Source organism: Gavia stellata, chromosome 32 (genome assembly GCF_030936135.1).
Source record: "Gavia stellata isolate bGavSte3 chromosome 32, bGavSte3.hap2, whole genome shotgun sequence".
Classification (NCBI taxonomy): domain Eukaryota; kingdom Metazoa; phylum Chordata; class Aves; order Gaviiformes; family Gaviidae; genus Gavia; species Gavia stellata.
In genome coordinates, this window is record NC_082625.1 from 1,827,601 (window position 1) to 1,884,908 (window position 57,308).

The 57,308-nt window shown below is 49.0% G+C and overlaps 5 protein-coding genes across 6 annotated transcripts; 3 read left to right on the forward strand and 2 right to left on the reverse strand.

Moving 5' to 3' along the window:
* Positions 1–661: 661 nt before the first annotated feature.
* On the reverse strand, positions 662–5,791 carry DDX49 (DEAD-box helicase 49). Its single transcript, XM_059831974.1, has 13 exons — positions 5,677–5,791; positions 5,428–5,551; positions 5,244–5,329; positions 4,862–4,983; positions 4,571–4,758; positions 4,284–4,424; positions 3,876–3,951; positions 3,676–3,752; positions 3,102–3,199; positions 2,669–2,743; positions 1,961–2,049; positions 1,481–1,552; positions 662–1,180 (listed from the first exon to the last, which is right to left on the reverse strand). The coding sequence occupies exons 1-13, from the start codon at positions 5,789–5,791 to the stop codon at positions 1,004–1,006; spliced, it is 1,440 nt and encodes a 479-aa protein (XP_059687957.1). The 3' UTR covers positions 662–1,003.
* A 245-nt stretch (positions 5,792–6,036) lies between these two features.
* Positions 6,037–11,569, forward strand: COPE (COPI coat complex subunit epsilon). The gene is made up of 10 exons (XM_059831996.1): positions 6,037–6,162; positions 6,511–6,573; positions 6,991–7,091; positions 7,299–7,451; positions 7,923–7,976; positions 8,463–8,544; positions 9,608–9,763; positions 10,037–10,105; positions 10,601–10,675; positions 11,217–11,569. Exons 1-10 carry the CDS (start codon positions 6,037–6,039, stop codon positions 11,262–11,264), a joined length of 927 nt encoding a protein of 308 aa, XP_059687979.1. The 3' UTR covers positions 11,265–11,569.
* Positions 11,570–13,933: 2,364 nt separating this feature from the next.
* Positions 13,934–26,393, forward strand: CERS1 (ceramide synthase 1). The gene is made up of 7 exons (XM_059831993.1): positions 13,934–14,155; positions 22,629–22,788; positions 23,318–23,498; positions 23,849–24,010; positions 24,943–25,090; positions 25,709–25,857; positions 26,351–26,393. The coding sequence occupies exons 1-7, from the start codon at positions 13,934–13,936 to the stop codon at positions 26,391–26,393; spliced, it is 1,065 nt and encodes a 354-aa protein (XP_059687976.1).
* Positions 26,394–28,581: 2,188 nt separating this feature from the next.
* GDF1 (growth differentiation factor 1) lies at positions 28,582–30,777 on the forward strand. The gene is made up of 2 exons (XM_059831628.1): positions 28,582–28,858; positions 29,948–30,777. The coding sequence occupies exons 1-2, from the start codon at positions 28,582–28,584 to the stop codon at positions 30,775–30,777; spliced, it is 1,107 nt and encodes a 368-aa protein (XP_059687611.1).
* A 2,683-nt stretch (positions 30,778–33,460) lies between these two features.
* Positions 33,461–57,020, reverse strand: UPF1 (UPF1 RNA helicase and ATPase). Of its 2 annotated transcripts, none has more exons than XM_059831955.1 (24): positions 56,796–57,020; positions 50,177–50,319; positions 49,679–49,768; positions 48,951–49,118; positions 47,888–48,068; positions 47,136–47,297; positions 46,382–46,466; positions 46,107–46,205; positions 45,806–45,914; positions 44,783–44,942; positions 44,540–44,658; positions 44,111–44,275; positions 43,795–43,909; positions 43,455–43,598; positions 42,756–42,969; positions 42,413–42,530; positions 40,659–40,815; positions 39,504–39,646; positions 38,619–38,793; positions 37,794–37,875; positions 37,107–37,268; positions 36,576–36,793; positions 35,979–36,101; positions 33,461–35,868 (listed from the first exon to the last, which is right to left on the reverse strand). In XM_059831955.1, the coding sequence occupies exons 1-23, from the start codon at positions 57,018–57,020 to the stop codon at positions 35,982–35,984; spliced, it is 3,354 nt and encodes a 1,117-aa protein (XP_059687938.1). In that variant the 3' UTR covers positions 33,461–35,868; positions 35,979–35,981. The 2 variants fall into 2 exon arrangements, with proteins under 2 accessions (XP_059687938.1, XP_059687937.1); XM_059831954.1 differs by having other exon boundaries at positions 45,806–45,923.
* Between the last annotated feature and the right edge of the window lie 288 nt (positions 57,021–57,308).

Genomic DNA, 57,308 nt, shown 5'->3' on the forward strand with positions numbered 1-57,308 from the left:
AGCTCTGACTGTTAGAGAAGGCACTGAGGATCAAACCTGACATCAGAACAGAGCTGGCCAAACTCTGGCCTGAGCTCCTCTGGGATTTTAAGCTCTGTAAGGAAACACAACTGTTTCTTGGGAGAGCTCAGCCCCCTCCAGCCTAACCGACCTCCCGTTCCAAATGCAAATCTACACAGGGAGGTGCAGAAACCAACCCAGCAGACCCAAATATAAACCACTCTGGTTACTCTGGGATGGTACAAGAAACAAGGCAATCCTATTCTTGGGGTGGTTCTTCTGTGCCAGAAACAGTCTTTGAACTGACTGATCATCTGGGAAAACAGTCCCCAGCAGCGCCGGTCTCCAAACCGTGACTCGGCTATCCCTACGGATAGCAGCCCAGGGCTGGAGTCTGAGCCAAGGCAGGCAATAGTATCGCTTAAATGTATAAAGCAGAATTACCCCAAGAAGGTGCCAGGACCAGTTGCACAATACAACCTCTCCACGTGTTCCAGGAATTTTCCTCTCAGAAAACTCTGGGCTATGGCATAGATAGGGGCTGAGCTCATTTTGTCACAGTATTTTTAGACTAGCTCAGGGGAGAATCTGTTGGTAGAAACAAGTGTGAGTGGCAAGCACCAGCCCATGAAAGGGAAGGAGCAATGACTGAATGAAGGGGGAAGAGAGAGAGAGGATCTTTATTTCCCTTCACGTCACCAAGAATTCAGGTCTGGCCTCTCCTTTGCTGGAGGAAGGAAACATGCTCTTGAAAGACATTCATTCTTCCAGGAGACTGATCCAGCCTGCCAGGAATGGCCCAAGCCAGCAGCATTGTGCAGGAAGGAAAAATAACGGAGACGGTTTATCGAAGTGTCCCTTCTCCCCTCACCCACCTTCCCCGTACTCTCCAACACCGATTTCAGGTCAGAAGTGTCCACATTAAAACACGTTAGATCCCAGTATGCCCAAAGCAGCAGCAACATCAGGGCAATCCGAGCCGAACAAGTCAGGCCAAAGGATGTTATTTCTCTTCCTTAGCATGCAGTTTGTTCCGCCGCTCCATCTTCTTCTGCAGTTTCCTCTTCAGCTGCAGCTGCTTTCTCTTCTGCAGCGTCTGCTGGACCTTCTCACGGCATTCCTTGTTTTTCTTCTTGATCTTGGCCAGCTCTGCCTTCCTTTTTGCCTCCAGATCTGGATCCTGCAATGGCAAACGCCAGGACACTAGTGACATGCCTAGGGACAGTGCCAGCCCCTTTGCCCTTCCTCGATGCCCACGCTGCTTTCTAGCCCGTGACCAAGTAGGCTGCAAACATTGGACACTACTCCAATGCCCTTTTTAATATCAGTCACCCTTTTATCTTAAAGATAAACTTAATCAGCTGAAGGGGAGTGAGGCGGACACATCACAGCAGTGAGGGAGGAACTGTCATTCCTTTTCCACATCAATGGCATTATACTAGCTACTGACCAAAGTAGTTTATACAGCAGCAGCACTCACCTTCCCTTCAAGGATCATTTGTTTCCGCTTATTTATTTCTTTCTTCTCATCAAAATCCATTCCCTCCAGTTCCTGTCAAAGCAAAAATACAGCAGGGCCATCAGTAACCAAGCACCAAGCCTGACAGGGAGAAAAGCAGTGCAGCTCTAAAGGGTCAGCAGAACCTCACCAGTGTGCACACATTTGGTAGCCTGCAGCCCTTCCTCCCAAAATACCAGCCTCAATACTCAGCAGCACAAAAATGCTGCAAAAATGTGCAGTAATAGAGCAAAGCTAGGGAGGATCACTAAAACGACCCTCCCCACACACAGGTCTATGTGCTTCCACTAGAAAAAGGAACAAAAATTCTTCTTTATGTGCTCAAGAGCAAAGCTGCGTATCCAGAGCTGCACGTTAGACTGCAACAAATCTCCCAGTTACACCCAGCTGCCCAAGATCTCCAGCCCTCTGAACAAAGGGGCTTCGTGTTTGCGCACTTACTATTTCACATTCCCTCCTGGTGACGTTCACTTGTGTGAGGATGTCAAGCACAAACTGCTCCTCCACAGAGAACTCCTGGAGCTTCAGTTCTAAATAAGGGCAAGACATTTACAGACCACGGTTGGTTACAAAACCCAGGGGCAGATTCTCAGCTAGTAAAAAACCCACTATCATTCCACTGACTATCAGTGGAATTGTTGTCATATGTTACGGTCACTGACTTCCTCAGGCCTACAACAAAAGATTAAATCCTCCCCTCTGCCTACAGTTCCCCATAGCACAAGATGCTGCATTTATTAGGTCTACTTCCTAAAAAAAAAAAAAAAAGATGAATTCTGAACCTACACAAAGCAATCTGTTCTTTTTGTCCACCTCAGCATACACAGCAGCAAGGAAGTGAGGAAGCAGCTGGCTGCTTTAATAAAAAGGTAACAGAGAAAGTTCAACATGCTGGTTCTCTTCTGCTAGAAACAGTAGGAAGACAAACACATTCACACCTGGCACACTCAAGAGCAGAATCAAAACTGATGGAGATTCAAGGGCTCCCACTCTTTTCCAAGCCTTAGCCAGACAGGGAAAAGAAACCATTTCACGCTGATGTTCTGGATCATACATTCTGCACTGATGAAATCAGTGCTGCAAGAACCACAAGCACAAAGGAACATACATGGTCCCACATTTTAGCAGCATTACTGGTGCTCTACTCACTGATTTCCTCCTCAATAGCATGTACGAGATGGATGTCGTACTGCGTCACCAGCGTAATAGCTATTCCTTTCCGACCTGGATGATGAAAACACAGTGATAGATGGATCTTGACAAGCAGAGGGAGATGAAGCCTAACCCTTGCCAAATTCCATCCATCCCCATGAGTCAGCCTAGCACATTATGGTGATGGGGTGCTCAGAATTTGCTCTGAAAAATTCAGTTAACTGCTGGTGCAGATCAGACACAAATCAGGGTGAGCCATCGTTGCAATCTTAAAGCAGGATGCAGAGCCAGTGATCTGAGTAGATCTGGCACTGACTGAAAAGACTGCACAGCAGCCGCTCTGCGGCCTCCTCGCACCCATTCAGGGCTCAGCCCCAGCACTGGGATCCCAGTTTTAGCCAGCAAATGGCACGTGGTTTTCCCCGCTCACCCGCACGGGCTGTCCGGCCCACCCGGTGAATGTAGATTTTCGGCAGGCCGGGAGTGTTGTGATTGATGACAACTTGTACTGTAGGAATGTCCAAACCCCTGGAACGCAGGGAAGGAGAAGAGAAGTTGAGAAACACTGTTTTAATATATGCAGCTTAAGTTCCTGTCCTCTGCTTTCTCCAAAAGCCCCACATTCTCATGAATATAGTCTTTATTGGCTCAGGCTGATTCTAGGACAAACTCTCTCCTCACGCAACTCTCCAATAGTCACAAAACGCAATGTCGCCTGGCAGCCTGCTGTTCCCTCCGAGACCCAGAGAACACCCTAAGCCTCACCAAAATCATTCTCCTGCTAGAACACACACACCCCTGCTGCAGCAAAACAAGCCAGGATCAGAGCTTCATCACACACAAGTGGGCTCCAAAACACAGCTCAGAGATGTTCTACGACAGAAGTGAACAACCCTGTGCTACCCGAGTGGGGAGAATTTAAAGCTCACCTCTTGTTAAACCCAGCCTAACCTCACGAAGCAGGCTTAAGACCTTTGGCAACAGAGACCGCGTTTTTCCCTCACCTGGCAGCAACATCAGTGGCAATGAGAATCTTAAAGATGCTGGACTTGAACTTCGCTAAAGCTGCAAAGCGTTGCCGCTGTAAAGAGAAAAGTCTGTCTGAGGGATGTTGTGATGCACAGGAGCTGTAGGACTTGGACAGACGTCTGGCTTGGGGATGCAGCTGGAAGGATCCATCTCCCAGACTGGTCAGGGCACTCACCTGCTTCATCATGGAATGCAGAGCTACAGAAGGAAAGTTGTATCTCTTAAGCATCATGTTCAATACCTGGCAGTCCCTTAAGGAAAAAAGAAATAAAAATCAAAATGTAAAGCTGACGGCTCAGGACCGAGCTGGGGTTTCTTGAGAAGCCCTCACACTACAATTACCACAACACACTCAGTTACTGAAGCGCTCTGACAGAGGTAGGAAATGGGATACCCAGCCCACGCCCGCTCACCCCCGAGACCGCTCAAAGGAAAAGGTGTTTCTCTACCAAATTTCAGAACAGACTAAGGAAGCAAATACCATCCCATCCTAACACCCAGTAAAGCGGGAATTTGGAATCTCAACTAGAAATGTAAAATCACACATACATTAAGAACCATCAGGAGGAACAATGCCACTCACTTGCAGGTTTTGGTAAAGATAATAATAGACCAGTCTTCGTGCTCGTCCTGGAAGGTCTGGATTAAATGGACGAGGTACGCGTCCTTGACTGCTTCGGGCACAAGCAAGTAGCGCTGGTCCAATTCATCCACTGTCCGCACCCTGTCAGGAGGGGAAGGCAAAGCACCCAGGAGCTCCGATTTGGCAAGTGAAGATGGAACACAAGGGAGATGAAAGACAGCAAGGAGACAAGATAACAGAGAGGAAACGGGATTCTTCATCCTCTTGTAGGGTGGACGAAGACTTACTCAGACACAGCCTCCCAGAAGAATGGTCTGTTCGCAGCCAGGCTCTTCAGCTCCTTCAGCGTATCGGTTAGCGTGGCGCTGAACAGCAATGTTTGCCTGCGTGCCGGAACAGCCTCCAGAATCACCTCTAAGTCTGCGGTGAAGTCAGCACAGCCCTGCTCCAACAACCGGTCAGCTTCATCCAAAACCTAGGCATAGCCGAAAATAAATGAGCTCATCTGCATGCATACCTACAAAGCTAAAAATCTTAAAAGCATTAAAAAACCCCAAACCCTTGGAAAACTGCCTTACCAAGAACTTTAGCTTTTTAAGGTTGAAAGTGTTGGAACTGCGGAGGTGATCTGCCAGCCTGCCGGGCGTAGCGATGACAATGTGGGGTTTACGGGAGAGCTCCAGTGCCTGCACCACCATGTCTGCAACGAGAACCACAGAGCCGAGTTACGGGCAACTGAACACGGACCCTACAATCCTTTGGTCCGTACGGCTGGAAAATATCTCTCCTTATTTCCACCAGCCTCCGCTGCCTTGGGCACTGCATAACAGCTCCTCAGCACGAAGAGAACACACCGTGTGGGAAGAGCCCCTCCCCGGGCGCTCTGCTCTTTCCCAACCTGACCGTACCGCGGCCGGAGGGGAAGGGACGAGGCTCCAACCCCCCCGCAGCAGCACTCACCCAGGCCGCCCACCACCACGCAGTCCTTCAGGCCGAGAGGCTTCCCCAGGACACGGAACTGCTCGGCGATCTGGTACGCCAGCTCCCTGCCGGGAGAAAGAGAGCTGAAGCGGGGCCGGCCGCGGCGGCGGGGCCTTGCGGGACCGGCTCGCCCGGTCCGGGCCCTCCCGGGGCCGCTCCGTACCTGGTGGGCGTCAGCACCAGGCAGAAGATGCCGTAGGGGTCCTCGGAGAGCACCTGCAGCACGGGCAGCACGAAGGCCGCCGTCTTCCCGCTGCCAGTCTTGGCGCAGCCCAGGCAGTCGCGACCTGCGAGGGAGGCAGAAGGACGGGGAGCGTCAGCGGCCGTCAATCGCGGGACCGGGACCGGGACCGGGCCCGGGCCCAGGACCGGGACCGGGACCGGGACCGGGACCGGGACCGGGCGCACTCACCCTGCAGCACGGGCGGGATGCAGGCGGCCTGCACGGGCGTGGGCCGGCTCAGCCCCACCTGCCGCGCCTGCTCCGCCAGCCACGGCGCCAGCCCCAGCGCCCGGAACTCCGCCATGGCCGTGCCCGCCTGCACCCGGCGCTTCCGGCCGCGCGTCACCGGGGCGCGCCCGCCCCCCTCATTGGCTGCCTCCTGCTGACCCCCTCCCAGCCTGCCTTGGTCGGCGGCCGCTTCCGGCGCTCTGGTGACGTTTACGCCTCTTTGCGTGCCTATTGGCTGGCAGGAGAGGTCTCCATGGAGACTGCGGCTCCCAGCAGCCGCCGGGGCTGAGCTGCTTCCGGAGACGTGTCTGAGGCGGGGAAATGGCGTCCGGGGCGGGTGCGGGCTCCGCTGGTCAGGGCGGCGACGCTGACGAGCTCTTCGACGTGAAGAACAGCTTCTACATCGGGGCTTACCAGACCGCCATCAACGAGGCACAGCGCGTCAAGGTAGCTGCGGTCCGGAGGGGGGCCAGGGTGTCCCTCGGCCCACGGGTCGGCGCCTCTCTCCGGGACCTGCCTCCCCTCGGCCGCCCCGGCGTCTAACGGGGCGAGCCTGGGGCTCCCCGAGTGCCATTCGTCCCTGCCCGCCTCGTCCCAGGCTGTTTTCGGTGCTCCCCACCTCTTTGCTCTAGCAGGGGGACACTGGGGAGGAAGAGGGGCTCCCGTGGGCCTCTGGAATGTGTGTGGGGGGATCGTTTCTCTGGGGGAGTCTCGTGTGTGGAGTTGTGTTGTTGCGGGGTTGTGTCATGGCTGTACGGGTCCCTGAGAGGTTTTTGTTTCCTGTCATCCCTTCAGCCGTCTAATCCAGAGAAGGAAGTGGAGAGGGATGTTTTCTTATTCCGAGCCTACATCGCCCAGGTGAGGTTGCAAGTGCTGAATTTGCAGTCCGACTGCAGGGCTGAAGTCGGGGCGTTGTGACTCTGAGTCTTGCGAATACAGCGTTATACAGTGCAGTAATAATTCCTCCTTCGACACTGGAACATAGTGTGTTCCCTGACAGTAGCGCAATCGTGAATGCAATGTGGTGTTTGTAGGGTCAGGGTGACCTGATGAGACCTCTTTGAGAGGTACGTTTTTATCTTTAAAATGGCGTATGGGGAAACAGTGCTCAGTGATGAAGTTTGGCTGCATTGTGGAGTATGGTGGGAGACACAAAGTAGAAATTTGCCATTACTGGTGGTGGTTGTTGTAAAAGAGGTTTTAGAAAGTAAACAATTATTTCCTGTATCCTTAAAAATGAGTAAATTATAGGTTCTTCTTCTTTACCTTCAATAGAGAAAATATGGTGTTGTCCTGGATGAAATTAAAGCCAATGCTAGTCCTGAGCTCCAAGCAGTGAGGATGTTTGCAGAATATCTTTCAAATGAGAGTCAAAGGTAAGTCTGATGATAAGTTGGAACTGAAGCCCTGTCCTGCAGGGAATGTGTTTCCGTATGGAAAGTTTCTTGTAGAAGTGTGGTCTTTATTGTGATTTTCTGTGGTTTTGCAGTGAATCTCAAAAAGGCAGAATTGTTTGGGGGCAGGATCTTTTTGTCTTGCTTAGTAACGAAATGCTCCCAAATTCTCCCCCTTGCTCTTCACAGGGATGCAATCGTTGCCGATTTGGACAAGAAAATGGCAAAAAGTGTTGATATAGCCAATACTACTTTCTTGCTGATGGCTGCTTCTATCTATTTCCACGACAAAAATCCTGATGCAGCTCTGCGTACTCTGCATCAAGGGGAGAGCTTGGAATGGTAAGTCTGACCCTGGCATTGCGGAGGTGTGTGCTAGCAACGCCTCTCTCTTGTCTGGGGAGAGGTGCCGTAGAAACGGTCTGGCTTATCTCTAAAAAGCTTTGAAACCATTGAGAAACTGCTTTGAGGTTTGCCTTCTAAGTAGTAAGTGATTTGGTGCTCGTCCTACGATATCAAGTCTGTTGCTCCCTTGTGAAACTTAAGAACCTGATTTATTGATTCGTGTGTGTTCAGAATTGCTGAGATGAGCATTATGTCAATACAGCGAGGGAGCACTTGGGAGCTAGGAGCAAGCTTCCCTGCTCCGGGTCCGGCTCTGAGAACCGCCTGCTCTGTTGGCTCCCTGCGGCGGGGAGGCTTGTCCCCAGGCGCTGGCAGTACATCTCTCTGCAAAGCAGCAGGCTCCAGGTGAAGCGTAGGGAGCAGTAAAACCTGCGGTTGTGAAAATCGCTTTGCTCTTGTTCGTTGCAGCATGGCCATGATGATACAGATTCTTCTGAAGCTTGACAGGCTTGATCTGGCTCGGTAAGTGAGGTTGTGTCCCTTTGCTTCTTAATGGTGCTCTTGTGGGGTGGGCCTTGATAGGAGAATTTTCATCACCCAGCCTCTCCCAAGGTGCAGCATTTTAATGCCTGCAGCAGTCAGAACTTGTGTGCGCTACAAAGGGTTTTTATTCTTCAAGTTGCAAAAGCTGTGGAGGTACTAGAGCTGGATACAGCTAAAGGAAGAGGCGGACCTCTAGATTTCATCTTACCTTCAGCAGAATGTGGTTTGAATCTCTAGTCCTGGGTTTCTAACTTCCCATAGGGAAGTAAAACAGGGAGGTCTTTCGCAGGTTGTTTCAGTAAAATATTACGAGGTGTTTGTGCCACATTACCAACTTGTTGTGGCTGTTGTGCTGTAGCGATGGAAGAGCTGAGAGAGGAAACAACAACTTTTTGTTTGCATCTTAAAGAAGTGCAGAAGGTGCTTTGTCTTTCTGTTGTGTGACTCCCACGCTTGCTTCTCCAGCAAGGAACTTAAGAAGATGCAGGAGCAAGATGAGGATGCGACTCTTACTCAGCTGGCAACTGCCTGGGTCAACCTGGCCATAGTGAGTATCTAAAATGGGGATCCCTAGCCTACAACATCTGAGAAACACCACTCCATATGTGGTTCCTGATTGTTCTTTTCACATCATGCTTTCAGAAAAGCATGCAGGTTTTTTGTTGGTTTTAGGTTTTTTTCCCCTCGCTTCAAGTACACAGAAAATATTGGTAGCTGGCTTCACAAACTCACTGGCGGTTTTGATTATCGGCCTTTCATCTGTGCTCTTTAGCCTTCAAGCTCACACAGGAAAGAGCTAAACCATGCTTAAATAATTCACAAAACAGAATACGAAATGGAAAGCTCCAGTGTTACTAACATCCAGACCTTGCAGTTAAACTCCAAGAAAAAAATTGTAATTCTCTGCTTAGAGCAGACTGTCTTTAAGCATGTTTGTGAATCCGACAAAAACGTACACTGTTTGGCAGTCCAGATAATCAGTATTATGTATAAGTAGTCTCCTAAAATTCAGTGAAGTCCAAGGTTATGCACGCAATAACTTGTTATGCTATTAAGACTTCTTTTTTTAGTGTTCACTTGGTTTTGTTATGAAATCTCTCCTAGATAGCCCTTGCCTTACAGTAGTGTGCGGCTAAATTTTCCTGAAGATCTGAATTTCCACAAGGGATCCCACCTCTAATTGGTGGAAGCTGCTGCATGTAGAACCTTTCTGAAGCTGGAACTTTTTGAAAAGCCAGGTGTCCATATGTGCATTTAATTATAAAAATCTCGTTTTGTAATCCTTTATTACGGCAAACATCTGAAGTGGTTCTTTTGAAGTATGTTGTTTTTTTTTTTTCTTTTTGAATGGAAACCTAGATCTTTTGATCATTTAAGTGGTTCTTAATATTTTTGCATTTCTTTCATCTACGGTCTGACAGTGATCTGTTGTGGTGCAGGAGATCACATGAATGCCAACAGCTGTTAGCATTGGTTCTTACACATTTTATACCTGTGCTTTATAACCCTGGAAACGAACTTTGTGCCTAGTCCTTCAACCATGGCAAGAATGTACAGGCTTCTTAGCAACGTGTAATGAGACTGTGGGTGTTTGTCTCCTCCCTTTGCAGGGTGGTGAGAAGTTACAAGATGCCTATTACATCTTCCAAGAGATGGCGGACAAATGCTCCTCCACCCTCCTCCTACTTAACGGACAGGCAGCCTGCTATATGGCTCAGGGCAAGTGGGACGATGCAGAGGGAGTACTTCAAGAGGCGTTGGACAAGGTACTTCCTTGTTTCGCCAGGCAGATTTGCTGTCATGGGATACAGAGTAAAACAGCAAGGACTTTCACTGTTAAACTGCATGAAAATACCAGTGTATTGATATATACCTCTAAGCGTGGTCGCTGTTAATACCTACCTTTTCTTCTACTTTGCCTTTTCCAGTAAAGCGAGCTATGGGTTTGGCAGAATTTGTTCTTGCAGAACTGTGCTGCTTCTTACGTTAGTCACGATAGAGGTAAGTCAGACAGCTCAGGTGATTGTCCTTGTTTTCAGGACAGTGGCCATCCTGAGACCCTGATCAACTTCGTTGTCCTGTCACAGCACTTGGGCAAACCACCAGAGGTGAGGCTTGTTTTATTGTACTCGGCAAGCAGATGTGATCAACCTGTTCCTGCTGCTGAGGGCAAGTTGTGTGTTCCTAGTACACGTGGTAACTTTGCTTGGGTTTTACAATTTTATATGTTCTCATCAGGATTGGCATTAACAAAACAGAATAGTTCTGGGGTGCGGGGGGCTTGCATCATCAATATTGAATGATGTGTTTGCAGAAATACGGATGTTGCAGACAATGGTAGACTTGAGAAGAAGGCCTGGGCGGAAAAAGGAATCTCTTGAGTTTGGAGTTCAGTTCTCACCGATTGTTTTCTTGAACCCACTATTTAAGGTCTAATTTTTAAGTGCAGAGTACGCACCGGTGGTTTTAATTGGGGCTGCTAACATTCAGGACACTGAGAAAATCAGGTCTTTGCTCACTGCAAACAAATACATTGAAGTGTGATGTTTTAAACTCTTGGCTTCTCCTCTTGTTATCTCAATTCTTATCTATCATCCCATCAGGTTACGAATCGCTATTTGTCGCAGTTGAAAGATGCGCATAAAAACCATCCGTTCATAAAGGAGTATCAGACAAAGGTACCAATTACTTTCTAATATAAAACTGAATTTATCATGCCTCCTGCCAGTGTCTGGTGGGGCGAGCGGATTCTTTACCGGTGAGCAGGACTGCAGTTCTGAGGGGGCAGGTCCATGCTCTTTCTCTGTCACGTCACTTGCCAGCAAGTCTTCTAGCCCTCGTGAGAGATGTTGGGAAACACGAGCCAGGTGTTAAACGAAGGAGTGACGTACCCAAAGCTGGTAATATCTTGAAAGAATAGCTCTGAGATACAGGTTCTTAATCCAAGACAGAAGTTTGTTACCATCAGACATTATGCTTAAATAGAGGAAACACCCTTCTGGAAGAGAGAATTTGGGGAGGGGGAGAGAAGGGTAAAGGTAATAGCAAAGGGAAAATGGAACAAAATGGAAAAAATGGAGAACTGATACAGGTGATCTTGCTGCTTAGAATTTCTTTTGCCTGATTGAGCTGTGATAGTAGTGTTCTCTTCAGCTAATGCGGGTTTTATTAAATTATCAGTAAAGTTCAAGATTTGTTCATTTTGTTTCTGATTTGAAGGAGAATGACTTCGACCGGCTAGCCATGCAGTATGCCCCCAGCGCCTGAGCAGAGGGGAACGAGGCTGCAGACCTGCTCTGTGGTACCTTGGGAACTGGGGTTGATACGCAAAGTCTCTCTTGTAACACGGAAAAATGCCTTCTGCAAGTCAGTCTGGCTTAAGTCACTGTGGCAGGGGCTTGCAATCCAGCAAGCCGGTGCTAAACCTGTATATAACACGTAGCTACTCGAATTTGGTAGCGGAAAAGCCTGTCTTCTGGCTTACCTGGGTCCTGAACTCTGTTTAAAATACAGTGCGAATCAAGAGTATGCAACACTGTACCTTAAACATTCCTAATAAAGCCTTTTCTGGATCTGTGTGCCCCTTAATTTCCGGAATTCAGGTAATGCCACTTTGGGACTGAGCCCTGTCATCTGTACCGAGGGTATACTTGTGGGAAGAGTATGAAGGTTAATTTTAAGCGTCTGCATTCAGTACGTGGATGAATCCTGAGTTACGGATCTTCTTTCAGTCTGGCTGATGTCTCCTCCATTAACTTCAGCTTCCTCGGGAAGAAGCACACACAGCTGTAGGGATTACTGCTGGTGAGAGGGAAAGCTTCCCCAAAATAAAAGTAATCTGATTGTAATAGGCTCAGCCTTAATCTTAAGTTGGTAAAATGCAGTAGCTTGTGTCCTGGAGCCAGGGAAGTACATCCTGCAGTACGTGTGGAAGTGCACTTGTCACCAGTCACTTCTGAAGTTGTGGTGGTTGTTGAACCTGACGTGTCGTGGAACATAACGTGATCTGACACTACGTGATTGTGCGTTTCTGTAGCCTCGGACTCCTGTCTAGCCTTTCCGACTACCGCGTGTGTGGAGCGATTGTGTTGTATCAGAGATGCAAAGAGCAGATGTCCGAGTGGAACCTCGCAGCAGCTGGGACCTCCTGAACTCTAATACTCGAATTCTCTTTTGAATTATCTTTTGGGTTGCGTTTTGGGGAGAGGGAGAAGAGGGGCTTATGCTACACCATGAATGTGTCTAACCGGCGTTTCCCTTGTGCCCACCTCGGCCGTGATTGCTCTGAAAGGGCTCATTGTCTCTTTCCTTGGCTTGTTTAGCGAGCAGCTATTTTCAATGAGGGGTTATTCATGGTCCAGTCTTGAATGAATGTTTCCTTTGTGGAGCTGTCTGAAGGAGATGTGAAAGGGGCTTGTGTGTTCTGGGCAGCCATTACCCACTTGATGGGCCATGATAAATTGACTTAAAAATGTAAACAATAAAAGCAAGTGGCATAGTGGAGGCCAGTGCTGTCAATGTGAGAATAGGGGAACATGTTGTTCGAACCTCCGAGAGGAATGAGTTTGTGTTTTCTCATTGCTGCCCCAGACCAATTAGAGAGGTTCCAGAGAACTTGAAGGCAGAATGGCTGCGGTCAGAGGAATGACTTTAAATGATATAAAACTCATTTATAGTTTGTCTTTTTCTTTCCCTGTCAAGCTGGTTCAAGTTACAGTTCCATGCGTGCCTGTGATGATGATTATTCTCTCTCTCTCTCTCTCTCTCTAGCAGTAAGGATCCCACAGCTGCAGTTTAGTCAGTAGTTTTGGTGCATTAGGACACAGCTGAACTCCATTTACTCCTCCGTGGCCGAAACCAAATACCGCTGCGCTGCACCAGTGCCTGTGCTCTGAGGTTCCCGTTGTGCCTTACCACGAGACAATTTAAGTGTTGGCATTTTAGGAGAGTCTTCATCTTAAAACTCAGCTTCTCCTAGCGAGCCAAAAGTCTGACTGTACGTGCCTGTGGATGTATCGCTGTTAATTTTAAACATATACATAATGAGATTTCTGTTCTGTGAACCAGCTGCCTTCTGCAGGAGGCATCCATCAAGCCGTTCATCAGGGGTGACCTTTGGGGAGTGTGTGATTTCGCATTTTTCAGGTGCATCTCATTATTCCAGAGCCTTCTTAACTGCAACAGGTGCCGAGGCTCAGCTGTGGAGGTAGGGTGGAAACATTCCATTGCTTTCCGCTGAAATGCTTTGTGAGGAAGGGATGAATCTTCTGCTGCTTGGAGGCTTTTGCTGAGGGGCATGGAAAGAAGAAAGATCTGGAGAAGTGTTTCTCTTTGCATATCAAATGAAGAAAAAGGTTAAAGGGTGAGTGTTCCGTCTGGGATTTTGAACAGGGAGAGCCGTAGGAGCTCAGTGTTGTTGGACAGCGTTGCCAAGGCCCTGTGGGTAACTTCCAGCCCCCACAGCCACCCAACGGGTGCACCTTGGCAGGCACAGCACTTTTCCGCTGTTCTATCACCGAGTGTCATCTCTCGATACTGAAATATTAGCGTTTGTCTCCGGTTCTTGCTACGGGCGTGACTCCAGCCCCCCGTCACGGCTCATCGTCCAAGAGAGCAGTCGCATTGTTGGGTTATATTGTGTAAGAAACTGTGATATAACTCTCCGTGCTGATTAACGCGCACCTAATGAGCCGCCGCTCTGCTCCCTGCTGATTAACGGGCGCCTAATGAGCCGCCGCTCTGCTCCCTGCTGATTAACGGGCACCCCCTGAGCCGCCGGGCCCCCCCGAAGGGGCCGGGCCGTGCGCGGGGGCGGCTCTTAGGGCCCGGTAACGGCGGGGAGGGGAGTCCCGTCCCCGTCCCGCCCCGCGCGGAGCCTGCGCGGAGCCGGCGGGCCATGGGCGGGCAGCGGTGAGCGCGGCGGCGGCGGCAGCGCCATGCCTCCGCCCGAGCCCATGCCCGGCTACGGGCAGCTGCTGCGGCGCGGCTACGGCAGCTTGGCGGCGGCCGTGCGGGGCTGCGGGGACTGCGGCTGGGAGCTGTCGCGGCGGACCTGGGCCGAGAACGCGCACCTGGGCTGGGGCGAGGTGCTGCTCTGCGGGCTCTGCGCCCTGGGCTGGACCGCGCTGCGCCGCGCCGCCGCCCGCAGACTCTTTCGGGTCAGTCCGGGCCGCCGGGGAGGGGCGGGGGGGGCACCGGAGACCGCGGGGGCTGCGGGCGCCCGGTGCACGGGAGGGCTCCTCTGCGCCGTCCGGGGCCGCGGGTGGCTCGTTGTACGGGAGAGCGCGTTCTCCTTCCCCGGGGGGTGCTGCCCGAGAGCCCCCCCGCCTTCACCCGGGGCTGCATCCCGGAGGACCGAGCATCCCGCTGCACCGGGAGAGCTCTCCCCCGCGCCTTCCCTTAGCTGCATCCCGCCAGGGCTCGGGGGTTGTTCCTTCCATGGGGCCGGGGCTCGGGGGGTTGTTCCTTCCATGGGGCCGGGGCTCGGGGGCTGTTCCTTCCATGGGGCCGGGGCTCGGGGGTTGTTCCTTCCATGGGGCCGGGGCTCGGGGGCTGTTCCTTCCATGGGGCCGGGGCTCGGGGGGCTGTTCCTTCCATGGGGCCGGGGCTCGGGGGGCTGTTCCTTCCATGGGGCCGGGGCTCGGGGGGCTGTTCCTTCCATGGGGCCGGGGCTCGGGGGGCTGTTCCTTCCATGGGGCCGGGGCTCGGGGGCTGTTCCTTCCATGGGGCCGGGGCTCGGGGGCTGTTCCTTCCATGGGGCCGGGGCTCGGGGGCTGTTCCTTCCATGGGGCCAGGTTATTTCTTGCGTGGGGGAAGGAGAGGACCACGTTCCTGCGTGTCATCCGTGGTTTGTCCTGAAAACCGTCCTTCCCCGCTTTCCCTCCCCGGCGCGGCGATGGCGCGGGGCTGGATGGCTGCTGTACCGCAGTGCTGGGCTGACCTTCTTCGGAGCGTGGGGGATGCGAGCGGCCGACCCTCGCAGCTCCCGAGCGCGTTTGCTGGCCGTTGTCCCCTCCTCGTTAGTACAGTACTTCGTAAGGGACGAGATGAGCAGGACGTCCCCGAGAGCGAAGAACGTCTCTGTTTAATTTCTCGCTGTGAAAAGCGTATGTCATGGAATGAGACCTCCCCTCTCTTTCCGATGGCTCAGTCCCAGCAGAAGCGATTTCTTGATTTCTTCTACGCTGCTTTCCTAGAGAGATGCTGTGCCCTCTGCTCTGCAATCACCCTGGCCTTGACCGGCAGAAGCGGCGGAGGCGCGCTGTTTGGGGTCAGGGGACAGTCCTCAGCTCCCAGGGACGCAGAGTCGACCCTTTTCTCGCCCACCCGTGAGCGTGGTGGCACGAGGCCCTGCGTAGCTACGAGAGCGTGTGTGCTTCTTTGCGGCTCCATGGGACGGGCCGTGTTCCCTGGGTGAACTGCTTCCTTCAGAGGCTGCTTCACAGATTGAAGGCAGCTACCTCGCATCCCGTAATTAGGCTATCGGGAGTTACTGCTGTCCTCTCTCTGCCCCATCCGCTGCCGAGCCTGCCTTTAAGTGGCTCTTCCTTTGCTGTTCAGAGCTGTCTTTGCTTATCCGGTAATGCCAGCTGGATCTTGACCTCGTGCAAGGTTCCAGTCTAAGTCCTCTGGAGTCATTTGAAGCTGCTGTCATTTGAAGTGGCGATGTAGGCAAGGTAACGTGCTGGCTTTTTCTGTAGGACTGAATTTCTCCTTGGTACCTGCACCCTGTCAGCCTGTGGCTACCGATGAGCAGCGTCAGTGCCTGGGAACGCTGGGACTGGCTTGAACGAGGTTGGAGGTAACCTTAGGTCTGTCCTAACGAATTGGAGGCAATTCCCTTTGCGCTCCAGTTTCTCCTTGTGTAAGGCTCACCTTTACAGAGCGGGCGGCGGTCAGAGCGTGGAAAAACCTCTTCGTGCTGCGGAGTCCGCTCGGTGCCCTCGGAGGGTGCTTGGCAGCTTGTGCGAGTGCCGAGGTGTCGTTCCCTCGGAGAAATGGGTCATGCTTGTAATTGCAGAAGAGCGAGGGGGGTTGATCGGAGCCGGTTCTTGTGGCTACATCTGCATGTGCTATAGTGATGAGATGCTAAGCGAAACTGTGATAGCATCAGTTTTATCGCAGCGGATAGGTGGAGGGTAGCGGTAGGGAGAGACAACTCTCTCTATATAATACTTTTAAAGGATCTGAGGCTTTTCTTTGTTTGTTCTGCTGGACTTGCTATTGGGAAAGCTGGAGGTTGTGGCTTCCCTCTAAAGCCTCTGGCAGTATTTAGGAAATGAGTTTGTATTGTATGGCCCCCGTACGGGCAGCGGTGGAGTGGGGTTGTTCAGGATGGAAGCCAGGGAGAAAAAAGGCCCCGTGTTTTAACCCTGGGAGGAAACTTCTCCCATGCTCAGGGCTTCGCTTCCCAGAGCAGACTCGGAGAGCATCCTTCCTCGTTTTGAATCTCTTCATGTACCCTGCAAGAACGGAAACACTCACGGTTATAAAAATGAATCCACTCGGTGTCTGGAGAACGCTACCTTCCTGCATGTCATTTATAAATACTGAATCTTGCCGCTTGGATTGTGATTCTCCGCGTCTGAAGAGGAAGTGACTCTTACCACAAGGCCTTGAAGCGTAAAGTGCACCTTAGCTCTGCCCGTGACCGCTCCTCTGAGAAACGAGTGTGTTAAAGCCGTATACCTCTTCCTGTGCTGTCTGCACGGCCCCATTTTTATCAGTGGGATCAAGAGAAGAGGAGGTAGGCTTCTCGCTCCCTTGTAGGACCACAGCAGCGTTTATCCTGCAACACCTTTGTCAAAAAAGGTCTTGCAGTTGGGTTGAAGAAGTGGTGGAGGTTGTGCCTGTGATGGGAGGGGTTTGGTTGGGATTTGGAAGCGTGGACTTTCACCTGTTACGCAGCCGGGTTGGTGCCTGTGCGTTGGATGTGATTTTCCCATCATCCTTGGAGGAAAGATGATTTTTGGCCCGTTGCCTCTTCTACACAGAATCCTCGCTTGGTGCAAAGAGGGAAAAGAGTTGTTTTGGTGTAGGAGAGATCTCAGTCAGCTGAGCAAATGGGGATTATTAGGTAGGGAAGGACCGCAAAGTCGGCTGTACAGAGGGCACGGGCACCCCTACAAAGGCGTGAGGGACGTACCCTTCCTCTCTGGGGTCCGGCCTGAGAGTCTCTGCTCCTCGTCCCCTTGCCTTGGGAGTGCACAAACTTGAACGATACTGGGGGCACGTCTGATTGTACGAGCTCACTGGGGCTACAGACCACCTTCAGAAATGAAGACCAAGCTGGTTCTAGGCCAGTGTTCCCATCCCTGGAAGCCTCCTCGGTTTGTGTGCCGCCATCCTCGTGCCGTGGGTAGTGTCTGAGCTCCGTCGGTCTCTGAAAGCCACCGTCCTTGGTGTGTCCCCTGTGTGGAGAGCGGCTGCAGCCAGGCTCGGAGGAGTTTGATTAAAAAGCAGCAACCTGAGCATCTCTGCATTAAACACCCTGGAGGGCAGCTGAGCCCAGCAGTGCTGAGGCCAAGCGCCGTTGGAATAGGACCAGGCAACTCCGCTTGGGAAAGGCTTGGTGAAGTGCCTGGAGCTCAGCAAGCCCGTGCTGGCAGTCTCCTTTCCCAAGCAGGTCCTGAGCAGTGCGGTGAACTTGAACAGATAAAACTGAGAGCACGCCTGGATTCACGCACAAAGATGATGCAGAATAGCGGTGGCATGCCTAGGCAGACACTTGCAGCCCTAAACTACCCTGAGCCATCTTTGCTGCTGGGAGTTAAAGTCCCCCAAGTCAGCTAAGCGCAAGTCCATAAGCGAGCAAAATCCATTCTGTACAAAAGCTGCCTCTGAATCTGGTGATGTTCGTCAGGTATCACCTCCGTCCTTAACGGCTGTCTGCCTTTTCTCTGCGGTGGGTAAATGTTTTCCATTTTTGGCCCAGACACCGCTCAGCTTGCTGTCTTAGTGGTGTCGAAGTTTGTAGGACATTGCGGCGTCCTCTGGAAGGAAAAAAGTGTTGTGTAAATTGAAAAATGTGCTCTGGAAAGCAGGGTTTCTAGGTGAGCAATACAGTATAGCCCCAGGGAGGATGTGGGAGCTGGAAAACGAGGGTCCCTGTTACCTCTTTCAGTGATTTATGCAGCTTTTTTCCACCCTACAGTATTGTCGAGACTTGTTTTTCCAAGCCCCAGCACCGGGCATGTGACTTCAGGGGAGGAATTACCACTGTCCCAAAAACCCACCACCCAACGCAATCTCTGCTGAGAGCAGAGGACACCGACCGAGCCCGGGGGGGGAGAAGGCTCTGCCGCACTGCCACCTCCCCGGCTCGTCCCGCTGCGCTCTGCCCGCTGTTTGAAGCACAAACCCTGGAAACTCAAGGGGGGAAAGCCACAACAATGGGTCTTTTCTTCACCCTGGGGAATGAAGCTGCGCTGCCGCGTCTCGGAGCGGGGGCTGCTCTCCCTGTGCCGCTGTGTCAGCAGTCAGGCATGAGGAGGGTATTCAGCCCCCGCAGCACCCTGTGGGCAGCTGTGTCTTGTCTTCAGAGAGTGTCTTCTATTGCTTTTCTCTCTTAGGAGCAAATTTTACTGCTTGCAGAGGGACCGAGGAAGAAATAATGTCTGTTCGTTTGTTGCTATTGTCATAGTGCCTTTTCCTACATGTTTATCTGGAAAGTGTTGTCCAGAGCCTAAGACAGCTTCCCAGCATCTTAGCTGCTGCGCGGGCGGAGAAACTGAGGCACCGAGCAGCTCGCTGCCTGGTGTGGGGATGGAGCAATGAGAGCTGGAGCTCTTCGTGCTGTCCTCAGTTCATTCCCCTCTCCTTGTGGGGTGACAGCCACTGCCCTTGGCTCCACGGACTCCAGGAGACTAATTTCTTCGGGTTTAGAGAACAGTGACGTTTTACTGGGTCTTTTCTTCTGCAGGCTCTGTGCCCCATCCCTGATGTGGCAGGGGGTGGCAGCCGGTCCGGGAGCGGTGTCCAGGCTGGGTATGGAGGGGACAGAGTCCCTTGGGATGGAAAGGCACCATGGCAGCTCTGAGAAGACATGCACCGTGCTGCGGGAGCTGTGCCGCCGCTGCGGAAGGGGCAGTAGCTGTTGGTCGTGGCCAGGTTTTTGAATTGGAGCTCTGCTTGCTCATCGTTATCGTCTGCATTGAGTAAAAGCTGATGTAAAGCTGCCAGTTCCCTGGGCTGAGGATGCTTCGTGCCAGCCGGTCCTTTGTGTTCCTCTGGGGAACTCGTCGTGCCCAGAAGCCAGACGTGGCATGGCTGGGCTTTGGCCGGGCCCTTGTCCCTAGGCTGGGGAGGTGGCAGGAGCGATGGGGACGGTCTGGGGGATACAATTCCCCCGTAAGAAGCCTCAATTCATAACCCATCGCTGCAAGCCAGCCTGGTTGCTGGAAGGACTCGTGTCCTGCTGCTGTAGCCAGTTGTAGGTTTAAGGGGACTGGCTGCTCTCCTCCAGTGCCGGAGGCTGTAAAAAGGGAAAGAGCATGTGTTTGCATTTTGCTACGAGTATTTTTTTGACACTTCAGCAGAGCTGTGGGCAGCGACGGTTTCCATTCGGTTTCTCTTTCCAGCTCCAAACCGCTCTCGCAGCGCACTCCCGCCCGCTGCTTCGCCCCTTCCCTCCCCGCGGCCGCGCAGGTTGTGCAGGGCGGTGCTGCGGGGGAACAGTCACGTCCCTCGGACCCGTTAATTTTACGAATGAATCAGAAGACGCCTGTGAAGGTTTGCGTGGGGGTAATGAGGAGGAGGGAGGAAGAGCTGGTTGGGTTGCCCTTTAAGCGAAGCTCCATTACATCACTTGCCAAGAGCCTTGGGCTCTTTCAGCCGGAGCCAGATCCGCTGTTCCCGCCGCAGCACCCGTCACCCTTAGCAACAGGCATCTCTGCACCGTTGCCGTGGGAACGGCAGCTGGGTGGCGGGAGGACATCCCCCCCTGCGCATCTCCCACCCCCGGGCAGAGGGAAGATGCATCTCCTGCGTGGCGTGGGCCGCTCTGCGCTCTCCTCGGCTCGCGCCTCCCTGTGCGAGTGGTCCAGGTTTTGGTGGGGCCTCCCCGGGGGCGTTAATTTGTCCCCCGCAGCCCCTTGGGAGATGCTGGTTCTCTTCCCATCCTTCCCTGCGTCTGCTCCAGAGCCAGCTCCCATTTCTGTAGCGCACAGGGTACGGCCCGAGATGCTCCTCAGCTATTTAAGGCGGGCGGAGGGCTCCCTCCAGGACTTGTCATTAACTGTATACGCAGCGAGGGCTAAAACCTCTCCGAGCAGTGGCCACCACGAGCTGGAGCCGGGTGGCCCTTCCCTGGGTTTTGCTTTCGCTGCAGACCAGAGCCGCTGCCGTGTCTGCAGCGGGCTGTTCGTCAGGCCGTGACTCAGGGTGGCAATTTGCTGCGCTGCGGCCATCTCTGCCGAGGGTCCGAGCGTCCGTAAAATGCAGATTGTCTCGGTAGCACGTGCCTGCCCCACGGGCGATGGTCCCTGTCATCAGCTCTGCCTGCCCGGGGTAGAAACGCGGTGTCCTCCCCCCTTTGCGGGTAGGGAACTGAGGCGCGGAGAAGCAGCGAAATGGCTCGGCTGGCGGTCGGCAGCAAAGCTGCAATGGGGATTTGAGGCTGAGCTCAGCATCCTAAATTCGGCCGCAGCTGAGGAGGGCAGGAGGGGGCTCTGCAGCTCGTGTCGTGGTAGTGTGGTGAGCTGTCCCCATATCTGAGCTGCTTCTGTGCTCCACTGTATGGAGACACAAATAATTCATGCTTTCTGGGCTCAGGATGTTCTGTCTCTGCATTATTTATTCACCCTTCAAGCTTCCTCCTCTTTTTCCTGCCATGGCTCCTGCTGGAAGAAGCCTTGGCAGCGGCGCGTTCCTGGTCTCGGTGAGACGGCCACGCTCTGAATGCGAGATGCGTAAGGGGAGGCCAGAGCTGTTCCTTTTTAGCCGGAGGGGATACGGACAACTTGGCAGAGCTTTGTGGGGCTGGTGCTTCCAGGTCTGCCCAGCGCTGGGAAATTCAGAGCTTAGAACAAAGCTCTTTTAGGCTGGGGCAATGCTTGGAGCGGAGTCCTTTGAGAATCTTGACGCAGAGAGGGGCTAAAAGCCAGAGCGGCCGCTGCCTGGGGACAGCTGGGGCCTTAATATAGCCTTTGAGCATCGAGAGGCTGAGCACCGGCTGCAGAAAGTGCTGACCTGGGGCAGGGTACGGTTACTTTGCAGGCATTTTGTTTTCATCTCGAGCTTATCTGGTCTCTCCCTGGGGAGCTCGCAGCCGGGGGCCTTTGGGTGTTATCTGTGTTTCAGGCAGCGATGATTCCCTCTGGACCTTGAGCAACACTCCCCTGCGTTGACTGCTGCCCTCGCAGCCGGGCGCTGCGGAGGTTGGCCGGGCTGGTACGGCTCTGTCACTCTCGTGATGAGAAGCAGAAATGGTGCCTGGCGTTGCTCAGCTGCCGGGGAGGGAAAGCATCCGCGCCCGCGGCCCCGGCTGAGCTAAGGGCACGCTCGGCGTGCAGCATCGCTCGCTCTTCGGCACGTGGTCTGAGACGAAGGGAAGCGTCAGCTGCTCCGGTTTACTCCTGGGGAGCTGAGGCTGTTTTTGAGGCCAGGCTTTTGCTTCTCCTCCCTTTTCCAAGTTGTCCCTGGCCTTGGTGGCCCCGGTTTCTCACTGTTGCAGAGCGCGAGTGTCGGGAGAGCTGGTGGTACTCGTCATCCTCGGGAGGCGGGGAACTCGGGGTGAGAGTTTTGGTTTGATTAGTACACGCAATCCGCAGAACTGCTCGTCCTCCCTTCCCTCTCTTTGGCCGTATTTGGGGAGGCTTTGCCTCCTATTTCTGAGTCTTGACCGCTGGGAGGGGTGCTGCAAACCGCGGTGGGGGGAAAACCAGCAGCGTTTCAGTGCCGGTCAGCTAGAACAGCTGCTGAGAACGTGGGTGAGCATGGGTAGGTGTGAGAGAGCAAGAGGACCCGGTGCCCCAGCCTTTACTGACTCATTCCCTGCAAAGCTGGCCCCCTCCGACGCTGGTTGCACGCGCAGTGGAGCCTTGTGCCGTGCTGGCTGGGGAGCAGCGGCGGCCGCACCTTTAGGACTCCGCAGAGCCTTTGCTTCCTCGGTGGAAAGGCTCTTTTCTGCGAGCTGGCAGTGCGGCAAGGTCCGTATGTACAGGATAGTATTGTTACAGCGTTTCCTCTTCTGGCTTTCCTTGTGCAGATGGGACTTGATTTTTATTTTATTAGTTATTGACTCTGTTCTGCAAAAGCCGGCTGTGGGCAGCCCCGCTCCCGGAGCGAGGGCGATGGAGCGGTGCCCAGGCTGCGGGACGCGTGCCCTAGGCTTCTGCCTTCTCCGCGAGGCTCTGCTTTCGCAGCTTCCCACCGTGGCCAAGGCTGAGTGGAAGGATCTCCAGCTTTGCATTTTTCCCTGTTTCAGGCTCTCTCTAGAGCCTCTTTGACCTCCTTATTTGTGCTGTAGAGAAGGCCAGAGAAAGGGGGTTTGCGACCCGGGTTTTGCCCTGTCTGGTAGCGCAGGCAGCGTGCAGTGCTCAAGTCTCTTGGAGGTTTGGTGGGCTCTGCCCTGGGCTCCCCAGGACCTGTCTTTTCACCCTGCGTGACGACACTTCTCCCCTCTCCTTGCAGCCCTTCGGGGAATGGTGCAACCTGCAGCCGAAAGATGCTGCCAAGATGCCTGAGAGTGCCTGGAAGCTGCTTTTCTACACGTTATCCTGGTCGTACGGCATCTACCTGCTCTTCTTCACCGACTACCCCTTCTTCTACGACCCGCCGTCTGTCTTTTACGGTACAGTGAGAACCAGGGAGAAGCGGGTATGGATTAGGATGTCCGGGTTCATAGGATGTCTGGGCTGAACAATGGAACGGGAGTTGGGGGGGAGCGAAAGAGAAGACTGAACCCCTAAATGGCCTTTGCTTGTGGGTACAGAAAGGGCACGGCGGGCTGTCGCCGTTCATTTCGTTACAGAGAGAGTCATCTAGTGGCTATTGCAGAGAGCAGGGCCTGGGATGTGTCAGCTCCGGAGGGGAACGGGCTCGAGAGAAGTCAGTTGAGGCTTCTCTCTTAGATCTAGGAGAGGGAGAGGGTCTAATGCCGAAGGCAGAGTTTGGGAGCCAGGATACCTGGGTTCCCTCCCAGCCTTTGCATCTGTGGGGTTCCGAACGGGAGCACCTGAGCACAGCGAAGTGCTGGGGCTGCTTGGGGCAGCTCGGGCTGCTGCGTGCTCCCCGCTCTCTGCCCTCCTGTCCCTCTGCGGCTGACGGAAGCTCTGTGCTCGTGGCTCTGGGTTCACCCGTGTGTTTTTGTACCACCCCAGACTGGAAGAAGGGCATGGACGTGCCCACGGACATCGCCATCGCCTACTTGTTGCAGTGCAGCTTCTATGGGCACTCCATCTATGCCACCGCCTACATGGACACGTGGCGCAAGGACTCGGTTGTCATGCTTCTCCACCACGTGGTCACCTTGACCCTCATCGCCTTCTCCTACGCTTTCAGGTGAGGTCCCCGGCTGTGACGCTGCCCCTCCGCAGTGTGCCCGGGCCAGCCTCGGGCAGCTACGCAGCAAAAGCTGCAGCCTTTCTGTGCTCACGTGCACCCCACGGGCGTGTAGCAGGAGGACTCTTGCTGGGTTGATGTGGGTTCTCCCTTCCCTCCATGCTACTGCAGCAATCCCGGTGCTCGTGAGCCACCCCACAGTGCCAGACCCACCCTGCAGCGCCGTGCCGTGCCAGTCTGGATTATTTGGGGAGTCTGTCTGCTCCCGGTGTGACGGACCGTGGGTGCTGGGTGCTAACATCAACCTGCCACCCCACGCGTCTCCCTCCCTGCTCCCCTTTTTCCTGCAGGTACCACAACGTCGGCATCCTCGTGCTCTTCCTGCACGACGTCAACGACGTGCAGCTGGAGTTCACCAAGCTCAACGTCTACTTCAAGCACCGGGGGGGGGTCTATCATCGCCTCAACGACGTCATCTCCAACATCGGCTGCCTCACCTTCAGCGTCAGCTGGTGAGTTTGTCTGCCCAGCCCTGATCCCACTTTCCAGCCGTCCTTGCCAGCTTTTGCAATCCCCCCCGCGCCTCGGGGTACTGCCGCCTGGGTTTGTGTGCATGGGAACAAGCTCTTTCAAAAACTGTTTGGGAAGAGGTTCCCGCAGAGCCTGACCCCATGCTGGGCTTGGAATCCTTCTGTAGTCACTTTGCCGTCTGTCACCACCGAAGTGCCTGTGAAATCTCACTTGCAGCATGACAAATGACCCCAGGGGAGGAGGAGCTGTTTCCATTTTCCCACTCGCTTGGTTTTAGCAATAAGAAGCGCTTTTGCAAGAAGGAAACGGGACGTGGGGCTGTCCCAGATTCCAGCCTTGCTGCTCCTCTTGGGGCAAGGCAGGAGGAAAAAAAGGTTGAAGAATAGGGATGGGTAACTTGAAGGTTGTCGCTCCTTATTTGTCCCTTTGTCTCCTTCCTCTCCGTGGGTTCCTCCGAAAAGCGGAGTGGCAACAAGAGCCCTCAATTTGAGGGGAGGAGAGCAGCGAAGGTTTTTAGTGATAAACTAGGAATGCACAGGACTAAGAAAGCCTTCCAGCTATATTCCCCTTCAGTCCCCAGTCCAGCTGAGAGAATCTGCAGTGTAGACCTGCCTCTCTACCCCGAGAAAGCCATTTCTCCGCCCTGCCTCTGGTGCCAAGCCTTTTCTGCCCACAGAAATTGCATTCTCCCTTCAACAGCTGCCCTTTCACAGGGTCTGTGTGAAGTCCTGTCTAGAGCCAGACCCGTAATCCCACGCCGGATGCCCGGAGCAGGGACTGCCGGCTGCGAGGGGAGCTGGCGAGGGCTGCCTGGAGGCAGGAGGTTGCGCTGGGAGAAGCTGCGCTGGGTCTCGGACCTCTCCCGGGATCCCCACGGGCCATTAAACCCACCGTGCTCCCTCTGCCCTGGCAGGTTCTGGTTCCGTCTCTACTGGTTTCCCCTCAAGGTGCTCTACGCCACTTGCTACTCCAGCCTCCAGTCGGTCCCTAATATCCCCTTCTACTTCTTCTTCAATGCTCTGCTCCTTGTCCTCACTCTGATGAACATCTACTGGTTTCTGGTGAGTAGGGGGAGCTCAGCAACCCCTACGCTAGCTTCTCCCTCTTCTGCCGCTCCTGCACGGCGCCTGCTGCCTGCCTGTCTTGGGGGCAGCGGGGGGGACCGCAGGGATGGGGGAGGCTTCGGAGGACCGAGGGGTGGCTGGGAGGGGAGGAGGGAAACCCGTGTCAGTGCCCGGGGGGCTCCTCTGCGCTGGAATTCAGACCGTCTCGCAGCCCGGGGATGCGCGGGCAGGGAGCGATGACAGCAGTTGGGGCAGGCTGGAACTTGGTATGGGTGGAAATGCTCTGGCACCCCCTGAAGCTTTGGGGAAGGGGTGGAAAGGGTGGACTTAGGGCTCACACCGGCAAGCTTGACCCTGGGCAGAGCTGCGTTGTATCTGGTTCATCGTCCCGTCGGGGTGAAATCAGTTAAGGGTAGTTGCAGGAGAACTGCCTCCCACTGCTGCAGGTCATCAGCCGCATCCCGGGGCTTTGGCCATCCCGGAGGGATCTGCCCTGCCCTTCCTGGGGTGGAGGGCAGTGGAGAAAGGTGCCGCTTAGCAAACGGGAGTGGGTAGGTTGGGTGGAGCAGCTCTAAGCTTTGGGGTTTGTGGCTGACGGTGCCTCTCCCCCCACAGTACATCGTCCTGTTTGTGGCCAAGGTGCTGATGGGGCAGATGCAAGAGGTGAACGACGTGCGTGAGTACGACGTGGAAGACGGCAAGAAAACCACAACGGCCAAGAAGAAAGAGGCTGGACTCCAGCTGCCCAGTGCTCTGAAAGAAGGGTATGTGGGCAGGAGGGGGCTTACACACATGCACGGCATCTGTGGGTGAGGGGAAGGGACCTCCCAGGGCCTGGAGCCACAGTCAAAGGGTTCACCGCTGGGCTGGAAGGCAGAAGAGCAGGTTGCCTTGACACAGAGTGTAAAACATTGCTGCGGGTATCAGGAAGGACTTTGTACCTCCACGCCCAGGCATCGTGGTGTGTCCATCCATCTTTCTGAGCCATGAATCCTCGCCCACCCCTTCCCCTGCTCCCCATGGAGGACTGGCTCTTTGCTTGAGGCTGTTCTCTTTGAGTAGCATCTGTGCTTCATGTGGTGAGCACAAACTCTGGGAAGATGCTGGATCCCACAGAGCAGGCCTGGCTGACTGGGGACAAATTGTCTGCGTGAGCCTGTCAAGACAGGTCTGACCTCAGTAGTGATTTGTGGAAGCAAGGGAGGGAGAGTCGGTGCGGAGACCAAGGCTCACTGTCTGCTGTGCTCTCTTTCGCAGGATGCACCTGAAGAATGGACTTGTAAAAGACAAGCGGTTATAAGGGAAGCGTGGCTGCTGCAGCCTGGGCAGCCTGGCTGGATCTGGGGACTGACCCAGGACCCTACACTCAAACCCAGCAAATGAAAGGCACAAGGAGAACTTCACCCCCGATACCCCTTCATCCCCTGCCCGGAGCCGGGGAAGAGATGCCACTGACAGGATCGGGCCCCTCCGGGGGCTTGCCTGTGACCAGGCTTCACCCGATGCTGACGTGCTTTCCGTAGCCGGTCCGTGCTGGTTCAGTTGAGAGGCTGGTGGCTTTGCTGGTCCAGGTAGGATTTGGAGCTGGCTTTAGGTCCCCTGGTTTCTTCTGTCACTCCGTCCCTCGGCTGTTCTCAGTCCCTGTGTGATTGTCCCCTTCTTTATTGTTGGACCCTCCCACTGACCCTTCCTCAGCAGCCCTTGGGGGGGTCCTCTGACCCAGCATCAGACTGGGGAGGGAAGCGTCCTCTCCTCATTGGCATCGCCGTCCCGGGCCAGGGGAGCCCAAAGCCAGCTCTTCTCTAGCTGCCAAGCAGGGACTAGGGAGGTGATGCAGGGCACCTCTGAGCCTCCCTCCTCGGGAGGGGTCACTAATGCGGAGCTGCCCACGCACATCTGGAGGCACAGCGCAGTTCCCATGTGCAGGTCTGCCTGGAAACCCAGCCCTGGAGCGTTATTCCAGCCTCCTGTCCTACAGGATGAGGGCCAGGAGATTTAATTTGCTTAAAAAGCCTATGTAAGTCTGACAGTTGCTGAAAAAGCCAGTCCCAGTCCTGCAGGTCCCCTGCGGAGGGGTCTCTAGACTCTCGCCCGGCAATGTCTGCTTGCTCAAGTAAAGAACAAATAGTTTCTGCTCCCCGTGTTGGTTTTCCAGGCAGCACCGGCCCCGAGCCTTGCAGGGTCCCGAGGCTGGGCTGGGCTGCCTGCCTCTCTGCTGGGAATCCCCGTGGATTTTGCAGCCCCTCGGACCAAGACTTGTCCCATTGCTCTCCTCTCGCGGGACAGGACCCTCAGCTCCTGTGCGCTCCCTGGGGAGCGGAGCTCCCTCCCAGCCGGGGACAACCGGCAGGGGAGGGGGATCCAGGGCATTAATTCCAGGCATCAGAGGGGGGTTAATTGTTGGTTTTCTTTTTTTCTTGTTTGCTCTGTCATATTGATTCAACTCTGGGCTCATTGTATGAGCCACAGGGAAAGTTCCTCGGTAAACAGAAAGCAAAATGTGACTTGGGCTGATGGAAACTGTCCCACGCTGCGGCAGCATCTGTCACCTTCTCGCTCGTCATCGCCTAGCAGGGTTTCAGAGCGGGGCATCCCAGTGCTTTAGTTCCTTGGCTTTCGAGTGGGATTTACAGGAAGGAGGGAATGAAGGGAGCTGATATCTCAGGCCTCTTCCTGCTCAGCCACAGCAGAGTTGGGGCAGCGACGGTGCCAAGGTGGGGTAACGGCAGTACCTGGTCAGCACCCACGTGGGTAAACTGAATTTCATGGTATCGGCTTGCCCAGGCTTCAAGATTTCGGCGGGGACTCAGCCAGCACCATGTGTGTGTGTAACATGGGGTGTGCTGCCCGCAGTTTTGCCGTGGTGACTGGAAAGGGGCTGTGTGAATGGGGAGGCCACGGGGCTCCCCCCGCCTGGCTGGGACAGGGACCCCGCGCCCCGGGTGGGTGCTGATGGCTCTCCGTGCTGGCCCTGGGGCTGTGTGTCTTGTGGGCAGGGAGCTGAAGATTTGGTGTGCTGGAAGTTGATGGCCTTGAGAGAGAGGTGTTGGGTGCTGTGATTGAGGGGAAAAAAGGCTGATTTGGGAGGAGGGGGCAAGGGGAGACCCCGATCTGTGTCTCCCCTGGATCTGGGTGGGATGTCTGCAGCGGATGGGAGCAGTGCTCGACTCGCTGGCGTCTTGCTGTGGGGAAGATCCATACGGCAGGCCTGTCCTGCCACCCAGGACTTTGATGTTGGACCTCGATGGTGTGGAGATGCGGGGGAGATTGTAGGAGCTCTGAGGGAGGAGGGCAGCTCAAAGGGTTAACAGGTCCCGGGGAGCCAGGAGGGACCGTTCACACCCTCTGCCCAATCCTGGGAATCCCTCTGTGCTAATTGAGCACTAACCGGATCAAAGGCTCCAATCAGGCAATCAACACCCCCCTGGCCCCTGTCTTCAGGTCCCCAGCCCAGGCTGCTCTTTGTCTGCGGGAAGGAGAGCGGAGCAATGTGGCTTCTCCCCAGCTTCCGAGCCGGCCTTGCCTGGGCTCTCCTTAGCGTGGTTCTGGGGATGGAGTTAAGTCTGCAGGAAAGTTTACTGTTAAAATCCTTGGGTCTGAGCGCCAAGCCCAGCCCGAAAACCCCCGTTCCTGTGCCGCCTGTGCTCTGGAGGATCTTCCAGAAGAGAAAGACGCTGCCTTCTACCAACAAAGACCTGGCAGATGCCTGTAGGGTGGAGGAATTTAATGTCCCTGGAAACATCATCCGTGTCTTCGCTGACCAAGGTACGGAATCACCGTGGTTTGGGTCCTGCCTTTTGGAAGCCCCTCTGATCTCTGGGCTGTGGGAGAGTTTGCTCCAGTCCTTCCTTTTCTGTCTCTTGGGGGTAGGTCGGAGAGGCTGGAGGAGGACAGGGCAGTGGGCAGGACCGGTCTCCAGGAGAAATCACGGCTGTGTACACTCTGGTCCCTCTGGGTGTCGTAGATAACTATTTACAGTTTAGGAAGGAGTCAGTAGACAAGGCAGCAGGTGAGGGTGTGGAGCTGTGTGAGGCTCTGTCCTGGAGTCACCTAATGCAGCCCAGAGATGCCGGTTTGATCCCAGGTGACTGGTTTGACCCGTTGGGCTCGGGGTGGTGGGGGTGACTCCTCGCCTGGGCAGTGCTAACGTGGCTGTGGGTGCAGCGAGGCGAGACCAGCACCCAGCTTCGGGTGGGGACAGGATGCTCGGCCGTTTGGCTGCGTCCCCCCCCTCCTTTTTGTCCTCTTGCCTCTGGCTGACCACGCGGCACATCTGGCCGCTTCAGCCTGCGGCGTCTCGGAGCCCTTCTTGGTTACATGGGAACCGTTTGGTCGGTGTCCTCTAGGTCTCAAGACACCACGGAGCTCGCTTTTCTTGTGGTTCCAGGTTTCCAGTGGAAACCTAGGGCTGGCTAAACCAGGCAGCTTACCAGCTCCTAAAGTTGGCTGCTATTTGCCCTCCTTTCCCCTCCCATCCCAAATGTCCAGCACCCACAACACCCCGCTGTCCTGGGGGGAGATACTTACAGCTGGGGAAAAATAACGCACCAAGATGTTAAGTAGCATCTAGAGGAGACGCTGGAATGGCTGTAGCATCCCGGTGCCGCAGGCTGGAGCCCAGGCTAGCATTTGAGCCTCCAGACCTTTCCGAGGGCCATGCCATCGGGCCGATAGCCCTTTCTGCAGCCTTGTCATCTCAGTCCAACGGCTGCGGGCGTGCTTGGCTGCCCGCCTCTGTCCACCCCATCTTCCTCTTGCTGTGCAGCCAAGAGCTTGAATTGGCGCACTGGGATGCTGATCCTGCTCAGCGTAACGGTTCAACCACCACCGCCTCTATTTCTCCTTCTTTGTCAGGCCACTTCATTCATAACGGGCAGCCCCAGAGGTTGCTGTGTCTGCAGAAGCGTCTGTACTTTAACCTCTCCGTGCTGGAGGAGGGCGAGCGCTTGACGATGGCTCAGCTAGAGATCAAATTCAGCCACAACTCCTACCACGCCTCCAGCCAGGGGCAGGTTTTTGAGCTGAGGCTCTACCAAGCCTCCCAGATGTCTCTACGGGGGATGCCCTCCCAGGGGCACGGCCGAAAGCTGCTGGTGGAGCAGTCCTTCGCCCAGCTGCACAAGTCTCTTCTCTTCAACCTGAGCGGGGTGGCGAGGGACTGGAGGACGTACAGCAGGAATCTGGGCTTGATCCTGGAGATCTCGGTGAGCGGTGGCACGTCAGCCCTGACGAGCGGGGGGCTGCAGAGCCCCTGCGCCAGCATCGACTCCTTCCTGGAGGCCTCTCTGCTGGTGGTGACCCTCAGCCAGCAGCAGTGCAGGGCTTCCAGGAGGAGGAGGAGTCCTCACTACACCCCCGTCACTCCGAGCAACCTCTGCAAGTCCCGGCGGCTTTACATCAGCTTCAGCGACGTTGGCTGGGAGAACTGGATCATCGCCCCGCAGGGCTACATGGCTAATTACTGCCTGGGCGAGTGCCCCTTTCCCCTGACAGCGGAGCTGAACAGCACCAACCATGCCATCCTGCAAACCATGGTGCACTCGCTGGACCCGGAGGGGACCCCCCAGCCCTGCTGCGTCCCCGTCAGGCTGTCCCCAATCTCCATCCTCTACTACGATAACAACGACAACGTGGTGCTGAGGCACTACGAGGACATGGTGGTGGATGAGTGTGGCTGTAGATAGCGGAGCGGCTGGGGAGCGTGTGCCCTGGGGTCCCGGTTCAAGCGGTGAATGATTGATGGAATAAATCCGAGTGTGTTAAATCCCCTCTGTGCTGGTGTTCAGGGAGTTTCCCGTTGGTGCATTGTCGGAGCTCCCCCCTGGGCCACCCTTCTCCACGCGCAGCCGGGGAGGAGCTCTGGCACGAGGGGATCATTCCTGGAGTTGTGATTTAGTAATAGCTGGGTGCTCGGTCCTCCAGGCAGCCGTCTGCCGCAGCCAGCAGACTCTTACGGGATTATGATCGAGTCTGGTTGTCTATTCCGTTCTCCACGGGCAACAGTGGCACCAGGTTGTGAATCCCGGACCCCTCTCCCACCTGGCTGAGCTGCTGCTGGTGCCAGCGAGGCGCCCGCTTGGGAGAGCAGCAGCGGGGCTTGTGCTTTTTGGCTAAATGCTGCAGTTTTCTTAGTGCAAAAAGAAATGACTTTTTGGGGGGGGGGGATTTGGCTGCAGTGGGGTTGTGCCGGGAGGAGGTGAACCGGCAGCTCCAGTCCCGCTGCAGGAAGAGGCATGGTGTCACGGCACGAGCTGCATTGCTGCGGCTGTGTATGACTGAATCCCTTCCCGCAGCGGCGTCGGAGCCTGGAGGAGCGCGGGTTTGTCTTCTGCTGTGAGAACTCAGGCCTGAGCCATTTTTAGTGTGTGGCTGGCCATGGGGTGAGTGGGGGGGACGCGGCCCGGAGGTGGTGGGTGGCCAAATGCAGCCCCGGGGAGCCGTGGTCCGAGGGGTGGGTTACTGCGTGACAGACGGTTTTGGCTGAGGAAGGAAAGAGTAAAGCAGGGGGCTGCGCTGCCCCGATGCAGAGGTGGGCACAGGGTGGTGCAGCGGAGGTGGTGGCATCTTGTTCTCTCCCAGCCCGCTGGGAGTCAGTCGTTAATTTACCTCATTTGCAAACTGATGACACTGGGGTGAACCGTGGCTGGAGCCAGATGGCAGCCGAGCATTAGGCAGCGGCAGCTCCGCGCAGTGCAGCAGCGTTACAGCCCTGACACGTCAGGCACCACGTTCACATGGTTGTGCATTTTAGGGTTATTTTCATTTTAGTTTGACTTTTTTTATTTGGTTGTGGGTTTGTTTTTTTTTTGTTGTTGTTGTTGGCTGTGGTACCCAGCCCGTTGCGGTAGTGTGGCCGTGCTCTTACTGAGGGTGTTTAATGCCCCTAATGAGCTAGCGGCACAGCACCGTGCGGCAGGGACCCAGCTTTGCACCATCTCATCTGAGCAACGGTGATCGCCGATGGAGGAGTTGCTGCTTTTCTTCCACCCTCCCGCCCATGGGCCAGGCAGGAGCACGGCAGCTGGCGGTTTAAAGCCTGGGCAAAGCTGCTAAGCTGTGTCCTGTGCTGGCTAGCATTAAACAGCTGACGCAGCTGCACGTCTGATGCTGGGCTGGGTTTAGCACCGGCCCTTCCAGGTGAGGCTTTCCTGACACATCTGCAGCTTTGCTTTCGTTTGGGGCAAAGCAGGGGAACAGAAAAGGAATCTGAGTTAGACTTGAATTTTTTTTGTGGGTTTTTTTTTTTAATGTGAACCTGACAACATAGTGTTGATTTTTTTGTGTGTGTGTTTTTTACCGATGTTGCATTGGCTTCAAGCTCTGATGAAGTATCACCAAGCTAAGCTGGGCCTTCTCCCCCCAGGACGCACTAAAGGTTGAACCACTATTGGGTTTGCTGTCCCCTGCGACAGTGTTCTCGCCAACCCCCTGAACCGTGTAGCAGAAGACCAAGACTGGAGTAGCTCGAGTGCTGTAGTGGGTACTGTACTACTAATGTTACGTTCAGCGGTTCCTCAACAGCACCACAGACTAGCCGAGAGCCCCAGGGCAGGTCAGCCCTGCTTTATTCCAGCAGAAGAACAAGAGCTATGTTGAAATGTATTTCAAGCACTTAAATGTTTTAAGGGCTTAGAGTAGGGCTTGACTTAACTAAAGCAAGCAGCAGCCACTTAAGATGGGCAGGATTAAGAAAACCTTTAAGTATTAGATTTTTGTACCTGTGCTGTGGCAGACTAAGGGCCTGAAGGGCTCATTTAATGTGGAGGGTGTATGGTGGACTGCTTACCTGGGACCCCAACACGATGGAGCATGGCTGTTGCCCCCTCCCAGCACTAAGAGCCCGGAGCTGGGTTATAGCCATGACCAGACATGGAGACAGCCCCAGAACAGCTGTAATGAGCTGATGATACAGAGTGGGGCTGAAGCTGCACTGCAGTAGAGACTGAGCTGTTCCTGGAGCAGCCTCAGGACCCAAGCCAGGCCAAGCTTTGCTGAGCAAGCACCTGCAACACAGGTAAAGGCCATTTTCACATTTACTGCAGCACAGGGGAAGCCAGAGGGAGGAGATCTGGTCACCTCTAGAACCAGCCTTGCAAAACTCCTGTGGCTCCCCCATGGCACCCCACACCTGGGCACAGACCACCACCCCAGTGCATGTAGTAGTCCCCTCTGAGTCAGAGGAGGGGAGAAGTGTAGGGCATTTAACAAGCATTTGCACAGTTTGTTTGCTTCCCCATGTATGCTATGCACACACCCCACTTTTGTACTAGTCTGTGTTTAAAAAAAGTAATAAACTTGAAGTTTATACAATCAGACTAAGTTTTAATGAATGTTGCATGGTTTCATCATTGAAAGTTAGGGGCCACCTTGAATGCAAGAGCTGTTTATTAATATTTTATTGATGACAAACAGGTTTAAAACAAACTGAGACAAAATCAAAAAAGAGTTAACAGCGTGCTAGCACTGATGTCTGGATTTATAAAACTCAGAGTAACTGCTACAAAGGAAAAAACCAGCACAAAGCAGAGGCAAGCATTCCCATCAGTGAAATAAAGGGGGCGAGGGGAGAGGAGGGGGTTACGTTACTCAATGGATTGCATTGCACAGAGGGTTGCAGCTTAAACCTATCGGAAGAGTCTATGCAACTACGCAGCCTACAGAAGGAAAAAAAATTAAAAAGCCCTTCGGCAATGTTAATAAATAAAACAGTCCATCTTACAAGGAAGGAAGGTGGCCTGTGTCTCCATTCTTTCACATTTTAGAAGTCTAAACTCTGGAGGCTTTTTATGAGAAAAGAATGGTTTTCATTTCCGGAAAGTTTCTTTTGCAGTTCTCGAACTACGTTCGCTGCAGGACTGAACCAAAATTTTGAACACCTGTTCCATGTTTATGTGCACACTACTCACGGTTTGTGGGTATGCTACACCAGGTCTGCACTGGGGGAGAGACACTCTTGAAAAACTACAGCTAATACAGGTTATGAAAGCGGGTCAACAATCTACAGAAAGGACAGTAATGAAAGGGCTTCCCCCCCAGTTACAAAAAGTGGGTTTTACATTGTTTAAGTACATTCATATGAGAGGTATTTTGAGTTCCCCCAAAAAAAAGACTAGAAACACTTGGAGCCCTTTGAGTATAAAGCTAACTTAATTCAAACTTTAAAAACACCCAGGTTAGTGAATCACACTCTACTGATCTTTGCCAATTAGGAGGTAGAGGTTAGTCTAATTTAGGGATCCAATAAAAATGGGTCTGTAGGAATTTTAAATTCTCTGCGCTGTTTCTAAAAAGATTTAGACAGAAATAAAATGCTCCCAGTGTTCCCATATGACTTATTTAAGACATGGGTACAACTTAGAAATTGGATGGCTTCTCTTATGTGCTGTTTTCAGTTTTGACTTCCAGCTATTTCTCAAGCCAGCATTGATGGCACAGCCGTGTCCACTACCTGAAAAATAGGCTCCGGGTTTGGTTTTCAACACCTGAATCTTTCAGCTATCTGCATTAATCACTGAAGAAGCCACACAAAAGCCTAACCCATTATCTCTAATTATACCCAGCCATCAGAGGCCACCTTCCAACAACTGCCTGCTTTGTCCATTTTTCCAACCTGCTTCGGTAACATTGTAGAGTCTTTACTTCAAAACCAATATAATCCCCAGTTTCCACTACTTCTTCCCCAGATCTGAGGGAGCAAGTAAAGCAGGCCTGTTAGCATCTTTTTCCTCCAGGGCCGAAGGGCACAGGAACCCATCCCCTTTCAAGCGCAAAGTTCATCTTACAGAAAGGCTTGTTTTTCACAGAGTAGAGTCCAGACAGTAGCCAATTAAAGCATACAGAAAACACTTTGAAACCCTCCTCCTGCTCGAGCGCGCAGGCTCCTTTCACTCTAACTGCTATCCGATGTAGGAAGAAGAGGCTGATTGCTGCAACTTTAAATCACACTGAAAGTTCTCAAGGTTGGTGCTCTAATTTAGTTTTGTTTTAAACTTTTTTTTTTGTAAGCTTCTCAGAACAAGGATCTCCCAGGTCCACCACTAAGAATTCAGAGACAAACTTCTAAAAATTCAGTGCTCCTTTGAAAGAATCTCTTTAAAACCACCTTGTCACGAAAGACCCGTTCAGAATGTGGGCGACACGATGACACTAGGATTTCAGAGCCAGTGCTGGACAACAAAACCTGCATCTCAGAGTTGAGCATCAGCTATGTTCCGCTGGATTTCTGCTTGGCTTGCTGTCACTTAGTCAGGAACTCTCTCTCTCTCTCTCTCAGATACTCTGCTTCTAAAATGTAAACAGTTACTGCTAAAATATAGTACCCTTTTAAAACGAGAACAACTCTGAGATGAGGGTTTTCCTCTCCCCATCTGCTCTGAAAAGTAATGCCCTGCTCGCAAAGAGAAGTATGGAATGAAGTGAAACCTGCTTAAGGCCCTTCTCTCGAGCTTGTTTGCCTGGGGGAGCAGGGACTCAGCTGACCACTCATTTCAGGGTGAGTTGCTTTCCCAGTGAGGCGCCAGCCAGTCCTTCGGTGCTCTCTCTCCTCTCCGGTCAGTCTCCTTGTCTCAGTGAGCTAGCAGTGGGCTCTCTCGCGCGCGCTCCTTTCTCTCTATCTCCTCTCCGTTGGTTGGTTTCTTTCTCCTGTTGCTCTCACACAGTGGTGCTTCAGTTTTAGCAGTGGAAAACAGGTATCCATTTTATTTTATTTTTTTTATTACCCAGAATAAAATGCTGATGAACTAAGCTCCACACAAGCTTAGCTCTTCTTCCTCAACCTGAAAGCAAAACAACAGTTGCATTAGGGCTGTCACCCAAGACAGACACTGTTCGTGAACTTAAATCAGGGAGTAAGAAGCAGAGGAGTGAACCTCATCAGGTGCCTTACACTCTAATACTGTGACAGTCCCGTCACTCCGCCATGTTGATATGCACGTTCACCCTGGTAAGTAGAGTCCTGTGACAGCGCCACGTCAATCTGAGATTTAAACTCATCACCAAGGTAACTGTCCTGAAAATGAAAGTGTGTGTTAAGCCTCTAACTCATTATCAAGCTCAAGTGCTCCCTTCCAAAGCAGAATAGCTGACAGCCAAGGTTAATGATAAAGTCAGAGAGGTTTGGTTTTGTCAGGGATTTTTTTTTTTTTGCTTCATTGTGTTTTGGTTTTTTTAAAGCTATTCTTTTTGCTGCAGAATTTCCACAAATACCAAGTTTTTTGCAATAGCTGGCTGTCGAATGGGCAAGCAGTTCAAAGCTAAGGCTCGAGCTGAAGCCTATACACGCAGCATTTCACTAGAAGTAAAACGCCAGAGTGTACTTAGAGAGACCACCAAGTGGAAGAGCATGAAGTGCTGTGGCTGAGTCATTGAAAATGGTTTTAGTTTCCATTTTCCTCGGTACTAGGAAACAAGGATTGTGTATGCACACAGATCATCAACATAAAACCCAGGAAAAAAAGCAGACTAGACATCAAATTGTGCTTACCTGTGATAATTCGGGTTGGGAGAGCCCAGGCTGACTCATCTGTGATGGCTGACTCATGGAGATATACCCCTGAGTCAGTGGACCCTGGGAGAAAGGCTGGGACACCACATCTTGGCTCGCTTGACTATTTGGAAGGTTTGATTGACTAGTTCCAGGAATCCCAAAACGATTTTTCTGGCGCCCACCACGACCAGTCTTTCCTTTTGGCGCCCCACGTCCTGGAAAAGTGTTGATTCCAACCAACAGTGAGAAGTCTTAGACATGTAAAGATTGAGAATTAACTGTTTCTATAAAGACTTGATCACTCGCAAGAGGCAATGTTTTAGATGTGCTCAAAAGGCACAACCACCAGCATAGACACGGCAAAGGGACACTCAACTGGAGGCTGCAGCGCTACTGTGTTTGTACTCCATACAACTCAGACGTCATTATCTACTCTCACCAGCACTGCTGCAAGAGTAACAAAACCCATTCTCTGACTTCAAGACCTAAAATGTGGTGGTTTTGTACCATTTCACCCTTGCTCCGTACCTGCGGCTGGTCCATTAGCCTGGCCAAAGTATCCTGGTGGTGGCATTGGTGGCATCACAAGGTTGAAAGGGATAGGAATGTTCATAGCAGTGACGTGGCTGGGGCCAGCACTAATCATCCCGATCTGGTCATGGGTTTGGAAGTACATGTTGGATGGGCGCCCTGGGGAGGGGAGGAAAAGCCACAATGATTTCAGGTATCCCGAATATTTAAAAATAAATTAATATTCCTGCTTTTAGCAGTAACGAGAGGACTTGTGAGCAGGATAAATCAGAACCAGAAATTGAAAGGAGAAGCCTATCACTGCCAAGAACCACCAGTATTTCTAGTTCACTGTTTATTCCACACTTGAAAGTTTCAGAGGCTCACCTAACACACGTTCATCCTTACACAGTTACTTTTCTACAGCACCATTTAAGATTCCTGAAACGCTTACGCACACACACTCCCTTTCCCCTCATTCTTCACTTGCTTTGCAGACATCAGGTTAGACTGTAGGGGCTTCTATATACAAAGAGAAAATCCAGGCACATCATGAATATTTTTAGTTCTTAAGTTCCATATTTTTCTGTAGTGGCTCTTCAAACATTTAAAATTTTGAAGTCTCTAAGATACCATTCCCCAAGGACTGGTAGGGGAAAAAATAAGTAAATCTATAGAGGTGTTAATTTTGATAGCTTCCTTTACCTTGACTGCTCCGGTCATAGACAGATCCTGGAATTATAGCCTCACGTGCATCATACATGGCAGTAGTCATGAAACGGGCACCCTGGAAGCATTACAGGGGTTAGACAAAGCCTTTGCAAAGAAAACTTTGCACTGCAACTTCAGTGTAAGTTATTTTGGGTAAAAACCCAGTTAAACTCCACAGATAATGCATACTTCACAAGTGCTGAGGAAACTAACCAGTTCTCATACATGGAAAACATCCAACTATCATTTCAACTACATCATGATAACAAGGAAAAAAAAAAAGATTCTACAGGCAGCCTATCTCAAGCTGTGAAACACTTGATGAATTTCCAGTCTATTTTGAGGTTCTGTTGATAGTTCTTCCCTTGCTCTATTCCTACCGCCGTCTTTCAGTGATGGCTGACAAGCTTCCCCCCGCCCCCAAATGACTACTTATGTTAAAGGACTAAGCATAAAACTTGCAGGTTGAGGATTGAAGTACAATGCTATTAAGTACACATGCCTAATGAGCTTACCATTTCTACACAAAACAGTTACTTTCTGTTTCATTCACCTCAGAAGTGGACCCCTCAAAATTTTGCAGTAAATAAAGAGCAATAAAAAAGCACCAAAAAGGCTTTTCTACAAGTACTCAACTTAGAAACAGCTGAAACACCAACTTACTTGGGTCACACTGCATTAACCAGGCAACAAAACCAGAAAGTGATGGGTGTGTGAGGCTATGTGGGTGACTGTTTACTCCATCCATTTACAATTGATCCATCAGTCCCCAGTTGCTTCATGCCACAAACACCTGAGAAACAGGAGAGGTCAACTTACTGGGTTGATGGTATTGACAAGCTTCCGGGGCTTGCTGAACTGCATAAGGCTTTCCCGGAGGTTATTCAGTGGTCCCTCCACCAGAACCTTCTGCTCCTTGTAGTAATTCAGCAGGTGATTCCAAAGGGGTTGTTTAGACAGTGCTTTTGGGTTCCCAACAATAATAACTCCATACCTGTACAACAGAAGGCAAACAGAGAAATTAAAATTAAACTTTGACTAAAAATAAGGCCATGTTACATATTAATGTCAGCACAGCCTCGAAGTCAATCTCTTTTGCAGTATATCCAGGCACCTAACAGAAGCCCACGACAGTAGGTGTAGGAGACCCTGATGCAATTGTTTTGTTTACAGCAGATAATTTCTGGAGTATGAGAAAACATTCGAAAGGAAATTGCTGCAGCCAGTTTCTCAATAATCACAAGCTTCCTTCTGCAGGCTTGCCAAACACATCAGTGTACTCAACTAACCACACTGTGTTGGTTTAAAGCTTGCAGAAACCAAGGAAGCCAACCAACATAGTGTTGACTCCACACTACCCTTCTCAGTAATCAAATCCATTTTAAGAGAAGCAAAATGGCAAAAGAATGGTTGCTGGAAGGGATGAAGAGGCGGATGAAGGGAAGAGTTCTGTCCCGCAAACAAAGGGAAACGACATGGTGGCTTCTACAAACTCCTGATGCCAAATGACAATGCTGATTAGGTTGAGATTGCTCTTGTACATTGTAGGGAGTGTGGAAATCATTCAAGGCTCCCTTACACTGGGTGGAGAACGGGCCTGCTACCCACAAAACACAAACCTATTGTTAGTCGGACTGTATTGATGCTTTAGCAAACCAAATTAGGTCTCTAGATTAGATAAAAATCTGCCCAATTTTACTTCACCTTGCTCTTGTAAGAGCTACATTAAGACGCCTGGGGTCATTCAGAAACCCTATTCCTTGGTGTTCATTGGCCCTCACACAAGAAAGGATAATAAAGTCCTTCTCTCGGCCCTGGAAGGCATCCACACTTGCAATTTCCACTTCCTGAAACAGAGGAAAACATGTAAATCATGGAAGCACAGTGCAAAACAGTTACGCTACCAACAGGCATTACAAAATGCATTGGCATTACACTAGCAGTTCCCATCATTTGACAAAAAAAAGTTATTTTTTGTAATGACGAATGATTTGGTAATTCCACTGGTCACTAAATAGTTTCCCTAAAGGAGAACAGGCAGTCTCAGTTTAGGACAATTTACTTTTATGTTCACTGCTTTATGGTTCTCATATTTCCCCAAAACTGGCATTTGCGCTATGAAAAGCATCCCTTTTCTAGGTATGTTGCCAAAAAGACTTCTGACTATTCCAAAACCTCGTAGTAAGACAGCTCCAAATTAGCACTGCTGCTCCCAGCTACAAAGAAACCTGAATCAGAGGGACAGATCATTCCTGGCAGAAGTAAAAGTATTTCCACCAAGTCTTCCTTCAGTGAAAACAGTGACCAAGTTCTCAATATTGCAAAACAGACTATATTAAGTATACAACCGCCTTGTTTGTAGCAACAATTTTTAATGTTTGGTAGAGGAGTTCTGCTGATGGGAGGGCATATTCCCAAGCAAATAAACAGTATGACCATCAGAATTTATGGAGCTTGGTTTCCTGCATGTCTCTTGGCTTGATGCTTTTATCTAAGACACAAGCTGACTGAAGCTTTTCCACAGCTGAAGCACTAATGACCTTTCCTTTTGTGCCTCAATGAGTCCTCAGAGGATGGGCTCACTGAAGCCTTCCTTTCAACAGAGACTTTAACAGGGCTTTCTCCTTCATCTGGCCAACTGCTCCCCTGACAGTTACTGGCATTTGATACCTCCTAAACTCTTCTCCCTGGTTTGTTTTAACCACAATCAACTAAAAACCTCAAAAATTACTAAAGAATAAATACAGACTGACACCTAATAAGCCAGGCTAAAAATGAAAATATTGTGAAGTTTCACAGTATCTAACTTCTCTAGCTTCTCTGCATCCAAGTGTTCTCATTTGTGCAATGACTCCATACCTGGTAGAGCTTTGTATGCAAGGAACCACTGAATTGCATGTACTGCACCAGATAGGATCGTTGACCTTCGTAAGGAGTAATAATGCCAATCTGATCTGGTTTGGCACCAGCTTTCAATAGCTTTGTAGTTATCTTCTCCACATTGGCGGCTTCCGTCCTAGAGAGAGAGATTTATTTATCTAAGGAGAATCAAGGCATTAGGTCTAACTTTTTGCAAGTTAAGGGGTCTAAAAAAACCCTTGAACATGTATGCTGTGCTAGCTTTTTGTCAGAAAGGCCACTTCAAGAAAAAGATCAATTTTACACTGTGTTGCTCAAGCACTCTAATTAATTCGGCTTAAGCTTTGCAGGAACATTCACCACTATCACCTCTTGACTGAGGCCACGCACAGAGATTCTCAGCCAGAGGAACACGGGCAAAAGCCAACACCTCAAAAAAAGGTCTCGGAACGACACAGAAATTTCTCCTTACTATACACCTCCACCTTCTCAGAACTACATGACTACACTTCCTGGAATAGCAAAATTCAGTTTGGCCATCACTCTGAAATGGAAATTCTTAGTAGAGTTAAATGTACACGTGCACTTTGAGCGAGGTCATTAAAAATGTTCCAGCCTGCTTTATCTTAAGTTTTAAATATAGAATGTTTTTAATGCCAATCTCCCTGTCAGCCAACTATTGTGCCGTTTGCTTGTGCACAATTTGGCTTGCCGCATTCAGCAGTCTTGCACATGCTGTTCACGAAACAGACAGAGATTAAAAATATCACAGCAGATATTATTCATAAGTTGGTCTGGTTTCCCTTCCAGGCACATAAACAAATGCATACAACCAAGAGGAGCAAAAGGTTTTAAGCTCGCTCTTTGAAAAACATTGGAAAGTGCAGGAAAAAAGGGATAGAAAAAAGAAAATTACCCATCCCTTTTGCACCCCTGCCAAAAATCAAGACTTAGGCCTCTGCGTCAGGAATTCCGGCTTTGAAATGGGACTTGAGCCACATTTCCTGCTGCAACTGCAGTCAGTTTACCTGATGGCCCAAATTCATCCCACATATTAGGCACTTAACCATACCATGCTCCTTACACTACCAGCGGAGGAGAACACGCACCTCCACAGAACAATTCAAACACACTTAAGATCTGAACTACTCCCACTGGAGACACCTTTTTCTCTTCATTTACTGTAAAGGGAGCCTAAGGCAAATCAACTCCAAAATGAGGCTCAGCCTGCACTATCCTTCATAGCAGCTTTTATTAAAAAAGCACACAAGCAATTTCAATCATAGCTGTTAACAGGAAACAGCATTTTATTAATTTAGGAGTACTGCAGAACATAAGAATCAATAGCACTGAAGTACTGTATCCCAGCACACAATACATTTGAGGTCTGTGGGTTGGCTCCTTTGAAATACAGATACCACCTTCACAGAAACAGAAATTAACTCTTCAAAAACAGAAGCCTTTATTTAGCTGTTATGTCTTTATTCGCACAGCAAGGCACCACAAGTTATGGTGAATGCAGAATACCATGAATTTTGTTGCAGAGATTCTGAAGGACAGAGAAATGCTTAGCTATTTGGTTTGCAGTGGGAACTGTATATTGCACTTTCCCTTGACTTCGTTAACTATGGCTGTCTCCACGGGATGTCGCAGGATTCTTAACAGATTAATTTAACAATCTCCCTTACATTTGAGATACATTGGGACAGAGTATTTTCAGGTAAGTTTACATCTCAGTGTTGAATTTTGTTTACCTGTTCAAGTAAGAGGTGCCTGAGCTGGCAATTTCTTCCTGTCCTTGTGTAACATAGAAAAACATTGGCTTATCTGGCTGTGGCCACTGGAAATCAAAACCTTTTTTCACACGGTCCGCTGAAGAGCACAAAAACAGTAAATAAAAGAAGTTAGCACTGCTTTACTAGCAAGAACACTCATTTTCATATCAAAGCACCTTAAAGACTCAAAACTGTAAGTGCAGTGGCAATTCTCTTTTTAAGTGAATATATTAAAAAAACCTCATCTAGATTAAAGAATTCTTCCTTTGATCCTTAAAGAACAGAAAAGAAAGTAATTTGCAGAAGTACTATTCTTGCTTACCTGCGGTAACACCATTCTGGAGTGAACCCTCATAGAAGATATTGGATGGAAAAGCACTGAGTGCAGGGTGCATGCGATACTGCACTTGCAGGCGAATCGGACGAATCCCCAGCACCACAAGCCTCTCGAAGAGAGACTGAGATAGGCCAGCCTTCGCAGCTTTTTTACACATCACAACAGGACCCAGCTGGCAGTGGTCACCTACAAGAATAAGCTGTGGAAAAGAAAGTTTGTAGAGGTAAGTTTTTATTTCCTGAAACTTGCCCAATAGCTAGAAACAATAGCAATATCCTACTATAAAAATATATTAGGAACTAATCAGTCTGACTTGTAATAAGCTTCAGATCTAATCTAAAGGTTTGTACATCGTTAGTGTCAACTAGCTGCTCAGCTGATCATTTTTGAATAAAATCTTATTTGGTCTCCAGAATGTTCCAACAGGACCAACATGTTCTAGGCAAAGATTGGAAACAAAAATGAAAACAAAGAAATGAAAATGAAAAGAAAAGAAATGAAACAAAGAATGGAAACAAAAAACTAACAGGACTAACACAAAATAAAGTAATTTAGATCTATATTATGGAAGTGTCTTCCAAGGATTTTGTATCCCTACAGGCCTACACTGTGAGTGTTACTGCTTGATGCTACTTCCCCTATTTACAAACTCTGTTTTCTTTAATGAAATCCAATTGTTCCTACCTGTTTTGCTCCCAGGACAACCGGCACCATGCACTCTGGCTCAGTAGCCTGCGTGCTTTCATCAATCAGAATGGAGCGGAACTGCATTTTTGCAAGTCTTGGATCACCAGCTCCCACACACGTGCAACAGATCACATCTGCATTCTGAGATAGAAATGCAACCGAAATTAATCAAGTAGGATATCAATGGACAGTATTTCTACATGAAAGAGTATTCAATACCACGCCAGGAATCTCCCCCAAACGTCAAGTTGTATTCTGATCTCCACCAGCAAATCACAACTAAGCCTCAAGTGGGAGAAGGCAATTATTTAAGCTGTTAGAACCAATGGAACCTCACCATAAGTAATTCACGCTCTGCTGTTCGTTTCAGTGCACGGTAACGTTTCTCATCAGCAGATGACAGTTCTCCAGTTTCATCTTTAAGCTGCTGCAGTTTCTGAAGCTCTGGCATGCTGCAAAAAAAAGGAATTTTGCTTTACATCTTGGTAGGATAACAGTGGAACTCATTTGTAAAACTAAATATGACACTTGTAGAGCTAAGAAAGTTATCACATCAAATACATTTTGTCATCATTATGCAGTTAATCAGTTGTGTCCATCACAACACTTCAAGTTGTTTTTTCATTCCCCTGACCCCCTCAATCATTTCTTACCTATCCATGTTTCTGATCTGGTTATGCAACGCCAAGAAGGATACAGGGGAGTCAATTGCCTCGCGACTTTTAGCACACAGACGAACCACTTTCAGTCCAGTCTGATGGATCTTCTCAGTTAACTGATCAACAGCTATATTACTCGGAGCACAGACTAACACAGGCCTTGAAAAAATAAGCAAGAAGTCTCAATGAGCTGTAAACTTTCTTCCACTAGAGTTGTAATAAAATCATGTGTTATGACATGTCCCCTAAAAATATGCTGAGGAAGAATACTTTCTGAAATAAGCACAAGTCTTCCCAGAAAAATATACTTCTAGAAAACCATTTTAGTTCAATAATACAAATTAATTTTTAAAATCAAATTGATTCTTTGACCATTAATAAAAGTAACCTCACACATAAAGATTTAGAGAGAATAGTTCTTACCCATTGCCCTGTCTAGCCAGGTGATAGACAATTGTGGCTGATGTCACTGTTTTTCCGGTACCCGGAGGACCCTGAATAAGGCTCAGAGGACGCTGCAGGACAGTCTTCACAGCATAAACCTGTAAAATATTTTTTTTATTGCTACTTAGCATTCAATGCGTAGGAAGTTACAAAGTTGTTCAACCTCTATTCATAAATCCTTTATCATATTCTTTGCATGTAGTAAAAAGGAGATGAGGTTACCTGAGAATGGTTGAGATCAGGAAGTCCTTGTGCTGTAAAGCGCTTTGGCAACTGGCATTTAATAATTACATCTTCTACCTCATGACCTAACAGTTTGTGATAGATGTACCCAGACACTGAAGTCTCATCCACAGCAAATGTTTTTAAAGCACTTTGCATTCTGAAATGAGGGAAGGACAAAAAAAAAATCAGTACAACCTCAAATACAACTATCCACAGGTGTCCCACACAAAGGTTAATCATACATTAAGCACAAATTAAAATATACCTTGGGAAAAGAGAACAATGTGCAACACTTACTAACAGAATTAAGAGACAAAAATTAAACACTCAGAGAACACAGATCTTGTTTTTCCCCCGATGCGAATACTACAAAGTATAACAACCAGAAAAATCTGTAGAGAAACACCAGCCTTTGACAGCATCTGCAATAGTAATTTTAGGTGCAAGATTTGAAGAAAGCCTGTACTCAGTATATCTCTTTCAGGAATAATAAAGAAACTCCTATCTTACAAAATGCAATACAGACTTGTCTGAAGCCTACTGACCCCATAGCCCATTTAACAAGCTGAAATTTCAAGGCATTTGAAACGATTCTAAGTTCAGGAATGCCAACTAAAACCAGAGAGCACTTAATGATGGAGCAATGTTCAGGAAGCTGAACTACAAAACAGTTTTTCTTCTTACATTCCAAGTATTACTAAAAATATGGTAAATTTCCCCCCTTTGGTTCACACATTACCTTGATGTATTTGCAACAAACCTTAAGTGTGCCTTCAAAATGAGAAAAACTGACAGTTTGATGGCATTCAGATTAATTCCATTTCTAGTAAAAGTTAGGCCTGTTGCTCTATGAAGCGGATGTCATGTGTTCATAAACTTGAAACATTCAGCATAATCAGATTTCTGATTGCTAGTGTCATGAAACAATGTCTTGTTCAAAAGTTCCCACTGAAGGTAAAGGAAAAAATATACACCAGCTGCACCCACTATCTGCCAAGTTTTGAAGTGCTTTCTCAATACCTGTCAAATGAAGTAGACTTCCATACAAAATCCACTTGGAAGTTATGGGTAACTTCCACAGGTGCTCCAACGCTGCTCCTCAGCTCAATGGCTATCTCATCACCATAATCTGTAGAACCTCGTTAAGTAGTAATCTATAGCAAAAATTTGAATTTTATTTTTCCCAATTTTGACTTTTTTAGCAGACCCCCATGACAAATTAAAATTATCTCAAAATTACTTTTATACACGTTTACTGATTTCTCAGAGAAATTTCAACCTTCAAGTGAGCCTTCCTGAAGGCTCACTAAGTAAAGGATACTATCAGGAACTTTGATAACGTGACCAATTCCTTTCCATAAAGGGGCCAGGTCTCCTTTATACCTCAAGCAGATCTCATCTCCTTGCATAAGACGCATATCTACAAAGGAAGGAAAAAACGCTCTCAGAATATTCACCAATGAACAACTATCCCCAACACAAAAAAAAACTTACAGTCCTATCTTATATCCCAGGCCAGATCACAGTTCTTTAAACACTTATGTTATCCACCAGGCATAAAAAAACAGGCAAAACATACAGTCAAGCTGTCATTACCTGAATCAGTCTTTGGCAAAGTGAAATAAGCAATTCTTTTCTTGTTCAAGCCCAGGTCCCATCTGACCGTGATGTTATCTTGGGTCTAATGGTAAAGAAAAGGCATCTATTATGTTCTTAAAAAGAGCTGTTTGCCAGCTACCACAGTCCTCACTGTCATTACTTCAAAATAGTGGAAACACACAAAACTTACTGTTCCAATGTCACGAAATAGACAAATATTTGTATTTATGCTTATGAACCGAGTTCACACCATCTGCAGAAGGTAATTCTGTTCTACAAAAGAATTACTTAATGAGAAACCAAGTCCTAATCACCATCTGTGTTACTCTCTCCCCCCACCTATAAAACATTCACTGAGTGCTTGCATGACCTCATATAACTCAAGTTTGACTGGAAACTCTAACTGACAAAGATAACTGCAGGTTGTGAGGATAACAACATAAAAGGTGGCCAAGTTGCACAGTTCTACCATAGAATACGGTTCTTGGAAAGATAAACTTTGAACATATAAAAGAGAGAAGCTCCCAGGTGTTTCAAGCTCTTTTTTTTAAAACCTCGGTCTGAGGATTTTTCTTTCCTCTCCCTGCTTTCATACATCACCATTGCTACTGTAATTACCGTGATGTTACAGTACTGTAATAAAGACATTTACTTCACTTGAGCCTTCCTTCTATGCTGTTAACAGTCACCACGTGTTTGATACCAGAGAACTGGTCAGAGCCCCCTCAAAGGCATATTTCAAGTATATTACCTGAGACTCCTTGAGTTTCTTGTCATAGTCTGCCTCAAGCTTGACTAGAGGACCAAATATGTTTTGGTATTGATAAGCATCTTCATATCTAAGCAGGACATGCTGTGGTTCTTCATCAACACCAGGCTTTTCTAAGTCCTCAAGGGTTGCAGATGGATTTTCCTAGAATTTAAAGCACAAATGTTTTGTTTCAATGTTTTAAGTACAAATAAGTGACAAGCTCTCACTGTGCAACAGGACTAATAATACTGTGTTTTGCTACTACAGGAAGTTATATCAAGGTATAACAACCTGTTAAAACTGCACCAACACATGATGTGTCATGCTCATTCACATCCAGTCAGGTTTGTTATGCATTAAAGGATGTACAGAAAAACCTCTCAAAAAGCAGTAACTGAATACCAAACATGGACTAACAGTTCCCTACTCAGCTAGTCATCATGTAAAGCAGAAACAAGTGAAAGACTTGATATGAGGAAGGAAAGTTGTTTTTTCAGATTGCCTGACAGTGCAACTTGAACAGAGCTGGAGAACCTAAGGGTGAAACCTTCCTACTTTGATAAATGATCTCCTGAATCTTTTGATCAATTCCCAGTTGCATTGCTTGTCAAATCTGCAAGATTTAAACCTCATGTGACTTAAGTACGTTCTCTGCCTTACAGAGTTGCTAAAACAGTCTTGTCCCTCCTTCATAAAACCACAAAATTAACACTTGGTAAAAATACAAATGGTATTTGAAAAGCAGCACATACCTTCCAAAGTTCTTCCAGTTTGTTAATCTGTTGAGCTGTGATCTGACGTGCTCTCAACTGTTCCTGTTCAGATGGAATCTTTACCAGCCATGAAAGGAAACAGCGATCCTGGATAAGAGGCTGCCACTGTGAACTGTCCCAATTAATATCCTTTAAACTGCTCTGACTGGCACATGGCTGCCTGCACAACCAAAATATTGAAAAAAATTATTAAATTAGACAAGTGTAAGAACAAGTCTACCGTGTGAAGTGTAAAAATAGGTTTATCATGCCCTTAAAACAACCCAAGTATCCACTTAAAAAGAAAAAACAAAACAACCCTAGCCTGCTGGGCCAATTCATTTTTTAGTTCCTGTATTTGCTATTTCAACACTGGGAAGGCTCGATACCATAAGCTGTATTTCTTGCGTGTTTCTAGAACTGAAAATTTCAGTATCTAAAATATTTAATATGACACTCACCTTTGAAAGTGGTTACAGCCCATTAAGATTATACACACATATATAGCAGAAAACTCTCGGGATTACTTCCCATCTGTTGTTTAAACAAACAGGAGAACTCGTTCTGTAGAAACACACCTTCTACTGTCAAATACATGGTAAGTGACAGCATTTAATAAAAATACATACAATTATAAAATCATGACTTCTGATAGAACCTATCAGAGAACAATTTCCGATTTATTGTCATCTTCAAATGATTCTACAAGCTGACAGAAAAACATACTGTGTAATACAATCAGAACTGATCTGTTACTCTTCCAAATCTGAAAATCCCAGTTTAACAAAGGGGAAAAACACCTTTCTTCCATTAAGTACTGCTTCATTTGGGAGAAATACTTTTCTATACACCTAAGATGTTTGCCCAGCATAACAAAACATGCCTTTATTGCATTATCTAGTTGTATACAATTCATGAAGTCTTTACAATCATTTAAAGGAAAAATGGTGGCAAATCAGAGTATAAAATGTATTTGGTACAAAATGACAGCAAGCCTTGCCCTTTAGAAATAAAGTTATGCAATAAACTTGACACAAACGTGCCAACAAAGGCATTCTCTCACCTGCACAGCAAAACAACCACGGAGTCTGCCTTAGCTGGAATAAAGCCAAGGAGAAACACATTACGACATCCACAGTTATAACATTCCAAGACAGTCTCTCCTAGAGGTCCATCTTTATGGAGAGTCACCTCTTTGCACTTCGCTCTCACAAGATGGTTAACAATGTGGCTGAAACCAGAGAGGACATACATTTATATGAAGTTAATAGGAAAATCAGATTTAGGCCTAACTTAATATATCAGCTCAGTTATTAAAAGACACAAACAAAATCTATTTACACTGTGGCAGACATTGGTAAGATCTCCCTCTTTTCATCAAAGCAAAGATACTGCTAACACGGTTTCAATGGTTTCTCAGTGCATGAATGCTTTAAGGTAGATGAGTGTGAAAGAAGAGAAAATGTGTGAAAAATTCTTTTTATGTTACTGATAATTGAAAGAAGCTTCCTGAAGCTCCACAGGTCAAGAGTATCAGTTCTACTGTGCTTTGCAAGAACACAGGATGGGGGAAGAAGCAGCTAGCTCACTTCACAGAAGTGATTCAAGTTTTGCTGAGATCGAGGTCTAAGTTGGTAACAGCAGAAAAGCTAAAGAGGAGGCTGGAGGCTCACATTTAAGTCACTAGACTTCGATTATCACCAAAATGTAAGTCACAGCCATCATACCACTTTAAAACAAACACTCTCTAAAAGAGATTGTCATTGTTATTTCCATCATTTGACTGTTTACCTGCCAGATGTATTTCCACGCCCGTTACAGAACCACTTTTTGCTGGTGTTACAGTAAACCACACAAGCAGGGTCATGGATACCACAGTAACTGGAATTAAAAATGAAAAAACAGGAAGTGATTGGGTACTCGCTTATAGGAAAATTCAAATACAAGATTTAAACTACCTAGTAGGGTACAAAGATAAGAGGAACTGAAAATTAGGGATCACAAGTGTTGGCAAAAGTATCAAACACGAGCTAAGCTTCTGTTCTGAGTCACGGGCATTTTAACACTTCCCACCATTACCACCCCTCGGGTGGGTGAGCTCTCTGTTCCTCGGTGGAGGTCAAAGGTGTAAGTCTATGCAAGAGCTCACCAGAGGGCACCATTTTCCTACCAGTACAGGGATGTCTCCAAGGAAGTTGCCCTCAAATTCTAGAAATCCTCTAGGCATACACCGTTCACTCACACAAAGTGCTCCTGCCCTCTGGAAAGGGGGCAAAGATTAGGTCTCACCTGCAGGCATGCACAGGAAGATCCTTTGTGTAATAGGTATCTTCTTCATCTTCTTCAAAATTCAACTCTGCCAGAAGCTGGCTGGTTTTAGCCACGTTATCATCCACAGCTCCGTTCTGTAGAATGCCATCAGGTCCATTAACCTGAAATACAAGGTCAGTGCTTAAGTTATACAATCAAAATAGACTCCAAAACAAAGCCAAGGGCAGTAACCCCTACTCCTCAAAGCAAAAACTTGTGTTTAATTTACCAGCATTTTTCTTTCGAGTTTTTGTAAGAGCTGAAACACATACCAGTTATATAATCAATACTTGCTTCATTAGCTCCTGTTTTACAGGATTATTTAAACTCCAACTGATAAGTAGGAAAAAGTTAAGAGAAGGAGGTTGCTTTTCTGCATATTACATTTTTCCATACAGTCTTACACAACACACAAAATTCCATTTAAACAATTCCAGCAGTATCAAACGTTTTTTCATCCTTCATTTTACTCCAGGAATCTACCTGAAAACAGGATCTTTATTGTATAGGAATTTCCCCACCTATTTCTGCTGTTCTCTGTCCAGCAAATCAATGTCCCATCCCTGTTGTGTCCCCCCCCCCCCAAAGATGTCAGAAGTACAACTTCATGACACTTGGGACAACAGAGAGCAGGTAATCAAGAAACCTGTTCTCATATAAGCCTAATTTTAAAAAAAAATTGAAATAGTGCAAGAAATAACAGAAACTGGTTTTCAGCAGAGTGTCTAACTCTCCAGGCAGTATCACTTGTTCAAGATGTACTAACCATATCACATACTGAATCAAACATACTTGCAAAATAAATCAGGTATGACAGTCACTATTGTGCTACTCTAAATTTTAGCTACAATACGACTTCCTTTAAAGAAAATGAGGCCTCTCAAAGTTATCCAAGAAAACTGCAGAAGTCCATCAAAACTAGTAACACAGCTCAAGTTTTCAGAGCAACACACCACTTCAGAGATCAAGTGTGCTAACACAGCACATACAAACCAGGTGTGCACTCTTTCCACTGACAATACACTGACTGCCAGAACACAGACTGCCATGAAGCTCTGCAACATCTGGTGCTGTGTCAGCAACTTTTACACACTAAGTCTTTCTCATGTTAAAAATAACTCCTTTTTGGCAATACTAAGTACAGCGTGTTCACCACTGGGAAGGAGCATCAAGAAGCACGAATGCCACAAATCAGATTTCAGCATGGCTAGCGCAGCCACTGCCCCTTGGGCCTCACAGGTGTTCTGGTTTAATTCCACTGCTGCATCTCTACAGACTAACAGCCATGGGGAGCTTCAGCACCTTAACACAATGCTGTCCAGAACCCCCAAGGTGGCTAGATCCCCACACCCCTCAAAACTCTGTTCACTCAATTTGTTGCTTTGTTTAGCCAAGAGATCACTAAAACCTGAGCAGAGATAAGCATACCATCATCCACGTTAACTTTGAGTGGAAAAAGGTGGGAAAGGGACCACCACAGTGACTGCAATGATTAGCACAATATTAACAAAACATTTGAGATGAGTGCTGTGAGGTAGCTTCCCTATCACAGCAAAATCTGATTATTTTATTTTTAAAATCTGATGTTGTATTAACCCCCCCAATGTTTTTAAAGGTATTGCATTGGACAAGATGAGATTTATTTCTGAAAATTTTAACTAGCTAATAAATGGGAGCATAAGAATCACTCAAGGCCTTTGTGTATCAATACAGTATTTTAATAACTCTTTTGCACTTAGACATTTAATGCAATTTATCTGGTATCTGTAACTTAATTCTCTGACAAGAGATTAAAAAGCTGTCCATAGCGAGAACGCTAAATCGTTATTAAAAGAAATTTGATAAAAATAGTTGCTGTAGCATTTTAAAGCTATAACTCATAAGCAAATCAAAACAAGCTCACTTCTCTGAAAGTCTCATTTAGATTCCACACCACCTCATTTCAGTATTGCACATTAAAATTTAACAGCCAATTGCAAGAGTTAAATTTAAAAATAAGTGTAAGCCACTTCAGATTTGCCCTCAGCAGTAAGGAACTAGACTCAATGACACAAGCTTTGTTTCATTATCTTCAAATGAAATGAGGTGCATTTGCAACACACAATCTAAATGGTATGACTTTTATTGATGTTACCTCCAAGTACTGGCTTTTAATAGAAAGATTCAGCCAAGAGGAACCATCAGCATAGAATGTGCAAAAGCAGCAGAGAGGAAAAAGGAAAAAACCAAAAGAAACTGCAGCAGCATGCAACAACCCATTAGGATAATGAACCCAAATCTGATCAGCTGTGTAATAGCATCTCCACAGATGTTTGAAGATAAATATCCATTTTATATAGATAGCACCATTTTACAAAATATGAAGATAACTTATTAACTGATCACGGAATAGGTGAAATTCCAAAGCCTGAAGTCAACCTGAATTTCTTAGAAGCAGGAATAGCAGGCATTCACAGGTGCATTTCTATCAGTCTATTCCAAAGAGCCATAATATATTATTATACACATCAACTGACAAGTTTAATCAATTTTTTTGGGTGCTCACAAAAAACTGGATTGCTGAACGGTAATAAAATTTTAAAGCTTTTTTTAAGGCAGAAACCCAAGAGCCTACAACAACTGCAAGCTATTTGTACTTCTGCACCAGGTGACTGTGTTAGTTACACCCCGGGGAGCTCCTACCCTTTCAGAGAGTAAGGCAGGCATGATGTCACCTGTTACTATGAAAATCCAGCAGCGAGTACTAGGCCTTGGCAGGCATGCAACAAGGAAGTGACTCAACTATTGTTCTAAAACCGACTGTGATGTTAGCCTATGTGCATATTATTAAAAATCTGGCACCACCAACTGTTGTATAAGGGGCGGGGGGGGGTCTTCTCCATTTTAAAAGTGTTGACTGAAACTTTTGGCACAGCAAGTTTAGCAGCTACAGCAATCTGAACAGAGGTGCTCTGAAGCGATCACCAAGGTACTGGTCCCTCCCTCGCTCCTTTTTTTGGCCTCCAAAATACTGGTTGAGAGACAACAGAAAATGTCCAGGGAATTGAGTTATAGAATTGAGTTACAGAATAGTAAACCAAGCGACGTGATTTATGTAGTGGCTTCTACTGACCATGCAAGAGAGACCCCAAATCAGTCGTAACAGAGTATTACCACCTCAATTTCTCCCGGTGCTTCTGGCTAACACGCGCCACCCACATCAGCAGCCGATCCACATGTGAATGCAGCTATACCCACTTAATGTAGTTCTACTTTAAAGTGGTACGTTTCAAGCCGTAACAAGAAAAATAATTGCAGTTAAGTAGGTATTTTGCTAGAAGAGTACTCTTGTTACAAGACTGCAGTCCAATCAATCGTGGCAACGCACTTCAACTCTGCACAGCAGCCGCAGGACACCCCGTCACGCTGTCCCGATTCAGGTAATTTTCCCCTCACGCTTTAGAAAAAAAATACACACTTTTGGACTCGCATGGATAACCATAACAATAACTATTTGTTGTTTGTAGATTCCTTATGTTAAAGGTATAGACTATTTACTGTACCTTATTACAATCTCTTATGCTGATTTGCTTTCCCTTTCGAAGTAAGGAAAGGGATATTACTGAGAACATCCACCCCCACACCACCTCCAAAGCAGCGTGGAGTAAGCTGTATTTCCAGATGGGGACCTGAGCACCAAGGAGCCAGTCATTTTGCTAAGACAAAAAGTCTTTGTTAGAACTAGAAATTAAATCCAGCCCCCGTAGTCTAGACCAAAAGTCTAATAGCTGACCCAGCCTCCTTCAACCACTCGCTCAAACAGCTTAGCTAACACATTAACACCATGTGCCTTGTCCATCACGGACTCGTTGAGCATGTGACTGCCTCCTAGCATCATAGCTAGGTCTGTGCCTGGAAGAGTGAAAAAAAGGCAGAAATCGGAATTTATCTTAAAATATTTAGAAAAATATATTCCTGTGTTTGATTTTCATTATATGTGAACAATGGAAATATAGTTCTCTGCAGAGAAAACAGTGGACATTGCTTCTGTGCTACTAACCTCTCGCTATCTTTTGTCAATTGGACACTAATCAATTGTAACAACATCCTCTTAAACTATTAGTTAAATATACATTGGGAAAGGAAGCTCTTATAGACTCGCTAAATCAATCACATTTTCTTAAGAAATTAGGTGCTCTGCATTGCTCAACTAATCTTTCTGAACACTAGGATACTAAAAAGATATCAGAATATGAAACAGCAGAGTGAAAGTATATTCCTCCCATGTTTATCAGCTCTAAATAAAAATTATTTATTCAAGTAGCTTTAATTATAATCACAGTGACAACATTTAATTAAGTGAAATGTACATGATGAATTTTCAGGCCTTAGAAGTTATTATTTAGTATGTCCCCTGCCAAAAGACATAACAAGTTTAAATTATTTGTTGAAGGAAGCAAAGTTTTCCCCAGATTCTTTAAAAAACACATGATTTCTGATCTTATCGCTGATGAGACCGTTGAAGCGTACAAGTCTAAACAGATGCTGGGATCTGGGTTTTGCTCTACTTTAGCTCGGGAGGACACTATACTTACTACACTTCTGAGAGTTCTTGTTGCAATAGGTCCATCCCCACCCTCCCCAAAAACTACATTTCTAGAGTCAAACTGAGGATCAGGATGACCACAAGAGTTTGCAGAAACATCATAAACGCACTCTGTTAAAAAAAAAAACGAACAGCAACAAAAAACCACAAAACTTTCCTTCTTGCCAGGACAGATGGTTATAGACATACTAGTACCTGAATGTGTGCTCCAGATTTTTTTTCTTTTTACTTCAAAGGCTTTTCAAACATGTTTAGACAAAAAAAGGACAAATTAATCCTCTCGTCTGCTCTTTTAGCTTATGAGGCTTATTTTGGGGTGGTTTTTCTTCTTCTGGCCACATAGTCTCTACTGTGAGTTCTGGAACGACCACAACCCATTAAAGCTTTAAAAACTAAGATTTTATTAAAGCTGCCTTTTTAATCAATTAATGGATAGTCTGACTGGACACAGACACAATTTTACTACTACTACTTAATAATTCCGATATCTCAATGCTCAAACTGGATGAAGTCTACCAAACCCAAAACTCAAGAGCTATAAGCAAACAGAAAATAAACAAACAGCCCATGGGGTCTCATCTCTAATCCTCTTATAAATGCACTAACCTGGAGCAAGTCACACCACAGTGGCTACACCCAGGCTGCGCACTGAGCACTTTCGAGCACAAGAAAGTAATTCAATTTGTCCTGGGATAAACCCGATACGGCTCGGACAGGATACGATCACCTTCAGTCCTGCACCGCACACCTGTAGACTCTCAGTGCCTGGACATGCTGGCCTGTTTTCAGTTTGCTTACTTCTGTTTCCACAGCTCTAGCATTTACAGACCCCGACACATCAGGTTTTGCAAGTAAAATGGAAAATCAAGCCCGCTCGGGCTATGTTTGGTTCAGGATTAAAAACTCATGTAGAGCATTTAAACTCTAAACTCGTCCTTTAAAACGTGGATAACGTACAAACATTTAATTGTTAATAATGCGACTACACCTAGATGTAATGAAACTTAGCAGAATATTCCATGATCTTTAAATGGAGAAAAGTATGACTTTTTAGAAGAGTTCTTCAGGGTTGCTTTTTTTCTTTACTACAGACAAAGTCAAGGTGTAGCACAGTGACAGCTAGTATCTTCATTTGCAACACTTCTTCACTTGTGACCGTGTAACCCTAGTTCCTTCTTTTCTTTTACTTTTGTGAATTGTTAAATAAATACAATTTAATTGCCATTTATGTACCAACCATCAACAGACTATATTACAAAAAAACACCTGTTTTTAAGCTATGAGGAACCAGACCTCTGAACTTAAATCTCAGGCCATATTGACTGTCACTCCCATACAAACCCAAAACAAACCAGCCTAGCAACCGTGCAGCAAAGGTGGCAAAAAAATAGAATAAATTTAAAGTGTATTTTGCTCTTAGTCTTAGAAAAAAAGAAATTGAAGGAAGTAACGCTGAATTTTCACAGTACTCAACTTCTGATAACCTATTACTACCCAGACTCGTATTTGCTCTGAAAAGAACCTGAGATGACATCCAGAAGCACTTCTGATTTCTAACTTCAACATCGCACCGAAAAGCGACACCCCTGTCACGATGCAGCCACGGAGTCCGCCGGCCTTACCGGCGGACAACCGGCTGCAAGTTTCACCCTCAGCGCGCTCTCCCTGTTCTTCCAGGGCAGAAGCAAAGCGCCCTCCTGCCAGGCCCTCCCTCCGCTGCCGGCCAGGGGCCGTCGGCCTGCGCCGGGCCGCCGTGTGCCGGCAGCGGGCGGTCCCGCTCCGGAGCCGGCAGCCTCCTCTCCACGGGGCAGGCGAGCAGCCACACGCGGCTTCCACTTCCCCGTCCGGCGCTGCCCGGGGGCAGAGCGCCCAACCCCGCAACCCGCCCAGGGCTTCCCCTCGCCGGCCCCACGGCCGGGCCCGCCCGCCCCTTCCGGACACCCCCCCCCCACCGGCGGAGACGCCCTGACCGCCCCCCCCCAGCACACACCCCGCCTCCGGCCGCGGACTCACCTGTGCTTCGATCGGTCCTGGCGGTCCCTGCCCCGCTCCGGGGGGCCCTTGGCCCTGTCCCGGCCCCGCCTGCCCGGGCCCGGGCGGGGTTTGGGTCTGGCTGGGAAGAGTGAAGTCGGTGAACTCGAACTCGGAGCCCTGCGTGTCGGCGCCGAGCAGCTCGGCCTCCTCGGTGTCCAGGAAGGTGAGGGTCTGCGAGCTGGGGCCGTACGCCTCCACGCTCATGGCGGCGGCGGCGAGGAGAAGCGGCGCTTCCCCACTCCCCCCCCCCTCGCCCGAGCCGGCCGGGCCTCACCTCAGGGAGCCCGGGCGCCGCGCTACGCGAGCGGCAGGATCCGCCGCGCGCACCAGGCCGCGCGCGCGAGCCGGCCACCAACGAGCCCGCCGCCGCCCCGCTCGGGCGGTCCCACGCGGCCGGAGCCAACGGCGGAGGGAAGCGGCCGAGGCGGCGGGCGGGCGGGCGCCGCCGTTGAAGCGAGCCCCGAGGCGCTGCGAGCGGAACCGTCCGGCCGC

Excerpts from the sequence above, each read along its gene's own strand:
- DDX49 (XM_059831974.1), bottom strand. The coding sequence starts at position 5,791 with ATGGCGGAGTTCCGGGCGCTGGGGCTGGCGCCGTGGCTGGCGGAGCAG. Across the intron at positions 2,050-2,668 it reads TGCTATTGAGGAGGAAATCA|AACTGAAGCTCCAGGAGTTC; the intron begins GTGAGTAGAGCA and ends GCCCTTATTTAG. Across the intron at positions 1,553-1,960 it reads CCAGGAGGGAATGTGAAATA|GAACTGGAGGGAATGGATTT; the intron begins GTAAGTGCGCAA and ends TTGCTTTGACAG.
- COPE (XM_059831996.1), top strand. The coding sequence starts at position 6,037 with ATGGCGTCCGGGGCGGGTGCGGGCTCCGCTGGTCAGGGCGGCGACGCT. Across the intron at positions 10,106-10,600 it reads ACTTGGGCAAACCACCAGAG|GTTACGAATCGCTATTTGTC; the intron begins GTGAGGCTTGTT and ends TCATCCCATCAG. Across the intron at positions 10,676-11,216 it reads TAAAGGAGTATCAGACAAAG|GAGAATGACTTCGACCGGCT; the intron begins GTACCAATTACT and ends TCTGATTTGAAG.
- CERS1 (XM_059831993.1), top strand. The coding sequence starts at position 13,934 with ATGCCTCCGCCCGAGCCCATGCCCGGCTACGGGCAGCTGCTGCGGCGC. Across the intron at positions 14,156-22,628 it reads CCGCCCGCAGACTCTTTCGG|CCCTTCGGGGAATGGTGCAA; the intron begins GTCAGTCCGGGC and ends CTCTCCTTGCAG. Across the intron at positions 23,499-23,848 it reads GCCTTCTCCTACGCTTTCAG|GTACCACAACGTCGGCATCC; the intron begins GTGAGGTCCCCG and ends TTTTTCCTGCAG.
- GDF1 (XM_059831628.1), top strand. The coding sequence starts at position 28,582 with ATGTGGCTTCTCCCCAGCTTCCGAGCCGGCCTTGCCTGGGCTCTCCTT. Across the intron at positions 28,859-29,947 it reads CCGTGTCTTCGCTGACCAAG|GCCACTTCATTCATAACGGG; the intron begins GTACGGAATCAC and ends CTTCTTTGTCAG.
- UPF1 (XM_059831954.1), bottom strand. The coding sequence starts at position 57,020 with ATGAGCGTGGAGGCGTACGGCCCCAGCTCGCAGACCCTCACCTTCCTG. Across the intron at positions 44,659-44,782 it reads CTGATCTCAACCATTCTCAG|GTTTATGCTGTGAAGACTGT; the intron begins GTAACCTCATCT and ends AATATTTTACAG. Across the intron at positions 36,794-37,106 it reads GGCTAATGGACCAGCCGCAG|GACGTGGGGCGCCAAAAGGA; the intron begins GTACGGAGCAAG and ends ACACTTTTCCAG.